The sequence below is a fragment of the Amblyraja radiata genome, unplaced genomic scaffold (assembly GCF_010909765.2).
Source record: "Amblyraja radiata isolate CabotCenter1 unplaced genomic scaffold, sAmbRad1.1.pri S148, whole genome shotgun sequence".
Taxonomy (NCBI): domain Eukaryota; kingdom Metazoa; phylum Chordata; class Chondrichthyes; order Rajiformes; family Rajidae; genus Amblyraja; species Amblyraja radiata.
Genome location: NW_022630134.1, coordinates 240,243 through 296,324, shown reverse-complemented (window position 1 = coordinate 296,324; position 56,082 = coordinate 240,243). Strand labels below are relative to the sequence as shown.

At 46.8% G+C, this 56,082-nt stretch overlaps 4 protein-coding genes and 1 long non-coding RNA gene across 5 annotated transcripts; all 5 read left to right on the top strand.

Annotated features, from left to right (window-relative positions):
- The first annotated feature begins 17,583 nt into the window (after positions 1–17,583).
- Positions 17,584–21,278, top strand: LOC116969297 (stonustoxin subunit alpha-like). Its single transcript, XM_033016166.1, has 3 exons — positions 17,584–17,712; positions 19,250–21,138; positions 21,231–21,278. Exons 1-3 carry the CDS (start codon positions 17,625–17,627, stop codon positions 21,276–21,278), a joined length of 2,025 nt encoding a protein of 674 aa, XP_032872057.1. The 5' UTR covers positions 17,584–17,624.
- LOC116969290 lies at positions 21,203–23,021 on the top strand. The gene has a single exon (XM_033016159.1). The coding sequence runs from the start codon at positions 21,325–21,327 to the stop codon at positions 22,888–22,890; it is 1,566 nt and encodes a 521-aa protein (XP_032872050.1). The 5' UTR covers positions 21,203–21,324; the 3' UTR covers positions 22,891–23,021.
- A 2,137-nt stretch (positions 23,022–25,158) lies between these two features.
- On the top strand, positions 25,159–27,681 carry LOC116969299. Its single transcript, XR_004410718.1, has 2 exons — positions 25,159–25,446; positions 26,498–27,681. It is a non-coding gene; the product is annotated as an uncharacterized LOC116969299 (long non-coding RNA).
- Positions 27,682–43,767: 16,086 nt separating this feature from the next.
- On the top strand, positions 43,768–52,358 carry LOC116969296 (stonustoxin subunit alpha-like; the record flags this gene model as incomplete). The annotated part of the gene is made up of 3 exons (XM_033016164.1): positions 43,768–43,835; positions 47,475–47,601; positions 49,606–52,358. Coding segments are annotated over exons 2-3 (2,841 nt in total), but the record flags the coding sequence as incomplete, so codon positions are not given.
- A 17-nt stretch (positions 52,359–52,375) lies between these two features.
- LOC116969291 lies at positions 52,376–55,637 on the top strand. The gene has a single exon (XM_033016161.1). It carries the CDS (start codon positions 52,463–52,465, stop codon positions 53,372–53,374), a length of 912 nt encoding a protein of 303 aa, XP_032872052.1. The 5' UTR covers positions 52,376–52,462; the 3' UTR covers positions 53,375–55,637.
- The last annotated feature ends 445 nt before the right edge of the window (positions 55,638–56,082 follow it).

Sequence of the window (56,082 nt, the reverse complement as noted above, 5' to 3'; positions counted from 1 at the left end):
CAAGGTAATCACTCTGTTATGGATTTTGCTATTGACTTTCGAACTGTTGCTGCTAAGGGTGGATGGAATGAGGCTGCTTTGTTGGATGCTTTTCGCAATGGATTGTCTGAAGCTATCAAAGATCAATTGGCTCCTCTAACCCTGCCTTCCGACGTCGAGTCTATGATTTCCCTGGCTATCCAAATTGACGCTAGGCTCAGAGAAAGAGATCGAGAGAGGAGATCGGCTGCAGTTCGGTCCTCCTCCCAGCAGTGGCGGCAGCGTCGCCCTTCACCTTCCAGTCGGGACTTCTTCCCTCTCGGCCGGTCCAGTCAGCCTACAGCGCCACCTGCATCTTCGGAGGAGCCCATGCAGGTGGGACGAGCCAAACTCAGTCCGGAGGAACGGCAGCGCCACCTAAGGGAAATGAGGTGTTTTTACTGTGGTGAACTGGGACATTTGTTGAACAGCTGTTCAGTAAAAGACAAAGCTCACCAATGAAAGAGAGGACATTGGTGAGTTGTACCACTCCTATGAGCCGTTCCTCTCGTCCATTGTCGACGGTACAATTGTTGGTGCATTCCCAGTGGCACTCCCTGCAGGCTTTGGTTGATTCTGGGGCAGATGAGAACCTCATGGACATTCGCTTGGCTGATGAATTGAAGCTGGAACGTGAACAGCTTCAAGATCCTATGGAGGCTAGTGCACTGGATGGGCGCCTACTGTACAGGGTAATTCACCGAACTCAACCTGTTCAACACATCGTGGCAGGTAATCACCTTGAGACCATCAGTTTTCATCTCCTCGACTGTCCTCTTCATCCTCTGGTTTTGGGGCTCCCTTGGCTGTCTTACCATAATCCTCACATGAACTGGGGTACTGGGGAAGTAATTTCTTGGGGGAATAACTGTAAACTCATCTATCTGCATGATTCTTCTCCTGAGTCTATGAAGGATCCGTCAAGGAGCAGTTTGCTGGGATCTTCCAGGACCACCCTCCGGCAGCCTCCCCGTTCAAGGGAGGAGGATTTTCCAGATCTCACCAAGGTTCCCTCATATTATCTAGACCTAAAGGAGGTGTTCAACAAGGCCAAGGCCACATCTCTTCCGCCGCATAGACCGTACGACTGCTGCATCGACCTTCTGCCAGGTACAGCGCCTCCTAAGGGCCATCTCTACTCCTTGTCTTCACCTGAGCGGCTCGCCATGGAAAAGTACATTGACGATGCCCTTGCTGCTGGGATCATCAGACCTTCTTCTTCACCTGCAGGAGCTGGATTCTTCTTTGTGGATAAGAAGGATGGAACACTTCGGCCCTGCATTGACTACAGAGGACTCAATGACATTACTGTTAAGAACAGATACCCTCTTCCTCTTATCTCCTCTGCATTTGAACTGTTAAAAGACGCTGCAGTATTCACTAAGTTAGATCTTAGAAATGCGTATCATCTGGTGAGGATAAGGGACGGGGATGAATGGAAAACTGCGTTTAACACACCCAGTGGTCATTATGAATATCTGGTCATGCCGTTTGGTCTTGCTAATGCTCCAGCAGTTTTTCAAGGCATGGTTAATGATGTATTACGGGACATGCTGAACCGATTTGTGTTTGTGTACCTTGATGACATTTTGATTTTTTCTCCAGACGAGACTTCCCATGTGCAGCATGTACACCAGGTGCTAGAACGTTTGCTCCTGAATGATCTGTTTGTGAAAGCTGAGAAATGTGAATTTCATGTTAACACTGTTCAATTCCTTGGTTATGTTGTATCACCTGCTGGTATACAGATGGACCCGAGCAAGGTCAGTGCTGTGGCCACCTGGCCTACACCCTCGAGTCGTAAGCGACTTCAGGGGTTCCTTGGGTTTGCTAATTTTTATAGGAAGTTTATCCGGAACTTTAGTGTCACTGCTGCACCACTCCATGCTCTTACCTCACCCCACGTGCCTTTCTCTTGGTCCTCTCAAGCAGAAACTGCATTTATGAGACTCAAGAGGAGCTTCTCCTCAGCCCCCATCCTCGTTCACCCTGACCCGTCACTCCAGTTCGTGGTTGAGGTGGACGCCTCGGGTGTGGGCATAGGGGCCGTACTCTCACAGAAATCCCCCACAGATGGTCGATTACATCCCTGCGCTTTCCTCTCAAAGAAGTTTTCTCCTGCTGAGAGAAATTACGATGTGGGTAACCGTGAACTGTTAGCGGTTAAAACAGCCTTGGAGGAATGGAGACATTGGTTGGAGGGTACCAAGCAGCCGTTTCTAGTTTGGACAGACCACAAAAACCTGGAATACATCAAGTCAGCCAAACGCCTCAACTCGCGCCAAGCAAGGTGGGCTCTCTTCTTTAATCGATTTGATTTTGTACTGTCTTACCGCCCTGGTGCCAAGAATGGCAAACCTGATGCTCTCTCCAGACAGTTTGATCCTGACCCATCCCCTAAGGTTTCAACTCCCATTCTGCCTGCTTCCTGTTTTGTTGGGGCGGTTACTTGGGAGATTGAGAAGAGAGTTTCCGAGGCAACTGCTGGTGTTCAGTCTCCGCTAGGGTGTCCTTCTAATCGTCTGTTTGTTCCCGAGTCTCTTCGTTCACAGGTGATTCAGTGGGCTCATACGTCTCGGATCTCCTGTCATCCCGGTGTCCGCCGAACCCTGTTTGTGGCCAAACAGCGGTTTTGGTGGCCTTCCATGGAGAGGGGGATTAAGGAGTACGTCGCCGCCTGCAGTATTTGTGCTCAGAACAAGACCTCCCGTCGGGCCGCCTTTGGCCTCCTGAATCCGCTGCCTGTCCCCTCACGCCCCTGGTCAGACATCTCCATGGACTTTGTCACGGGCTTGCCCTCTTCTGAAGGTAACACCTCAGTCATGACTGTAGTGGACAGATTTTCTAAGATGGTCCATTTCATTGCGTTGCACAAGCTTCCCTCCGCCAAGAAGACGGCAGAGGTCATGCTGTCTCATGTTTTTCGCATTCATGGATTTCCCAGAGACATTGTGTCTGACCGGGGGCCTCAGTTCGTGTCCAGGTTTTGGAAGGAGTTTTGTTCTCTGTTGGACGCCACCGTCAGCCTTACATCTGGTTATCACCCGGAATCCAATGGACAGACTGAACGCCTTAACCAGGAATTGGAGACAGGACTGCGGTGCTTGGTGGCACAGAACCCTTCAACTTGGAGCAAACACCTTATTTGGGTGGAGTATGCACACAACACACTTCCTTGCTCATCCTCTGGTCTCTCTCCATTCCAGTGTGCCTATGGTTATCAACCGCCATTGTTCCCTGCTGTGGAGAAGGAGTCCAGTGTGCCCTCCGCTCAGGCTCTCGTCCGTCGCTGTCGCAAGGTTTGGAATGGGGCTCGTCAGATGCTGTTGCGCAGTTCTGCGCGTTACAAGAGGATGGCTGACCGTGGAAGAACGCCGGCTCCAGTATACTCGCCTGGTCAAAGGGTGTGGCTCTCCACTCGAGACTTACCGCTGAGGGTGGAATCCCGGAAGCTGGCTCCTCGTTTTGTTGGTCCTTTCCCCATATCGAAGGTCATCAATCCTGTGGCGGTTCGTCTCAAACTCCCCCGTGCCATGAGGGTCCACCCTACTTTCCATGTCTCCCGTCTGAAGCTATTTAAGGAGAGTCCTCTGGTCCCTGCCTCCACACCCCCTCCGCCCCCCCGGTTCCTTGATGGGGGTCCAGTGTTTACGGTCAGCCGGTTGCTGGGGATGCGCCGGCGTGGTCGTGGTTGTCAGTATCTTGTGGATTGGGAGGGGTATGGACCTGAGGAGCGGTCTTGGGTGCCAGCTCGCAACATATGCGACCCGGAACTTATCAGGGACTATCGGCGCCAACATCCTGAAGATCCTGGGCCGTCAGGAGCCGGCCGTGGAGGGGGGGGTACTGTCAGGTCTCGCGTTTGATCTAGTTTCTGTTTCTTATTGGTTTTTAGTATTAGAGTTTGCATTCTTGTTTTATTTTGGTGTCTCACATCTCCTCTTGTTTCAGGTCCCATTTCCTGTCAGGTCGTTTACCCTCATGTGATTGTTGGCCACGCCCTGATGTGTTTCACCTGTGTCTCGTTATCCCCTGCTAGTCTGTATTTAAGCCTTTTGTGTTTTAGTTCCCATTGCCAGTTCGTGGTGTATGCTACTTGGTATCACCTCGTTCCAGCTCTCGAAATCTTGTGACCTTGTGATCTCGACCTTTGCCTGTATTTTCTACCACTGGTTCTTGCCTGCTCCTATATGGTACTGTTGCCTCTGTTTTGCCTACCTGTGTACTGACTTGGACCGATTAAACGCCGAAGACTGATCTGCCCTGTGTCTGAGCCTGCATTTGTGTCCTCCTCCTCGTTCAGTTCTGACACCCAACAAACTAAAACTTAACCAAAACAAGACAAAAAAAAAATATTGAAAAAAGTAAAGACAGACGGACTGCAGGCGAGCCCCAGCTGTTAACAGCGCCACCACTTCCGGATGCTGGAATTCCACTGTGGAAATTGGAAAACAAATCTCTCAGAGGTTTTTTAGGAAATACACAGGAGAACATATACCAAGCGAGTCATCATTACGGAAAAATTATGTTGACAGCAACTTCAACATTGCTGTGCAGAAAATTAGAGATGAAGCATGCAACAAAATATGGATCTCAATAGGCGAGACAACCGATGCTGTGGGGAGATATGTTGCCAATGTGGTCATCGGTACACTGGAGGCAGGTCAACCATCAAAGGAGTATTTGTTGACATCAGAAGTATTGGAGATGTCAAACAGCTGTTGTTTACATCTTCACTTGCTGTACTTTGGCCAGAAGGTATAACACACGAGAATGTTCTTCTGTTTGTGACTTAAAGTTTTATTCCCAAATATGTTGCATTTGACATGCTTAGCTCAAGGACTTCATGGAATTGCCAAGCACATACGTAGCTTGTTTCCAAATGTTGATCGCCTAGTTTCCAATGTCAAGAAAATCTTCCTCAACGCACTGTCACGTGTGCAGTTGTTCAAGGAAATGGCACCCGAGATTCCGCCACCTCCTCAGACCGTTTTGACTAGGGGGGTACATGGCTCTCTGTTGTACTCTACTATGCTGCAAATTTTGAAAAGATAAAAGAAATCGTCAACACTTTTGAAGAAGAATCTGCTGCAGTCAGTGAAATCATGCAGAAAAACTCCCTTCACCTTGTTTTTATTACTTCCAATTTTGCAAACTTCCCACAAGCTATCACTTCCCTTGAGAAATGTAGCGAAACATTAGTGAATAACTTACAGGTTTTCAACAAATTAACTGACGATATTCATAAAGTTCCTGGTGATGTAGATAAAGACATACAAGGAAAATGTGAGAGAGTGATTTTAGCTAACAAAGATCTTGAAGAAATAGAAAACGTAGCTTAAGTTGTCAAAGGTAGTTGTAATGCCACAAGATATCGACATGAATAGTAAGATTAAACGAGCTTACCAGTTTGAAGTTTGATCTGTATTTTATGAGGAGTTACGATGAGGGATTACGTGAGAACCCGTCCAGCACGCATGCGCGACATACTTCAAAGCAGCGGTGTGGAATCACAGAAAACACAATACTTGAAATAAACATAGTAAAGAAAAGGAGAACTAAAATACCAGATGATCTCTATAATTGAGGGTGGGAGCGGAGGGCATGTAATCCCTCATCGTAACTCCTCATAAAATACAGATCAAACTTCAAACTGGTAAGTTCTCGTTAATCTTACTATTTTACTTCGGAGTCACGTGAGTGACTATGTGAAGATTTTAAAGCTCTGATTTCAAACCGTGTAACAGTTCATACTTCACTCGCTGCCGGTCATTCGAGGGAGGAAGTATATTATCATAATTAACCATGAATCTGTTTGTGAAACAAAAGATGGTGTTATTAACAATGACAAGACAAAAAATGCTCCCCCGGGCTTAAATTAGATATTTGCAGATTCTAATACTATTTCTGCAAACGATACAGGTTCTGCCAGCGGCGTGTTACAAAAGTTTGGAACATATACTCCCTAGACCACCCCGCTGTAGCCAGGATGTGGTCCATAGGCACGTCCATCCTCTTAGTCTCTAGAATAAGATTTATACACGTTAGTATTTACTCCAGCAACTCCCAGTACCTGCTTGGGCCACTTGAGATAGTTTGGCTCGTCACGCAACCATGAGGTTTCTTGTGGCTGACCCATAAGGCTTTTTTCTCTCCCTCGGGTATTTCTTATTGTGTCGATGTAGTTCACTAAGTGGGTCATGACACATAATCGTGGTTCAGGTGGGTATGCCCGGAATTCCATGACTGGACCTGATGTTTCTGGTTTGCTCTGTTTGGCCAGTCCCTGAATGATAAATGTGACACTGTTTGGTGTTATAACCATGTTGTCCAATCGTAGTAGATGGAAGAACTGGCTCTTTGTGCTGAGACAAGGCCATCAGCATGTCCATCTTCAGGGTAGGCTGTTCCAGGGTGAGGGACCTGGCTGGTGATCATCCCCTGAGGTACATCAGGACCTCACTGACATCCCAAATTTGGGGGTACCTAGGTCTGGGGAATTAGCGTTGAATATGCCTCTCCTGAATTTGATCACCAATGGGTGGTACCCTATGCCCTGTTGTCGTGGTGCCTGAGTTGAGTAGGCTAACAGAGTACTTCTGGCTATATTGATGGTGCAGTAGCCGAGTCCTTCATTGTGGTGAAGACTGCCAGGAACTCCAGTACAGGTTTTGTTGTAGTTGAATATGTAGTTCCTGTGTTTGAACAGTTTCTTCCCACTTCTTGATGTTTGCCAGGTATGTTCCCTAGTGGATATGCAATGGGATGCTGTCATCATGTTGATAGTGCTGTCTGATAATCCAGGCCCAGCAGTGGTCTTCCCAATTCTGCAATCCAGGCCCAGCAGTGTTTTTTTTTTTTTCTCAATCTGCAACCCAGTAGTTTATCATGGCATGGATGGTTTATGCCTGAACTGGGTGGGCTGATAAGTCTGGGCTATTGGGAAATCATTAGGGCTTTAATGACCATGTCGAGGACCACTGGGAACCATGACTGGGTTTAGTCGGGTACTATCAAAAATACCTAAAAGTCCATCTGTATTTTGCGTAGTACCCGACTGATGAGGCCGTAGTACCTACTGATGAGGTAGAAAAAGGTAGAAAAAAGGGGAGAACATAGAGATTAGATCCCCCCCACCCCCCCTCAATTCACTGGAATGTATCCATTGCCGTTGCATTAACATAGAAACATAGAAAATAGGTGCAGGAGTAGGCCATTCGGCCCTTCGAGCCATTCGATATGATCATGGCTGATCATCCAACTCAGTATCCCATCCCTGCCTTCTCTCCATACCCCCTGATCCCTTTAGCCACCAGGGCCACATCTAACTCCTCCTTAAATATAGCCAATGAACTGGCCTCGACTACCTTCTGTGGCAGAGAATTCCACAGATTCACCGCTCTCTGTGTAAAAAATGATTTTCTCATCTCAGTCCTAAAAGACTTCCCTCTTATCCTTAAACTGAGACCCCTAGTTCTGGACTTCCCCAACATCGGGAATAATCTTCCTGCATCTAGCCTGTCCAACCCCTTAAGAATTTTGTAAATTTCTATAAGATCCGCCCTCAATCTTCTAAATTCTAGCGAGTACAAGCCGAGTCTATCCAGTCTTTCTTCATATGAAAGTCCTGCCATCCCAGGAATCAGTCTGGTGAACCTTCTCTGTACTCCCTCTATGGCAAGAATGTCTTTCCTCAGATTAGGAGACCAAAACTGTACGCAATACTCCAGGTGTGGTCTCACCAAGACCCTGTACAACTGCAGTAGAACCTCCCTGCTCTTATACTCAAATCCTTTTGCTATGAACATGACAGAGTACTTCTGGCTATATTGATTGTTTATTGTTAAGTTTGGTTTCACGCGATATACATTGGTACGTGGCGATTCAATTGGAATACAAGGAAATCGATATCTGGTGTCCATATTGCTTTGTAATTTCAGCAAATATTTTTGGTTTTAATGTCCGTTTACAGTATTTAGCTCACCTGATAGGTAAGTTGCTGATAGTCAAATATGTTTGACGACATACGGCTACCAATTGTTAAATAAATTGTCACATAATATCGATTTTATTCCGCCCAAGTGGTTTGTTATATGCCACCACTGTGATGTTGTTAATTTATAAACGAACATGCAAAATGGTGCACTACTGAACAATATGCTTTTACCAATAGAACATACTCAATATTTCTAACTAGGTTTTATGCCCAGTGTCTATAGTGACGACGACTCCAGATTAGTCCATTTGCCACCATGTTCTAGGTATGGGATATTTTGTTTGAACACTAGCATCTTAGCTCATTGGAAAGGTTCAATGTTAAGTAGCTGGTAATGCTGCTATTAATTCTCAATTACTCTTGCCACTTAGTTGATTGTTGGTTAAATGTTACCATAAATTGATTGCAGGTTGTGCCATACACTGACTCTCTTACGGCAAGTTATAGATAAGTGGATAAAATTAATTGAATACCAGATAGTCAATGTTGTGGTGTCAACGTAGATATCTGGATAATATTACAGAGCCCAGGCTAAATAAGTTTAGTAGCTAATGCTGCTGATATAGCTATTTCCATGGAAAGTCTGTTGTTAATGTTATAGAGACATGCCATGACGATATGTTCCTTAATAGTGTCAGGGCTGGTTTGAATATCTGGAATAGCTTTGGCTCACATTAGCCAAGTCAATAATTATACTGCCATAGTTACCCCATCCAGGAAAATTGTGGTATCTCCGAAAACTTATATGAATGGGTACTGAATAGTATGCATCTTTAAAGTCGATGTCTACCATAAAGTATCCGTGGAATTCACGGTAGCAGTTACAAATTCCATAAAGTGGGTATACCTGGTGAAATACTCAAGTGGTTAATCAATGATGGTGTGACATTCACCATCTTTGGGTTTTTTGGTACCAAAGGTTCATATTAGACTTATTTATTACCCCTGGTATATCTTTTCCAGTAGCTAGACCCTCATGTTTTTATTAGTGGGAGGGTAGACCCCTAGTGGGAGGGTAGACCCCTTTGGGGTGCATGCTGAACTGGTGGCAAGATTTTAATTCTATTTTCCCCTTGAATACTTTTTGGTATATAACGACCAAGTGTGATAGTTTCCAAACCAGGTGTGATTTTCCCCCCCCCCCCCCCGTTAGTACAAACCCTTCACCTTTATGTGATGGTAGGAACCATACTTATCTGTCTTCACTGTTGTTTGGTGGTGTGTTCATTTCTTCGGTTTCTGGTTCCTTGTCTGTAGGGATGGTGTTGTTGGGGGGTGGAGCATTTTCCATGGGGCCCGCTCTGGGCCCTGGCCTAAAAAGGCTTACGGGGATTGGCATGCAGGCCCCGAGCTTTCACCAGTACCATTAAGTTGACGCCTACTGGTGGACGCGTAGAGGTACTGCTGTCTGGTTTAGTGTGGTGCTCATTCCAGGCCCTGCCCTCTTGAGCCGAATATTTTGGACACTTTGTCCAGTTTTTTAGGCTTGGTTTGGTAACTTGTCAGATAGCAGGATCTGTGGTTGTGAGGTCGGCGTTCTCACAGATCTTATAGGTTGAGGGCAGGTTTTATGACTTACTTTGAGAAGTTGCGGAGCATACTGTGAACAGTAGGGTCAGGTGTTTTGCCATACCACCCTGCCCTTCTGGAATGAGCATGTGAACATGATAGCCGACGTCAGGGTATCAAATGCAATTTAAGATATTTGGGTTTTTAAATGCCCTGCTCAATGTACCCCCCAATAATGGTGGGCACTTTGAGTAAATGCAATTTAGGGGAGGCGTGATGAAATCCAACGCCTCATGACTACCTGTCTTGGAGAGGTTTCTATTTTTTTTTGTTGAAAAAACAGGTAGTAGGCTGGCCGTCAGTTTAGACTGAAAAGGTCATCTCGCTCGTGGTGAGGCCACGTAGCGGCCACACCCAGCAGCTCTACCTGATCCTGTACCTCAAGCATACTCCCGATGTTGTTCAGCCAGTGACCCCTCTTCTTGACCAGCCCAGCCCTGGTCGCCATCAATCCCTCGATAAAAGAGATGACCAGTGCTGTTAGCACTGGAGCGGGAATGTTATGCTCCCTTGGTGAGCTTGCCCCTGCTCCCAAGGCAAGTCTCGCTGGAGTGTTTGGCTCCATGACCTTACTCTAGGCTTGGAGAGCGGACACTTACTCTCTCTCGGGCGGTTCCATCTTCTGTGTCTGTCTCCAGCCCGAGGTTTGGTTGCTGACTTTGCTCTAGAGGCTGCCTGCCGTTTTCAGGCGGCATCTGCGGTTCTCGGGCGGCGAGTCTCCTTGTCGGGAGTATGAAGGGGTTACCGGCCGGTTTTTGAATTTCCCTCCAGTCCGCTGCTGTTGGTCAGACAGCTGTTAGCGGACTGGGCATCGGCTCAGTACCCCACTGTGGTCCGCAGCTTGTGCAGTCCAGGTGTCGCCTCTCCCCCCTCCACTGACGGAATGCTCCTTCCCTGGAATCGAACGGGGGTCGCTTCCCTCTGCTGCTTTGCTCTCTCTGGTTTCCCCAGGAGCAAAGTTGCGAGTTTAACCTGTAGGTAAGTACTTACCTAACGGTCCGTTCCTTCAGGCTTGTAGCGGGAGTGCCTGTACTCCCGTTCGTCGCTGTTGCATCTGCGTGAACGCTCATGTCGCGCATGCTTGCTGGACGGGTTCTTCACGTAGTCACTCACGTGACTCCGAAGTAAAATATAGAGTCGGTAGCTTGTTTCGGGTATGCACCAGTGACCTGAGCTGAGGTAAAAATAAGTTTTTCACAACTGAAGCATATTCTGTCTGACAGATGGCATAGTTTAACACCAGATTATTTGAAAAAAATGCGAGTAATTATGTGCAACTAGGCAACTTTGGTCATTTAATGTCGTATACCTTTTATATCTATATTACCAAAACTCTGTTCTTGACCGGTTTTGGCGATCTGTGCTGCGATTTCCGAGAGAACGTCGCCACCTACGGCTGTCATTTTTGGCCACCTCGCTCAGAGCCCCCCTCCGCCGCATGTGTGCCGAGGATTTTTCCCGTCGATGAAATATGACAGATATTAATGTTTTTACAAAATTCCCCATTCTCTCTGCTGCCCCTGCTGGAGGGAGGGGGAGGGACTATAAAACCAGGAAGTGGTGTGCTTCAATCAGTCCCTGCAAGTGGTGTGCCTGAATGAGTCTCTGCAAATGGTGTGCCTCAATCAGTCTCTGCAAGTGGTGTGCCTCAGAGCTCTGAATGACACGGAACAAATGTCTACAGCACTGTGAGTACCCTTAATTTGGTTTGAAAATGAAAATATGGTGAGTTTGAACCTCTCCCTCTCCCTCCTCCCCTCCTCCTCTCTCTCTCTCTCTCTCTCTCCTTCTCCTTCTCTCTCCCTTCTCCTTCTCTCCCTCTCCCTCTCCCTCTCCCTCTCCCTCTCCCCCTCCCCCCCTCCCCCTCCCTCTCCCCCTCTCCCTCTCCCCCCTCCCCCTCTCCCCCCTCCCCCTCTCCCCCTCCCCTCTCCCCTCCCCCTCTCCCCCCCCCCCCCTCTCCCCCCCCCCCCCTCTCCCCCCCCCCCCCTCTCCCCCCCCCCTCTCCCCCCCCCCCTCTCCTCCCCCCCCCCCTCTCCCCCCCCCCTCTCCCCCCCCCTCTCCCCCCCCCTCTCCCCCCCCCTCTCCCCCCCCCTCTCCCCCCCCTCTCCCCCCCCCCTCTCTCCCCCCCCCTCTCCCCCCCCCCTCTCCCCCCCCCCTCTCCCCCCCCCCCTCTCCCCCCCCCTCATCCCCCCCCCCTCCTCCCCCCCCCCTCTACCCCCACCCCTCTCCACCCCCCCTCCTCCTTCTCCCTCTCCCCCCCCCCTCTCCTTCTCCCTCTCCCCCCCCCTCCCCCCCTCTCCTTCTCTCCCCCTCTCTCCCCTCCCCTCTCTCCGCTTCTCTCTCTCTCCTTCTCTCTCTTCTCTCTCTCTCTGCTCCTTCTCTCCTCCTCTCTCTCTCTCCTTGCATCTCTCTCTCTCCTCTCTCTCTCTCTCTCGCTCCTTCTCGTCTCTCTCTTCGCCTTCTCTCTGACTCTCTCTCCCTCTCTCATCTCTCTCATCCTCTCTCTCCGTGTCACTTCTCTCTCCGTCTCTCTTCCTCTCTCCTCGCTTCGTCTTCCTCTCTCCCTCTCTCTCCTCTCTCTCATCCGCTCTCTTCTCTTCTCTCCCTCTCTCTCCTCTCTCCCTCGCCTCCTCCCTTTCTCTCCTTGCTCTCCTCTCCCACTCTCTCCCTCCTCTCTCCCTCTCTCCTCCCTCTCTCTCCCTCTCTCTCCCTCCCTTCTCCTCTCCTTCTCCTTCTCCTTCTCCTTCTCCCTCTCCTTCTCCCTCTCCTCCCCTCTCCTTCTCCCCTCCTGCTCCCTCGTCCTTCTCCCTCCCCTCCCTCTTCCCCTCTCCTCTCCCTCTCCCTCTCCCTCTCCCTCTCCCCCTCCCCCTATCCCTCTCCTTCTCTCTCTCCCTCTCCTTCTCTCCCTCTCCTTCTCTCCCTCTCCTTCTCTCCCTCTCCTTCTCTCCCTCTCCTTCTCTCCCTCTCTCCTTCTCCCTCTCCTTCTCTCTCCTTCTCCCTCTCCTTCTCCCTCTCCTTCTCCCTCTCCTTCTCCCTCTCCTTCTCCCTCTCCTTCTCCCTCTCCTTCTCCCTCTCCTTCTCCCTCTCCTTCTCCCTCTCCTTCTCCCTCTCCTTCTCCCTCTCCTTCTCCCTCTCCTTCTCCCTCTCCCTCTCCTTCTCCCTCTCCTTCTCCTTCTCTCTCTCCTTCTCCTTCTCTCTCCCTTCTCCTTCTCTCTCCCCTCTCCTTCTCTCTCCCTTCTCCTTCTCTCTCTCCTTCCTCCTTCTCTCTCTCCTTCCTTCTCCTTCCTCCTCCTCCTCTCCTCCTCCTTCTCCTCCTTCTCTCTGCCTTCTCCTTCTCCCTCCTGCTCTCCTTCTCCTTCTCTCCTTCTCTCCTTCTCCTCTCCTTCCTTCTCTCCTTCTCTCCTTCTTTCTCTCCTTCTCTCCTTCCTTCTCTCCTTCCTTCTCTCCTTCCTTCTCTCCCCTCCTTTCTCCTTCTCTCCTTCTCCCGCCGTCTCCTTCTCTCCTCTCTCCTTCTCCCTCTCTCCTTCTCTCTTTCTTTCTCTCCTTCTCTCCTTCTCTCCTTCTTTCTCTCCTTCTCTCATTCTCTCCTTCTCTCCTTCTCCTTCTCTCCTTCTCTCCTTCTCCTTCTCTCCTTCTCTCCTTCTCCTTCTCTCCTTCTCTCCTTCTCCTTCTCTCCTTCTCTCCTTCTCTCCTTCTCTCGTCGTCCTTTCTCCGATCCTTCTCTCCTTCTCTCTCTCCTTCTCTCCTTCTCTCCTTCTCTCTCTCCTTCTCTCCTTCTCTCCTTCTCTCTCTCCTTCTCTCCTTCTCTCCTTCTCTCTCTCCTTCTCTCCTTCTCTCCTTCTCTCTCTCCTTCTCCTTCTCATTCTCCTTCTCTCCTTCTCCTTCTCCTTCTCTCCTTCTCCTTCTCTCTCTCCTTCTCCTTCTCCTTCTCTCCTTCTCCTTCTCTCTCTCCTCTCTCCTTCTCCTTCTCCTCTCTTCTCCTTCTCTCGTCTCCTCTCCTCTCCTTCTCTCCTTCTCCTTCTCTCTCTCCTTCTCCTTCTCCTTCTCTCCTTCTCCTTCTCTCTCTCCTTCTCCTTCTCCTTCTCTCCTTCTCCTTCTCTCTCTCCTTCTCCTTCTCCTTCTCTCCTTCTCCTTCTCCTTCTCTCTCTCCTTCTCCTTCTCCTTCTCTCCTTCTCCTTCTCCTTCTCTTTCTCTCTCCTTCTCTCTCTCCTTCTCCTTCTCTCTCTCCTTCTCCTTCTCCTTCTCTCTCTCCTTCTCCTTCTCTCTCTCCTTCTCCTTCTCCTTCTCCTTCTCTCCTCCTTCTCCTTCTCCTTCTCTCTCTCCTTCTCCTTCTCATCGTCTCCTTCTCCTTCTCTCCTCTCCTTCTCCTTCATCCTTCCTTCTCCTTCTCCTTCTCTCCTTCTCCTTCTCCTCCTTCTCCTTCTCCTTCTCCTTCTCCTTCTCTCCTTCTCCTTCTCCTTCTCCTTCTCTCTCTCCTTCTCCCTCTCCCTCTCCTTCTCCTTCTCCTCCTTCTCCTTCTCCTTCTCTCTCTCCTCCTTCTCCTTCTCCTTCTCTTTCTCTCTCTCCTTCTCTCTCTCTCCTTCTCCTTCTCTCTCTCTTTCTCCTTCTCTCTCTCTGTCTCCTTCTCTCTCTCTTTCTCTTCCCCCCCTCTCCACCCCCCTCTCAGCACTCCCTCTCTCTCCCCCTCACTCTCACCCTCTCTCTCCCCTCCCCTCCTCACCCACCCTCCCTCTTCTCCTCCTCTCCACCCCCCTATCCCTCATGCCCCTCTCTCTGTGTCTCTGTCTCTGCCCCTTCTCTCTCTGCCCTCACTCTCTACAACCCCCCCCCCCCCCCTCTCTAGATGTGACTGCAAGTTTGGGGCTATGTGTCAGTAGATAGGGTGCTTATGGGGTAAAAGGAGCAAATTAATAATATTAATATATCAAAGGGGGTAATTAGCGTGAGTGCGGGGGGAGATAGTTAGTGTGTGTGACACTGCGTGCCGCCACACCCCCCCCCCCCCCCCCCCACAACCGCACGTTGGGGGAACAGACCCAACGGGTCTGCACTTGGTCTAGTTATCATTTAAAATCATATTTTGGTGGTGGAAATAAATGCCTTTTTATGCCAATTTGTCAATAAATGCTTTCTTCGTGCCTTTTTTGTAATTTAATTATGCCGTTTTGTCTGCCTATTTCAGAGTTTTTTAGTGCCTAAACATCCTGGCTCTAATTATAACAAATTCTAGTTCCATGAAGACTCATAAACAAGATCACAAATCACATTTTGAATTCTCAAACACAATGTTATTGTGAATAATTGCAGAGGTGCCAAGTTTCACCGAGCATTTCCGTATTTTGATGGCTGAAAATCAGTATTTTGTTGCGGAAACAGAAACTTTTTTTTTGAAAATCAGTATTTTGCATGCAACTTCATGTATTCTCAAATATCAGTATGGAATACTGAAAATCAGTACTACTGAATTGTGAAAAAAAAGAAATGTGAATATATAATTCTTGATTTTGATTCAATCATATCTCCATAATTATAAACCTCTGATTTTGTGTGTGTGTGTTTGTGTGTGTGTGTGTTCACATCTTCTCAGAAAAACGACGCCCTAACAGTAATTTTTTTACATATTCCGGTAGAGATTTATCCCGTGGACTCCAAAATCATCTTACCTGAAAAATTCACACTTTATTTCTCGAGTTATTAATCAAAATGTTTAAAAACCTGAAAGAACTTAGAAAAAAAACGGCTTGCTTTGGCTGATGGTGATGACGTCACAATGGATCTACTTCCCGTGGCCTGCGCTATGTTCCACACGCTGCGAGTGAGATCACCTCCCCACGACTCCTCCCATGCTTGGGCTCTGGAGCCTGAAGCCTGCAGCCGGTAGACACCAGCCGGGAGCATTCGAGAAACCAGCCCTCCCGTGACGACCACTCCTCCCCTGGGCTCTGGAATGAAGCCGCTGAACACGCAGCCCTTTCATTGACGCACAGCCCACTCCCTGCTCCCTTCCTCCTCTCCCCGCCTCCTTTCCTCCCTCCTCTCCCCCTACTCTCCCTTCCTCCTCTCCCCGGCATCTCTCCTCTCTTCCCCTCCTCCTCCCCTTTCTTCCCCTCCTCTTCTCCCCCCTCCTTCCCCCTGTCCCCCTCTCTCTCTCGCTGCCTCCTTCTTTCTCTCTCTCTCTCTCTGCCCCCTTTCTCTCTCTCTCTCTCTCTCTCGCCCTCTCTTCCTCTCGCTGCCCTCTCTCTCTCTCGCTCTCTCTCTCTGTCTCTCTCTCTGCCCCCTCTCTCTCTCTCTGCCGCTCTCACTGTATCTCTCTGCCCCCGTGTCTCAGCCCTTCTCGTGTGTTTCTGCACCTCTCTCTGTGTGACTCTGCCCCTCTCTCTGTGTCTCTTCCCCCTCTCTCTCTGTGCCTCTGCCCCCTCTCTCTCTACCCCCCTCCATCTCCCTCTCTAGACGTGCCTGTGAGTTGGTGGTAATGCATGAGTGGATATGGCGGGGATGGGGTAAAAGGAGCGAATTAATAATATTAATATAATATCAAGGGGGTGGTTAGTGTGTGGGGGGGGGTGGTTAGTGTGTGTGTGATGCCGCAGGCTGCCCCCAATCTCCCCCCCCCCCCCCCCCCCCCGTGCAAATGCACGTTGAGAGGACGGGTCGGTCTAATAACTATTAAAAGTCTTTTTTTTATGTGTTTGTGTTTATTTGTGTGTTTGTTTGTGTGAGTGTTTGTTTGTGCATAATCACATCTTCTCGAAAAACGATGCACTAACGGTAAACTGTTTACATATTCCGGTAGATATTTTTCCCCTGGAGTCCTAAGGGCCGTATCTGAAAATTTCAAGCTATATTTCTCGAGTTATTAATGAAAATCTTCAAAAATCTGACAAATGTTGAAGCCTGCGCCGTCTTGCTCGCCATGTGAGTGTCGTCACCCCTCTCTCCTACTTTGGATGATGCTCGCTTCCCGCTGCCCAATCCCCACTGCCTGCTCCCCACTGCTCCTCTCCCCCCCACGCCTCTACCCCCCTCCACTCCTCTCCTCTCCCACACTCCTCTCCCCCCTCCACTCCCCCCCTCCACTCTCCCCTTCCTCTCCCTCCCACTCATCTCCCCCCTCCTCTCCTCTCTCTTCCTCTCTCCCCTCCTCTTGCCCCCCTCATCTCACCCCATCATCTCCCCTCCCCTGGCCTCCCTCCTCTCCCCATCCCCTCCTCTCCCCCCCCCCTCCTCAGTCGCCATGCCAGCAGTGCACCAAGAAGCAGCAGCAGGTCGACCCAAGGAGCCGCTCAAGTGGTGGGTTGGAGAAAGCAGATTGCGGTGCTCGCACTCCGATCTCAGCTGCTGCTTCTCCCGAGCCTGCTCGGGCTTGGACAGTTTCTTTGAGCACTGCAGACTCGAACCCGAGATGATCAAGAACCTGGCCTGGGAAAAGTTTGCTGCCGATGCCGCCTTCGCAAGTCTTGCCCTCAAGTTTTGCAGCATGAGCTACCCAGACTCGGAGAGCAAACCGTCCCACAGCAGCAACGAGCCGCACCGGGGGAAGAACAAACCTCTGCCCTGTTGGTCATTGAGCACAATGTCAGGGTCATCCAGTGGCTGCATGGCTGCTAGAGGGCCAAGGAGCCCAAAGGCAAGGCTCCCTCTGTCCTGGTGTAGAATAAAAAAGTATTGCGCCCCAATTTTTTTTTTAACTCTGGATTTTTTTTTACTGTGGAAAAAAAGGTGTGGGCGACGGCACCATCGCAACCCCCCCCCCCCCCCCCCCCCCCCCCTTCGGATGGCCATGGGTATATAGGTTAATTGGCTTGGTATGAATGTAAATTGTCAATAGCGTGTGTAGGGTAGTGTTAGAGGTAGTGAGGTGGGAATCGTGGTCGGCACGGACTCGGTGGGCCGAAGGGCCTGTTTCCACACTATCTCTAAACTAAACCTTTTTGGTCACATCTTCAAAAAGCCGTACGTTGAGTGGATTCATTTTCATATTTTATACCTCTTTCTGTTTCAGATCACTTGATTTTGTTGAGCGTCCACTTCCTGTTTAGTGATGAGCGAGTTCTTGCAACTGGCCACTCTGGGTCGGCCTTTCCAGTTGGGAATGCTGTACGACTGCCGATCAGATGCTCTGATCCCAGGTACTGGAATGTCTTCACACAAATCATGAAGTCACATGAGCCCAGAGTAGGTGAAACGAAAGACATGATAAGGGAATAACATATAGTGCAAGGTAAAGCCAGCAAAGTCCGATCAAGGGTAGTCCAAGGGTCACCAATGAGGTAGATAGTAGTTCAGGACTGCTCTCTGGTTGTGGTAGGATTCTGATATACCTTCCACTCAATGAAATTCAGCTTATGAGGGATTTTGTCAAATGCCCTCTGATATGGGTTGATATGAGGGGTGATCTTATAGAGGTGTGTAAAATCGTGAGAGGAATAGATCGGGTAGATGCACAGAGTCTCTTGCCCAGAGTAGGGGAATCAAGGACAAGAGGGCACAGGTTTAAGATGAAGGGGAAAAGATTTAATAGGAATCTGAGGGGTAACTTTTTCACACAATGGGTGGTGGATGTATGGAACAAGCTGCCAGAGGAGGTAGTTGAGGCTGGGACTATCCCAATGGGTAAGAAACAGTTAAACGGGTACACAGAAAGGCTTGGAGGGGTATGGGCCAAACGCAGACTGGTGGGACTAGTGTCGCTGGGACATGTTTGTTAATGTGCGCAAGTCAGATCTCTTTACATGTTGTATCACTCTATGATACAGTGGTGGTCAATGCAGGACCATATGTTCAGTTGACCAATCTCACAATGGTGACCACAACTTTGTCAGTTATAGTCCAGTTTATGTCATGGATTGAATAATGAGTGGCACGGTGGCGCAGTGGTAGAATTGCTGCCTTGCAGCACAAGGGACCCAGGTTCGATCCTGACTACGGGTGCTGTCGGTACGGAGTTCATACTTTCTACCCGTGACCTACGTGAGTATCTTCGGTTTACTTCACACACTCGAGGGACGTACAGCTTTGTAGGTCAATTGGCTTAGTAAAATTCTAAATTGTTCCTAGTGAGTGACGGATAGTGTTAGTATGCGGGGATCGCTGGATGGCGCGGGCTTGGTGGGCTGAAGGGCCACCATATCTTTCCGCCATATCTCTAAACTAAACATGGATATTTGAAGAATATTTGAAGACGATCCAAATCATCGCCTATCTATGTTCTCCAGAATTGCCCGCTTGTAATTTAGTTGTAGAGATACAGCACAGAAACAGGCCCTTTGGCCCACTGAGTCCGCACCGACTAGTGATCCCTGCACATTAACACTATGCTACACACACTAGGGACAATGTTACATTTATACCAAGAATTAACCTACAAACCTGTACGTCTGGCGTGCGGGAGGAAACCGAAGAACTCGGAGAAAACCCACGCGGTCACGTACAAACTCACATAGACACCCGTAGTCAGGATCGAACCCGGGTCTCTGGCGATGTAAGCGCTGTAAGGCAGCTACTCTAATGCTGTGCCATCATGCCGCACCTAATACTCATTAATCAGTCCAGTGTACTTTCAGCCCAAGCACAGTCTGTATAGAGATTGAATCTACTGAAGGAATATTATTCACTTTGAGTAATTTTAACAACATTAACAGTTTTGATCGCTGATTTATCCTGTAGGCGTCACCTTGTGGGACTTGCAGTCACTGCAGAGCAACCTTGATCGTCGTGACCAGCCCAGCACTGAGTTTCACATCATTGCGTCAGACTCCATGGAGAAGAAAGCCACTGCCCTCAATGTGTCAGGGTCACTGAAAGCGAGTTTCCTGGCTGGGTTAGTAGAGGTGAAAGGGTCGGCAAAATATCTCAGCGACAAGAAGGAATCAAAGCAACAAGCACGAGTTACCCTTCAGTACAAAGCAACAACCAGGTTTGAACAACTGACAATGAGTCACTTAGGAAGACAGAATATTACCTACCCGAGTGTGTTTGATGAGGGCTCAGCCACCCATGTTATTACAGCAGTGCTGTATGGGGCCCAGGCCTTCTTTGTGTTTGATCAAATGGCTTCTTCAGCAGAGAACACACAGAATATTCAGGGCAACATGGAGGCAATGATTAAACGTCTCCCTAAGGTTGCGATCGAGGGAGAGGCCTCCCTAGAAATGACAGAAGAACAGAGCACTCAGGCCGAGAAGTTTAGCTGCACCTTTTACGGGGACTTCTCACTGAAGAACAATCCCACCACCTACCGAGATGCCATCAATATCTACGCAACACTCCCACACCTGCTGGGCCCAGGTGGAGAACATTCAGTGCCCGTCGCAGTCTGGCTCTATCCTCTCAATAAACTGGACACCAAAGCTGCTCAGTTGGTGGGGGAGATCAGGGTGGGACTGGTCAATCGCTGCCAGTGTGTCCTGGAACAGCTCAGTGAGGCCGTGATGAGGTGCAATGACCTGATGAAAGACAGTGTCACAGTTCAGTTTCCTGAGATCGGGGACAGGATCCTTCAATTCCGAGAGATGTGTCTGGAGTACAAACTGGTTTTCCAAGGGACCTTAGCCAGAGTTTTGCCGTCCATTCGGGGCGGCGGGAAGGAGGAAGCGTTGCTGGCGGACATACTGAAGAACAGGGAGCAGTCACCATTTAAACACCAAGCACTGACCACATGGCTGGATGACAAGGAATGGGAGATGATGGTTGTGGGACTTTGCCTCAGGATAATGAAAGACATACTTGTTGTGAAATCAAGGAGAGAGTTGCATGAAGTGTTGATGGGTCCAGTAACAGACTACGTGGTCTGCTTCACATTCACAACACTGCATCAGGAGGATTTCTACCTGACGGAGGCAATCAACTACCTCCAATCTCTGACAGCAGAGAAAATGCAGATGCCACCTCCTGCTGATGGAGCCTGTACAACACAACACAGCGAGCGCTGGTTTCACTCATCGTCCATAACCGAGAAGATGAAGGAACGGTCCAAATTATTCCTGGATTTTGCCACAGCCAACAGTGGGGATGAGAAAGTAAAATTCCTTGTTGGATCCGCACAGGATGACAGTAACGTGGGTGCGTCTATTTACTTCTATGAGGGAGGGATTGTGAGGAGCCGCTGCTTTGAACCCCCGTCTCAGCCTGAGAGACCAACAGCGAGTGGGACAACACACGACAGTGTGACGCTGCAGTTAGAGCCACCCACATGTGGTTCTGATGAGATTGTGGGCTACAAGGTAGAGTATCGAGGTAGCCAGCAGGAGAAATGGACAAAACTAGATACACCTGACACATCCCACTCCTTCACGATATCTGAGTTGGAGCCACACCAGGAATATCACATCCGATACAGAGCCGTGACCAAGGTAGGGTTCAGCAAGGCCAGTGAGATCTACAAGGTCTCCACCCGGCCGACAAGTCCTCCTGTTAAACCGGTCTTCCAGGATCAGTCACCCAGCCCAACACTGTCCGGGGACGGATCAAGTCAGATTGGAGCTGACGTATTTCATTACAGGAATGAATACAAGGAAAAATCTTCAATGGATGCATTGGACGGATCATGGGAGCAGGTCCAGACAAAAGACAGACAATGCTACGATAGTTCAGATGGACCAAAGAGAATTGCCTTGAAACTTCTCGAACAAGCTCAATTAATATCCAGAGGAAACCCTTCCATTTACAAGCTCAACCTAGAAAGGGAGGTGTTTAATCAGTCCAAGCAACTTGTGAAATGCTCCTTAGGAAAGCCCACCACTATGCACAAGATGAAGACAATTATGTTGCTGGGGGCAACTGGGTCAGGAAAGACAACCCTCATCAACGGGATGATCAACTACATCTTGGGCGTGGAGTGGGGGGACAACTTCAGATACCAGTTAATACAGGAGGAGACGGGAAAATCCCAGGCTGAGAGCCAGACCTCCTCCATCACTGCCTACCATCTCCACCACCAGGTAGGGTTTAACATCGACTGCTCTCTGACTATCATCGACACGCCAGGATTCGGGGATACCAGGGGCATCAGCCGGGATCACCAGATCACTGACCACATCCGCGAGTTTTTCGCTTCACCACAGGGCGTTGATCAGATCGACGCGGTCTGTTTCGTCGTCCAAGCCTCCTTGGCTCGCCTGACCCCGACACAGAAATATGTCTTTGATTCCATCCTTTCCATTTTTGGCAAAGATATCGCGGAGAACATTCATATAATGGTGACGTTCGCGGATGGGCAGCGCCCCCCAGTTCTGGAGGCCCTGAAAGCCGCTCAGGTACCCTGCCCCGAAGACAAAATGGGATTGCCAGTACACTTCAAGTTTAACAATTCTGCCATTTATGCCCAGCGTCCGACCTCTGGTGACGAGGGAAGATCTGACGACAGTGGGGAAGAGGATAATGACTTTGACCTGGCGTCGTGGAAGATGGGGACAAACAGTATGAAGAAGTTCTTCACAGCTCTGAGCACGATGCAGGCGAGGAGCCTGTGCCTGACCAGAGAGGTTCTGAATGAACGTAGACAGCTGGAGTCTGTAGTGGCCGGGTTGCAGCCTCTGCTCCAAGCAGGGCTGACCAAATTAGAGGAGATCAAGAAAACCAAACAAGTTCTGAACCAAAACCAGTCCAAACAGGAGAAAAATAAAGACTTTGAGTACGAGGTCGATGTGACTGTTAAAGAAAAGAGGAAACTTGGCAGCGATGCTCCATTAGTAAACAACTGTACGGTTTGTGAACAGAGTTGTCACGACCCCTGTACGTCCGCAGGTTATATTTTGATATACTGGTGTTCATCAATGGATGGGTGGGGAAATTGTAAAGTCTGTCCGGGGAAGTGTGCCTCACGAAAACATCGAAGGGAAAACTACAGGTATGTCTGTGTAACAAAAAAGGAGAAGAGGACGTACAATGAACTGAAGGAAAAGTATGAGAAGGCATACAAAGGTGAGAAGATGGGCCTGCAGAAGATTATGGAGGAACTTGAGCAGGAGTTTGCTGAGGTGGGGAACACAGTTCTGGAGCTGATTCAAGAATTATCCCAGGGCATTAGACGACTTGAAGAAATAGCCCTGAGACCAAACCCCTTGTCCACCCCGGCTTATATTGATCTCCTGATTCAGGCTGAGAAAAACGAGGCAAAGCCAGGCTTCATTGAGCGAATTCAGGCACTGACCGCTGTGAAGAAGGAGGCAGAGGTCAGAGATCAATTCGCTAACAATGAGAAGCTGTTACCAGAGTATTCGAAGGAAGGTGCGGTGGGAGGGAAAAGTACTGGAGAAATGTTAAAGAAAAAAATGTCAAACATGATGAACTGGTTCTCACCCAATTAGTAACAGAGAAACATTCCAGCTGTTTTTAGTGTGTTTCACTCAACCGATACACAAATCCTCATTCTAATTCCTCATCCTTCCCCTCCCCGATCTGCCCATAGCCTTTCACACCGAACCTTCCTTCCTCGAAGCTGCCTTCTTCTCAACATATTCCCATAGGGGCCCCATATCTGAGGAAGGCTTTGCTGGCGTTGGAGAGGGTCCAGAGGAGGTTTACGAGAATGATCCCAGGAATGAATGGGTTAACATATGATGAGCTTTTGACGGCACTGGGCCTGTACTCGCTGTATTTTGGAATGATGAGGGGACACGTCATTGGAACTTATCGAATAGTGAAAGGCCTGAATGTGGAGAGGATGTTTCCACTAGTGGGAGAGTCAAAGACCAGAGGTCATAGCCTCAGAATTAAAGGATGTTCTTTCAAGAAGGAGATGAGGAGGAATTTCTTTCATCAGAGGGTGATGAATCTGTGGAATTCTTTGTCACAGGCGTCTGTGGAGGCCAAGTCAATGGATATTTTTAAGGCAGAGATAGATGGATTCTTGGTTAATATGGGTGTCGGAGGTTATGGGGAGAAGGCACGAGAATGGGGTTGGGAGGGAGAGATAGATCAGCCGTGATTGAATGGTGGAGTAGAAATCTATGCTTTAAAAGTGTCCATTGACTTGCCAATGAATTCCACAGATTCACCATCCTCTGACTAACAACATTACTCCTCGTCTCCTTTCTAAAAGTACGTCTTTATATTCTGAGGTTATGGCCTCTGATCCTAGACTCTCCCACTGGGGGAAACATCCTCTCCACATCCACTCTATCCAGGCCTTTCACTGATTCGGTAAGTTCCAATGAAATCTCCCCGCATCCTGCTAAATTCCAGCGAGTACAGGCCCAGTGCCGTCAAACGCTTATCGTAGGTTAACCCACTCATTCCTGGGATCATTCTCGTAAACCACCTCTGGACCCTCTCCAGCGCCAGCACATTCCTCTTCAGGCATGAGTGTTAGGTATGACGCTATCTGCTAAGGCGATAATTGCTCGCAATAATCCAAATGTGGTCTGACCAGCACCACATAAAGCCTCATCGTTACATCCCTGTTTTTGTATTCTAGTCCTCTAGAAACAAATGCTTCTCCAAACAAATCTCTTCCCTCTGTGCAAGTGTGCAGCAGTCGTGTGCCTCAGCTTTACTTCCCCATATCTTTTCTACGAGTGACGTTAGGTTCAGAGGCCTGGAATTACCTGGTTTATCCCCGCTGCCCTTCTCGAATAAAGGGACCACATTTGCTGTCCTCCTGATTTCTTGCACTTCACTCGTTAAAGTGAACAATAAGAATCTCTGCCAGACTCAAAGCAATCTCCTCCCATAGCAGTCTGGGCTACATCCATCGTAAATCTCCTCCAAGGTATATAATATTTCCTTTTTAATGGTAACATGTTCTAAGGTTCAAGAAATGCAATTTCCTTCCCTTCAGTAAATACAGAGCAGTGGTCACAGTGAGGCCCAGTGCAAATTGGAGGAACAGTACCTCATATTTCACTTGGGTAGCTTATAACAGCGGTATGAATTTTGACTTCTCTAATTTCAAGTAATCCTTGATTACCCTCTCTCTCTATCCCTCCCCCTTCCCAGTTCTCCCACCAGTCTGACCGTCCCCATATCTGTTTGTTTTGTTGGCACCATCTCCTAGCTAACAATGATCTATTCAGTCTGAAGAAACATCACCCATTCCTCGTCTCGAGAGATGCTGCCTGACCTGCTGAGTTACTCCAGCTTTTTGTGTCTATCTTCGGTGTAAACCCGCACCTACAGTTCCTTTCTACACAGGGTAGAGGTATTGATTTCAGACTTCACCTAAACCTGTGGTTCCACATAGAGATGGGTCCCGAATGGGTCCTATCCTTTTACTGGTTACACATAAAATGCTTTGGACCTGTCCTTAATATTGTCTGCCAGTGATACTTTTATGTCCTCTTTGCACTTATAATCAATTTTTAATTACTGCTCTATACCTCTAACACCAGAAGTATTCACACTGGGTGGTACAGTGCCACAGTGGTAGAGTTGCTGCCTCACAGCGCTAGAGACTCGGCTTCGATCCTGACTACGGGTGCTGTCTGTGCGGAGTTTGCACGTTCTCCTCGTGACCTGCAAGGGATTTCTCCAGGATCTCCGGATTCCTCCCACACTCCAAAGACATAGAGGTTTGAAGGTTAATTGGCTGCTATCAATGTAAATTGTCCCTCGTGTGCGTAAGATAGCGTTAGTGTGCGGGGATCGTTGGTCGGCGCGGTCTCGGTGGGCCGAAGGACCTGTTTCCCTGCTGTATCTCAAAATTAAACTAAACTACATCTTGTGGTTTTACATAGAGATTTTTCCCCAATGGGTCTTATCCTTTTACTGGATCAACATAAAATGCTTTGGACCTGTTCTTAATCTTGTCTACCAGTATTACTTTGTATTGCTCTACTTCTAATACAATTTTATCCCCTTTTACTTCTAAATACTTCCCCCTTTTAATTCAATTCAAAATAACTTTTCTCTTCCAAAACCAATAGGTAGCAATGTTACAAACATTTTGAGATTTAAAAAATCAAGTCTGCAATTTATCCCATCAGATAAAGCATAAAAAGAAGTTTAATTTGACACCTAATTCACTTTCATATCTCAAGTATTTAAAAAGTTATGGCCATTTTCATACTCGGAAATTAGCATCTTGTTCCCTATTGATTTTCTATGGACATAACAAAAAAGCTGTGATCTTGGACAGTCAAAAGCCCATAACTTTCTTAAAAAATAAGAGAACTGAATGAAATTTTCAGTTATCATAGATTGAAGCATTCTGAAACAAATGTAAAATAATCTTACTTGGATGACCTGGAATTAAAGCATATAATTAGTTAGTTACCCAATTGTAGCTAATTTCAAACTTCAATTACTAGATATAAACATCTATCTATTTCTTAATAAATTATGAACATTTTTAAATAGCCTAAGTGTCCAAATAATATTCACAAATAATTCACAATAAAACATGATTTTTAAATCTCATTTACATTAATTTATAGGCCAAATGGATGGAATTTAGTGTTCAATTGCTGTAAATAAATGCCCATTTAAATCAGCTTTCCAGTGGGTCCCAGTGGAACGCGCTGGTTTAGAACGTTCACATTGCGGTACAATTGTACCCCCAAATGCCGAGAAAAATACTGCGGGATATAATGGGCCCAAAATGAGCTACTCGCAATATTAAACTTTGTATAAAGGGATCTTAAGAAGCCCTTTTTAATGTAAAAATAAACAGCTTACCTTCTCTAGTCTGCTGTATGAGACCCTGCCGTATTTTCGGTGATCGCGGGTTTAGAGGTTAATTTTTAAACTACTATAACAATTATATAAAGCCTTTAAAACTAATAATAGCTGAAGCGACGGGGTCTTCCTGCAATTTTTCGTTAATAATTAACTATGCTGAACATCCTCGATTGGAACAGCCTAGAGGAAATCGTGTTTTAAACCCGCCCCCCTCTAAACGGCGTCAAAATCGCGCACACCCACAGCGACAGATTTTCAGCGACGCTTCAGGTAGGCTTTGCAACATACCTACAATAGGATAAATGGCAGACATCGGTAGTGTGACAACAATTATATCTCACCTGAACCAGACATTATTCTTTCTGAAGACACAAAGATTCCACCGAGTGGCGCCTTTCCTTCTTTGTGTTTTAATTGTATGTGTTAAATGTATGTTTTTAGTGTTCTTTAGTTTGTTTCATGGGGAGGGGGGGGGACTTTTTCTAATCTCTTACCTCGACGAGGATACGATTATGTTCCATATCGTATCTCCGCTCACATACTAACATCGAGGAGTTGGCGGCCTTTGCTGGAGACTGAATTTGAGTGCTCCTACTGTGGACACCTACGGGGCTTTCACATCGCAGAGCCCGTGTTCCCTTTGCCATCCAACCGTGGGTGTTTGCGGACTTAACATAACGGAGCTCGCGGTCTCTGGTCAGAAACTGACTTCGGGAACTCACCGCTGCAGGACCTTCGAGCGCCCCAACAGGAGGGCTTCGATTGCCGGCCGCGGAAGTTTCGATCGTCCCGATTTGCGGATGGTTCAACTGCCCCGACCGAGGGAGAATAAAGAGGAAGAAGATTGGACTTAGCTTTGCCATCCAACACAGTGAGGAATGTGGAATCCGCTGTGGTGGATGTTTATGTTAACCATGATGTAGTCGTGTGCCTTGTTGCTTTTTTTCCCTTGTGGGTGTATGGTAATTCACATATAACTCTACCTTAATTGGTACATGTGACTATAAATACCTTTGCAGATGCTGTATTTTTGTTTAGAACAAAGTGTTGGAGTAATTCAAAGGGTCAGGCAGCATCTCTGGAAGACATGGATAGGCAACGTTTCAGATTGGGACCCTTCTTCAGACTAATGTAGGGGAAAGAAAGCTGGAAATAAAGTGGGGTGGGGTTAGGTGGGGGGACACTTGACAGGCTTTGTCCTGCCCCATCTCTTCAGCTTTCTCCCGCCTATTTTGAAACGTCACCTGTCCACATTCTACAGAAATGTTGCTTGACCCGCTGAGTTACTCCAGCACTTTGTGTTCTATGCATTATCCTTTCAGAAGTAATCTGCAACTTTCCAATGGACTATTGTTTCAGATGATACATTATTGCTTCAGTATTTTAAAGCATGTAGGCCTGGTTGACATTGTATTGCAATTAATATATAGTTTATTCCAATAGAAACTAATTTTTGAATTAAACATCATAGATGCACTTGGGTTAATTAATGTGTGTGTGTGAGTGTAAACTTTGATGCTTTGTTGGGAAATCAGGTTCTTCTGGGAGAATTGAGTAGAGTCACCGGAAGATACAAATCAAGGAGAATGAACACTCTCTATTGAGGGAGGAAGTCACATCTACCCATCTCCATCCCGTTCCACCTTCCGCAGAGACCGTTCCCTCAACTCCCTGGTTAACTCGTCACTTCCCACAAAACCACCCCCTCCCCAGGTACCTTCCCCTGCAATGCAGTAGATGCAGTACCTGTCCCTGTACCTCCTCCCTCAAATCTGTCCAGGGACCTCGACAATCCTTTCAGGTGATGCCGAGATTCACTTGCACCTCCTCCACACTGATCTGTTGTATCCGCTGTTCAAGATGTGGACACTTATACATCGGCGAAACAATACGAAGACTGGGCGATCGTTTCGCTGAACACCTTTGTTCAGTCTGCCTGGACCTAACTGATCTCCCGTTTGCTAAACACTTTAATTCTCCTTCCCATTCCCACCCTGACATTTCTGTCCTAGGCTTCCTCCATTTTTATAGTGAGGCTAAAAACAAATTGGAAGAACATCTCATATTTTGCTTGGGTTTCTCTAACTTCATTTCTCTAACTTCTCTAACATCAGGCAATCCCTGCATTTCCTCTCTCTCCACAACCCCCCCCCCCCCCAAATCGCACCAGCTTCTCGTTCTCACCCAACAAACAGTCAACAATGGCCTGTTTCCTTTATCGCTATTAGTTTTTTGCCTTCATTCATTGTTCTATATCTCACTACATCACCATCTATATCTCTCGTTTCCCTTTCTGGCTAACTCTCAGTCTGAAGAAGGGTCTCAACCCGAAATGACACCCGTTCCTTCTCTCCAGCGATGCTGCCTGTCCCGCTGAGTTACTCCAGCTTTTTGTGTCTACTCTCTCTTGAGTATTGATCAGGATATCTGAAAACAGGGAGGCAGAACAACATGTGTGTTTCCATCAGGCAGCATCAGTGAGGGAAAGGTAATGAAGAGAGGGCAACAGAGAGCAGGGCCGGATTTAGATGAAGAGAGGCCCTAAGCTGTTCCACTTGTGAGGCCCCTCCCAATCCCCCACCCCCACGACTAGAGGAAGATGATCCACCAGATTGACACCGATTTGCAGCCGAGCGTGGCCAATGAGATAAGGGGTTGGAAAGCTGTGCTTATTTATTTATTTATTTATTTATTTATTTATTGCCAGTGCTAGTGTCGAGTTATTGGTTTAAAACACTATTATTCTGAAATGGAGGGCAAGGAAAATTACTTAAGGGTTGTTTAGAGACTACCGTGCGTTGTGGACAGCATATGTAAGAAAGGCCTATGACAGTGTCAAAAATATTATCCACCTTGCAGGGCTCTCACTTAATTATTTTTCTCTGGTGTCAGCCGGGCAACCTTGGCAGCTTTTTATTTTGCCAAATGACAGTTTAGGTGGTCATTTAAGACGGCTTGCATGACGCGTGCGATAATGTGCTCGGACGAAGTGCGTAGTTACCAGTCGGAATTATACTCAATGAAGCATTCACATATTATTTCTGCTTCAAATAAAGTCACAAGCTAAACATATTCACCAATCAGGACATGATATATACCACAATGACATGCAGCAAAATTATAATACAGTATCTCAACTCTTTTTACACATTGCAATGAATGCAATTTCTATTATTTCTTCCCACTTCCAAAGGGCCTGTTTCCACGCTGTATCTCTAAACTAAACTAAACTAAACATTGGTATGTAATTGGACATGGTTAAAATAATATACACCAATCTTTTCCACTCGTCACTATAATTTCATGTTTCATGTATTTTGTGTGTTTATGACTGTTGTCAGATCAATTTCCCTCCTGGGATAAATAGTTCTATTGTATTGTATCGTATAGTATCGTACTCTGTCTCTGTAACTAAACTAAACTCAACTAAACAATCCAAACCCTTGCCATCTATAAATCACCCCTCTCTTATCCCCCATCTAGACACCTCCCCCTCATTCATTTCTCCAATCTCATCTCTATCACCCTCCCTCCCTCCCATCTGTCATTCCTCGACTCGGATGAGTGAGGTGGGCGGTCGAGAGTGTAGGGGGAAGGAACTGCAGATGCTGGTTTACACCGAAGATCGACACAAAAATCTCGAGTAACTCAGCGGGACAGGCAGCATCTCTGATGAGAAGGAATGGGCGACGTTTCGGGTCGAGACCCTTCTTCAGACTGAGAGTCAGAGGATATGGAGATATACAGAGATAAGGAAGGGTAAGGTGTGGAAATGAAACTAAACTAATGTTGCACACCAGACCACAATCTCTATCCATGTGCTCTTGGGATTTGTGTCTGATTCAGCAAAGTCCATTTTCATTTCTTCCTTGACTACTCTTTTGTGGGCAAGGATTACTGACTTTAGTTTTGTTTTAGAGATACAGCGTGGAAACAGGCCCTATGGCCCACAAAGTCCGTGCCGACCAGCAATCCCCGCACATCAACACTATCCTACACACACTAGGGGCAATGTTTCCATTTATCAAGCCAATTAACCTATAAACCAGTACGTCCTTGGAGTGTGGGAGGAAACCGAAAATCTCGGAGAAAACCCCTCGCAGGTCACGGGGAGAACGTGCAAACTCCGTACAGACAGCACCCGTAGTCAGGATCGAACCCGGGTCTCCGGCGCTGCATTCGCTGTAAGGCAGCAACTCTACCGCTGCGCCACCGTGACTGCCCTTCCACTGGATGAGAACATGAAGTCTCAGTCTGCAATATCTTACAAAATGGGGACACTGATAAGAATCTATCTCTGTGAACCGCAGTGTCAGTCTGTGTAATGTTCGAGTCTCTGCAGGTTGTGGATTAATTGGGTCACGGTTAACAACACAAGACAGGAGATGGAGGCCGACAAAACTGTGGAAATGCCCCGCAGAATGGTGGGCGGCACGGTGGTGCAGCGTTCGAGTTGCTGCCTCACAGCGCCAGATACCCCCGGTTCGATCCTGACCACGGGCGCTGTCTGTACGGAGTTTGCACGTTCTCCCCATTGACGGATCAGATCACTCGCTCTTGCGATTTGGGTTTGGTTCAGCACGGTACGTTTTCACATCTTCCTGCACCACCCTCCCTGGGCGAGAGTTACTGAGTTCTTCTTGTGAAACCACCTCAAAGACAAACTGAAGTCTCAGATTGAAATATCTTTCAAAAGTAGCACCGATAAGAATCTAACTCTGCTACCCTCACCACAGTGAGCTGCAGTGTTCAAATCTCAGCAGGATGTGAATTATTTGTGATTAACACCAAAAGACAACAAATCGAGGTGTACATGCGTTGGAAAGTCCCCTGGAGCCCATGTAAATTGTCCCTAGAGTGTGTGGGATAGTGTTAACATAGAAACATAAAAACATAGAAATTAGGTGCAGGAGTAGGCCATTCGGCCCTTCGAGCCTGCACCGCCATTCAATATGATCATGGCTGATCATCCAACTCAGTACCCGTACCTGCCTTCTCTCCATACCCTCTGATCCCCTTAGCCACAAGGGCCACATCTAACTCCCTCTTAAATATAGCCAATGAACTGGCCTCGACTACCCTCTGTGGCAGAGAGTTCCAGAGATTCCCCACTCTCTGTGTGAAAAAAGTTTTCTCATCTCGGTTTTAAAGGATTTCCCCCTTATCCTTAAGCTGTGACCCCTTGTCCTGGACTTCCCAACATCGGGAACAATCTTCCTGCATCTAGCCTGTCCAACCCCTTAAGAATTTTGTAAGTTTCTATAAGATCCCCTCTCAATCTCCTATATTCTAGAGAGTATAAACCAAGTCTATCCAGTCTTTCTTCATAAGACAGTCCTGACATCCCAGGAATCAGTCTGGTGAACCTTCTCTGCACTCCCTCTATGGCAATAATGTCCTTCCTCAGATTTGGAGACCAAAACTGTACGCAATACTCCAGGTGTGGTCTCACCAAGACCCTGTACAACTGCAGTAGAACCTCCCTGCTCCTATACTCAAATCCTTTTGCTATGAAAGCTAACCTACCATTCGCTTTCTTCACTGCCTGCTGCACCTGCATGCCTACTTTCAATGACTGGTGTACCATGACACCCAGGTCTCGCTGCATCTCCCCTTTTCCTAATCGGCCACCATTTAGATAATAGTCTGCTTTCCTGTTTTTGCCACCAAAATGGATAACCTCACATTTATCCACATTATACTGCATCTGCCAAACATTTGCCCACTCACCAAGCCTATCCAAGTCACCTTGCATTCTCCTAGCATCCTCCTCACAGCTAACACTGCCCCCCAGCTTAGTGTCATCCGCAAACTTGGAGATATTGCCTTCAATTCCCTCATCCAGATCATTAATATATATTGTAAATAGCTGGAGTCCCAGCGCTGAGCCTTGCGGTACCCCACTAGTCACTGCCCGCCATTGCGAAAAGGACCCGTTTACTCCTACTCTTTGCTTCCTGTTTGCCAGCCAGTTCACTATCCACATCAATACTGAACCCCCAATGCCGTGTGCTTTAAGTTTGTATACTAATCTCTTATGTGGGACCTTGTCAAAAGCCTTCTGGATGTCCAGATACACCACATCCACTGGTTCTCCCCTATCCACGCTACTAGTTACATCCTCGAAAAATTCTATAAGATTCGTCAGACATGATTTACCTTTCGTAAATCCATGCTGACTTTGTCCAATGATTTCACCACTTTCCAAATGTGCTGCTATCCCATCTTTAATAACTGACTCTAGCAATTTCCCCACTATCGATGTTAGACTAACTGGTCTGTAATTCCCCGTTTTCTCTCTCCCTCCCTTTTTAAAAAGTGGGGTTACGTTTGCTACCCGCCAATCCTCAGGAACTACTCCAGAATCTAAAGAGTTTTGAAAGATTATTACTAATGCATCCACTATTTCTGGAGCTACTCTGGGATGCAGCCTATCTGGCCCTGGGGATTTATCGGCCTTTAATCCATTCAATTTACCCAACACCACTTCCCGACTAACCTGGATTTCACTCAATTCCTTCAACTCCTTTGACCCCTGCTATTTCCGGCAGATTATTTATGTCTTCCTTAGTGAAGACGGAACCAAAGTAGTTATTCAATTGGTCCGCCATATCCTTGTTCCCCATGATCAACTCACCTGTTTCTGACTGCAAGGGACCTACATTTGTTTTAACTAATCTCTTTCTTTTCACATATCTATAAAAACTTTTGCAGTCAGTTTTTATGTTCCCTGCCAGTTTTCTTTCATAATCTATTTTGCCTTTCCTAATTAAGCCCCTTGTCCTCCTCTGCTGGTCTCTGAATTTCTCCCAGTCCTCTGGTATGCTGCTTTTTCTGGCTAATTTGTATGCATCATCGTTCGTTTTGATACTATCCCTGATTTCCCTTGTTATCCACGGATGTACTACCTTCCCTGATTTATTCTTTTGCCAAACTGTGATGAACAATTTTTGTAGTTCATCCATGCAGTCTTTAAATGTCTTCCATTGCATATCCACCGTCAACCCTTTTAGAATTAATTGCCAGTCAATCTTGGCCAATTCACGTCTCATACCCTCAAAGTTACCTTTCTTTAAGTTCAGAACCATTGTTTCTGAATTAACAATGTCACTCTCCATCCTAATGAAGAACTCAACCATATTATGGTCACTCTTGTCCAAGGGGGAACGTACAACAAGACTGCTAACTAACCCTTCCTCATTACTCAATACCCAATCTAGAATAGCCTGCTCTCTCGTTGGTTCCTCTACATGTTGATTTAGATAACTATCCTGCATACATTCCAAGAAATCCTCTTCTTCAGCACCCTTGCCAATTTGATTCACCCAATCTATATGTAGATTGAAGTCACCCATTATAACGGTTTTGCCTTTGTCGCACGCATTTTTAATGTCCTGTTTGATACCATCTCCAACTTCACTACTACTGTTAGGTGGCCTGTACACAACACCCACCAGCGTTTTCTGCCCCTTAGTGTTTCGCAGCTCTACCCATACCGATTCCACATCCACCAAACTAATGTCCTTCCTTTCCATTGCGTTAATCTCCTCTCTAACCAGCAACGCTACCCCACCTCCTTTTCCTTTCTCTCTATCCCTCCTGAATATTGAATATCCCTGGATGTTCAGCTCCCAGCCTTGGTCATCCTGGAGCCATGTCTCCGTGATCCCAACTATATCATAATCATTAATGACTATCTGCACGTTCAACTCATCCACCTTATTACGAATACTCCTTGCATTGAGACACAAAGCCTTCAGGCTTGTTTTTACAACGCTCTTACCCCTTATACAATTATGTTGAAAAGTGGCCCTTTTTGATTTTTGCCCTGGTTTTGTCTGCCTGCCACTTTTACTTTTCACCTTGCTACCTATTGCTTCTACCCTCATTTTACACCCCCCTGCCTCTCTGCTCTTGTACCCATCCCCCTGCCACATTAGTTTAAATCCTCCCCGACAGCACTAGTAAACACTCTCCCAAGAACATTGGTTCCATTCCAGCCCAGGTGCAGACTGTCCTGTTTGTACTGGTCCCACCTCCCCCAGAACTGGTTCCAATGCCCTAAAAATTTGAATCCCTCCCCCTTGCACCATTTTTCAAGCCACGTATTCATCTGCAATATCCTCCTATTTCTACTCTGACTGGCCCGTGGTACTGGTAGTAATCCAGAGATTCTTACCTTTGAGGTCCTACTTTTAAGTTTATCTCCTAGCTTCCTAAATTCATCTTGTAGGACCTCATCCCTTTTTTTACCTATATCGTTAGTGCCAATATGCACCACGACAACTGGCTGTTCACCCTCCCCCTCCAGAATATTAGTGTGTTGGTGTGCGGGGATCACTGGTCGGCACGGACTAGGTGTGTCGAAGACCCTGTTTCCACACTGTATCTCTAAACTAAACACACTATGTTTTTATCTCTTAAAATATTTTTGCAGAGAATGTATAAAAGGACTGGACAAGCTGGATGCAGGAAAAATGGTCCCAATGTTGGGCGAGTCCAGAACCAGGGGCCGCAGTCTTAGAATAAAGGGGAGGCCATTTAAGACTGAGGTGAGAAAAAGCTTTTTCACCCAGAGAGTTGTGAATGTGTGGAATTCCCTGCCACAGAGGGCAGTGGAGGCCAAATCACTGGATGGATTTAAGAGAGAGTTAGATAGAGCTCTAGGGGCTAGTGGAATCAAGGGATATGGGGAGAAGGCAGGCACGGGTTACTGATTGGGGATGATCGGTCATGATCACAAGGAATGGTGGTGCTGGCTCGAAGGGCCGAATGGCCTCCTCCTGCAACTATTGTGTGACGTTAAGCTGAAAGATGGACACAAAATGCTGGAGCAACTCAGCATCTCTGGATCACCTATTCCTTCTCTTCAGAGATGCTGCCTGTCCCACTGAGTTACTCCAGCATTTTGTGTCTATCTTCGATGTAAACCAGCATCTGCTGTTCCTTCCTGCACATGTTAAGCTCAGTGTTGTTTGCTGCACTTTGTCTGAAACAACCAGTACGATGATCTTTATCAACTGTCTCTCTGTAACCACACTTGGGATGTAAATCTCACTCGGAACACATACAAGCAGACTGAACCACATAACGTGTAAACTCTCCACATAATCCCTTGCATTATTCACACCACAACATCTTCACCTCAACTCAAAACCAAATAACTGAGAATTCTTCATTTTCAAGCTGCTTTCCAGGAAATTATTGCTCTGTATTTAACAAGGGCGGCACGGTGGCGCAGCGGTAGAGTTGCTGCCTCATTGCGCCAGACTGGTTACACATGTTGATCAACCCAGTTAGTGACCAGGTTGTGAGAAATTGAAAGGAAGGTTCTTGTAAATCACGTGACCTGGAGTCTGGCTGTGTAACTTTGACAACATGTTATACCCTGGTCAACATGAGGAGCGACAGACTGGTTCCACCAAGATGCAGCACAGAACGCCACAGGAGATCCTTCTTCCCTGTGACTATCAAACTGTACAATTCCTCCCCCTTCTGTTGTAGAAACATAGAGACATAGCATAATAGGTGCAGGGGGAAGCTATTCGGCCCATTCATTGTGATCATGGCTGATCATTCACAATCAGTAACCCATGCCTGCCTTCTCCCCATATCCCTTGATTCCGCTAGCCCCTAGAGCTCCATCTTACTCTCTTTTAAATGCATCCAGTAAATCGGCCTCCACTACCTTCTGTGGCACAGAATTCCACAAATTCACAACTCTCTGGGTGAAAACGTTTTTTTCTCATCTCAGTTTTAAATGGCCTCCCCTTTATTCTTAGACTGTGGCCCCTGGTTCTGGACCCCTAACATTCTGCATCTAGCCTGTCCAATCCCTTTATAACTTTATATGTTTCTATAAGATATCCTCTCATCCTTCTAAATTACAGTGAATACAAGTCCAGTCTTTCCAAACTTTCCTCATATGACAGTCCTGCAATCCTGGGGATTAAACTCACGAACCTAAAACTGCACACAATACTCCAGATGTGTTCTCACCAGGCCCTGTACAACTGCAGGACCTCTTTACTCCTAAACTCAACTCCTCTCGTTATGAAGGCCAACATGCAATTAGCTTTCTTCACTGCCTGCTGTACCTGCAAGGAACTCCCCCCCCCCCCCCAATTGGTCACTTGAATTAGTATTGTCATTCAATAAGATGACAACTGATTCAACTTGTCCCGGTGTGACAATAGATAATAGGTGTAGGAATAGGCCATTCGGCCCTTCGAGCCAGCACCACTGCTCCCGTTTTTCCCACCATCTCTCCACCTGCCATCACCCTTCACCCTCCACCCATTCAGTAATTCAGAATGAAGGAGACTTGGAAGCCGTGGGCAAATTCAATTGTTGCTGTTTTTATTTTTATTTTTTATTTTTACAGAGAGAACAATCTGCGCATGCGCGGTTTAAGTTTTTTTTTTTAAAGCCGACTGACTGCCTACCCTGAGTAATCACTCACAGCACGTGCCTGTTTTAAACCCACACGTGTAGCCCTAGCAAACCTGCCTGCCACAATGTCGGTCCCCCACCAGTTAAGGTGTAACCCTCCCTTTTGTACAGGTCACCCCTACCCCAGAAGAGATCCCAGTGGTCTATAAATCTAAATCCTTGCTCCCTGCACCAGCCCCTCAGCCACACATTCAGATCCCCTATCTCCCTGTTCCTGTCCTCACTAGCACGAGGCACTGGAAGCAATCCAGAGATATCCAGCCTAGAAGTTCTGCCTTTCAGTCTTCTTCCCAACTCTCTGAACTCACGTTGGAGAACCTCTTTCCTCTTCTTCCCGATGTTGTTTGTGCCTACGTGCACAACTACTGCCGGCTGTTCACCTTCTCTCTCTCTCGAGGATGTTCTGAATTTGGCTCTTGACATCCTGAACCCTGGCACCAGGGAGGCAACAGACCATCCTCGCATCTTGTCTGCCGCCACAGAATCTCCTGTCTGCTCCTCAGACAATGGAGTCACCCACCACTATGCGTCTGCCTGATGTCGGTCTCGCCGGTCGAGTCCCATCTCTAGGATTGGAGCCATCGATGTGTCCGCCACTCGGAGTGGAAACATTGTCTCCCCGGACAGTTCCCAAGAGGGCGTACCTGTTTTCATTAGGCACAGCCACCTGGGTCTCCTGCACTCCACGATTACCACCCTTTCTCTCAGTCACACACCTTCGTTCTTCCCGTATCCTCGGCGTGACAACCTCACTGTAGGTCCTGTCCAGGAAACTCATTTTCCCGGATGGCCCTGAGGTCATCCAGCTGCTTCTCCAGTGCCCCAACATGGTCCTTCAGGAGCTGAACCTGGATGCACTTGCCACAGTTGTAGCAGCCAGAGGCTCCATCTGTGTCCCTGGCCTCCCACATCCTGCAAGCATCACACTATCTCATCTCTCCTGTCATGTGTTCACCGTGTCCCTTCCTCTCCAGCTTTTTGCGAAGCCTCCGCTCCTCAGCCTCCTCGCCGAAGACTCTCGAGCCAAAGTCTCACACTTTACTCACAAGGGCGCACCCTCACTGCCGCTCCCCTAGAGCAGCCTTGCTTATATTGTCTGATAAATTGCCTAATTTACCAATTCCTCAGTTTTAAACTCTCCATCCTAATGAAGAACTCAACCATATTATGGTCACTCTTGCCCAAGGGGCACGCACAACAAGACTGCTAACTAACCCTTCCTCATTACCCAATACCCAGTCTAGAATAGCCTGCTCTCTCGTTGGTTCCTCTACATGTTGGTTTAGAAAACTATCCCGCATACATTCCAAGAAATCCTCTTCCTCAGCACCCTTGCCAATTTGATTCACCCAATCTATATGTAGATTGAAGTCACCCATTATAACTGTTTTGCCTTTGTCGCACACATTTCTAATTTCCTGTTTGATGCCATCCCCAACTCCACTACTACTGTTAGGTGGCCTGTACACAACTCCCACTAGCGTTTTCTGCCCCTTAGTGTTTCGCAGCTCTACCCATATCGATTCGACATCCTCAAAGCTAATGTCCTTCCTTTCTATTGCGTTAATCTGCTTTCTAACCAGCAACGCTACCCCCCACCTCCCCCCCTCCTTTCCCTTTCTGTCTATCCCTCCTGAATATTGAATATCCCTGGATGTTCAGCTCCCAGCCTTGGTCACCCTGGAGCCATGTCTCCGTGATCCCAACTATATCATAGTCATTAATAGCTATCTGCACATTCAACTCATCCACCTTATTACAAATGCTCCTTGCATTGAGACACAAAGCCTTCAGGCTTGTTTTTACAACACTCTTACCCCTTATACTATTATGCTGAAAAGTGGCCCTTTTTGATTTTTGCCCTGGATTTGCCGGCCTGCCACTTTTACTTTTCACCTTGCTACCTATTGCTTCTACCCTCATTTTACACCCCTCTGTCTCTACGCTCACACATTTAAGAAACCCTTTCCCTTTAACTCCATCCTCCACTATCCCATTCGACACCCCACCCCCCTTATTCAGTTTAAAACCACTGCAGGAGTAGGCCATTCGGCCCTTCGAGACAGCAGCGCCATTCATGGCAGTACATCCACAATCAGTACCCCGTTCTTGCCTTCTCCATATCCCTTGACTCCACTATCTTTAAGAGCTCGAAGAGTTCTATCTAACTTATCTATATCTATATTTTGTTCCAACATCCACTGTCTTTTTCACTGCAATTTCTCAACTCTGTGGCTTTATGTTAGCTCAAACCACTGTGCGGTATCTGCTAGTTTCCTTTCCTGTGTTGAGACCCTTCTTCTAACTCTCTTGAAAACATCCAGAGAATTGGCCTCCACCAAGGATACTGCGTTCTGTGGCAGAGAATTCAACAGATTCACAACTCTCTGGGAGAAAAGGTTTTTCCTCACCTCGGTGACACTCAGGATAGTGGCACTATTCAGAGAACTGGGGAGGAGGGGGGGGGGGGAGGGGATGTGGGTGGAGAGAGAGTCAACGCAAGGGTTACATAAAGCTGAAGAAACATATTACAAGCCAGCTTGCTGCATCTGGTGAGCACCGCCCTTGTTTGTGGTCACCTACTACGTGAGCGACTGTTCATTGTTTCTGCACAGACCGAGAGTTAAAGTGTATTTTCACGGAATTCATTCCAATCTCCGGTGTGGAGATCACTGGAGAATAAATAGCCTTTCTCTGCAGATATCGCCGCTGGCGTTGGAGTCGATTCTTGTGTTTGCTGAAAGGAGTCTTGGTACATCTCAGCTCCTAGCGCCGGGGTTGTGTCGATCCAGTGAGGTTCTGTGTCAGGCAGAGGTGTAGTCTACGTGATACGCAGGTATACGCCGTATACCCACTAAGAAAGCTCCAGCATTTCCGTATGCCCACTTAGAAATGCGCAATGACACGTATCAACTTCGATAGTGACAGAAATTCTGTTTATTTTATGAATGAAAGTATGGCAGTTCTGTCACAGAACTGTCATACTTTCATTCATAAATTCAACCTGTGCGCTGTGTCTCTGTCAGAGTCGCACTTTTCCTTGTCGGAAGTGGGAAAGTCCCGAGTTCCGAGTACAATGGAATGCAGCATTATAATAGCCATACAGAGGCTTCCGTCCATGGCCCGTGACTGTGGTGACCGCCCGTGACCTAGACCTGACGTCACGTCACCTAGACCACAGCGATATCAACTCAGTCGGCGCCGAGGTGATGTCCAGCGGCTCAACAGTAAATATGAAGCGGAAGCAACATACTACCCTTAGCCATTTAAAAAAGAAAACAAGCCTGCTGCTGCCTCGGACGACACTCCAGCAGTAACTAGGACGTTAGATGAAGAAGAGGGAACTACAGCGGAGCCTGATGCCAGCAGTGTATCGGGTAAGTGAAAGTCGTATACAAGTGAACTTTAGCAGATATTAGACTACTAGCTACTAGCTTATAAGAGATTTCCCAAACTGAATGAATACCACACATATATTCACTAAACGGCCTTGCTAGCTTAATCTTGTTGTAGTAAAGTAGTAAATAACGTAGTTATTACACATTTTACTGTGAGACTGTGAGTGTGTGTGTGCTGAATATCTCCTTGTTCCTTCTAGATCAGTGGTTCCCAACGTGGGGCGTACGCCCCACAGGGGTGCAATTTGAATTTTAAGGGGGGCAATTGAGCCAATCCACAAATATTTCAATATTCTAATATAGAAATTTTCTCTCTCTTTATTACCTGTGAATACTCTTTTATTATCATATTTATTTTGAAGCTTGTTTAAACCAAGGTATTGGCGTTTTAAGCTTCTTCAGCTGAAACGGAGTTCACTTTTTAAATGATAAGAATTATGTATCACCACATGGGGGGGGGCATCAGGATTTTAGAGGTGATTAGGTGGGGCATGGCCAAAAAAAGGTTGGGAACCACTGTTCTAGATGATAACTCCTGGCCAGCCCTATGGACTGAGAGTCAGGCTAGGGAGTTTAAAAGCAGGCATTCTAGGTTAGAATGGAAGGACAGTAAGTTAGGTAAATATCAGCCAACTTGTAAAGCTGGTATAAACACATGATGTCAACTTTATGCAAATGAGAGTATAGCTGGTTTATTTTCATCTTAAAGATACATTAATTTCACTTTTATACAATTAAATTATAATGATATTGTCACAGTGAAGCTTATTTACAGTTCATTCAATTATTTTGAATAGATTCTTATCCAGTTCAGAAGGTGTTATTGCTAATATAGATTCAAAAAAGACTACTTGTATGATGTTAATTAGTCGTGTTTTTGTTTACTTCCAGGCTGTGCTATTTGCAGCTCAACAAAATCTACTGGTGTCTTAACAGAGAAAATAATTTCCATATCTGAGGAGTGGGCGATGTTTAAGATCCAGTCATCAGGCTCAAGCAGACCAACAGCCCTGGCCTCCTTGAGAAACAAGATCAGACGGCATGAGATGTCCAGGGTACACGAAATAGCTCAGGAGCTCACTGAAAAGGGTGGACAGGATTTACTTGGGAATCTTGTGAGAGCTGTGTCAGACACTGTGTTAGCTGAGACAAATGCTGTATTCAGAACAGCATATTATCTTGCCAAGATGAACCGACCTTTCTCTGACCATGACGATCTCATTGAGCTTCAGGAAAAAATCGGTGTCAACATGGGCACAAGTCTGCACTCAAGGTTCAGTTCAACAAAAATTGTGGAACACATAGCAAAAAAGATGCAGACAAAAATAGTTGACAGCATTGTGTCATCTTCAAGCAAGCTGTCTGTTCTCATTGATGAGGCAACTTCTCTCAGCCATAAATCAGCCATGATTGTCAATGTGAAGGCCTCTTTAGATGGAGCTACTCCTGAATTTGTTTTTTTGGACCTGGTGGAGCTGGAAAGCCAGAGGGCAGAGTCTATAGAGGAAGCTCTATTAAACTGTTTGGACACTGCAGGCTTTAGTGAAGAGTGGCTTCAAAACAACTGGATCTCATTTGTTTCTGATGGAGCCAGTGTTATGTTAGGCAAAAACTCTGGTGTGGCAACCAGGCTGACTGCAAGGTACCCTAACCTCTTCACATGGCACTGTATGAACCACCGTCTAGAACTGGCTGTAAATGATGCTGTGGATGAGGTTCAGGCTGTCAACCACTTCAAAGTTTTCATGGACAAACTCTACAATCTCTACAGTCAGTCCAATAAAACTTCACGGGAACTTATGGAAGCAGCACAAGAAGTGGGCTCACAAGTCGTGAAGATTGGCAGAGTTTTAAACACCCGATGGGTTGCCAGCAGTTTCCGTTCTGTAAAGGCTGTGTGGAGGTCATGCGAAGCACTTAACAGACACTTTGAGAATGCTGCAGGAGACCAAACAAGAAACGGCAAAGAGAGGCAAACCTACAGAGGCCTGGCACGTCGTATGCAAAGCAAGGAATTTCTTTGTGACCTTGGACTCATGTATGATGCACTATCTGAACTTTCAAACCTGTCCCAGCAATTACAGGCCCATTCAATCACACTTTTAAGAGCAGAACAGCTGCTGAAGCGCACCATCCGAGTGCTGGCATCATTTAAAGATTCTCCAGGAGAGAAATTGGAGGAAGCATTGAAAGCACAGGCTTTGGGACAGTTTGGATCAGTGTCCCTGGAGTCAAATGCTAAGCTCATGCCGATCAATACAAAGCAGTTCCTACAAAGTCTGATCAACAACATGGAGAAGCGGCTCTCATTTAAGGATGAAATTCTTCATGATCTCAGCATTCTGGATTCAAGCACCTGGCATACGGCACGGTGAGTCACAGGTAAAACGACTGTGCAGGCGATTCAATCTTTGTCAAGAACAAGCTGTCAATGGAATGAGAGATTTCATCGAGCACCCAGAGAGTGAACCTGAATGCCTCAAACCACTCATCCACTGCATGCAGACCATCCCTTGCAGCACTGCAGATTGTGAAAGGGGCTTCAGTCTGATGAATATTGTGTACACAGACCAAAGATCTAGAATGTTGTTGTCTAGTGTCAGCAATTTGATGATGATCAGCCTCAATGGGCCCCCTGTAAGCCTTTTTGAGCCAAGCAAATATGTATCAACATGGTTACGAAGCCATCGGTCTGCCACGCAAGCAAGAAGGCAGAGCACACCTCAGATGCCTGAGTACAAGCAAATTTGGAAAGTTTTGTAAACTAGCAGGCTACTACATTTAAAGTGAAAAACAATTGTTGACAAAATCCCTTTTAGTGGAATACAAACACTTTTACTTACCAGTAGCAGGTATGGAAAAGTGTTTGTATTCCACTAAATATCCCTCATGTAACTGTGTATTCACCTTTGTTTGTTACTTTTTTACAATGAAGGGATTGTGGTGTTTGTTTTATTTTGCATGGGTCATGCGCCCTCCGCTGGTCGTTTTTGCGGATGTACTGTTTTTCTTCTCTGTTAAACACTGAACAGATGTTATTTGCATAAGACTTACTGTGATTGAAAACGTGTATTTTGTGATGCTGTGTGATTGCTGTATGAAGTATGAGTGTGAGACGTCTTAGAACAGTTGCTGATATGTTTTATTTATTTTAATTTATTATTTAAGTATTTTTGTATGGGAAACATAATTCTAAAGAACATGTTTTTATTTTGTATTTTTGCATTTATTGTTTCTTATATAGGGTATTTTATTTTATTGAGTTGTAATTGTTTCTGACAAATGACTAACTCTGTTTTTTCTTGTCTCAAAACTCTAAACAGAACATGCAGCAGCAGCAGCAATAAATGTCCTGTGCAAAAGACTCAAGTATCCCGTCGTCTCCTTAGCACATTAGTACTGAGGCCAGGCCGGTTACATATACAGTAGTACAGTGTTTATATAGCCAACAGTTATTTATTTATTGATGCTTTATAGTTTATTTGATGCTAGTGCCTAATGGTGATTTTAATTTGACTGTTTATTGTCCTAGAAACTGATGACAATATCGAGTGTTGAATGATCTCAATTACTTATGGTGGTTGTAGGCTACTGTATGCGACAGTGAATGTGGCGGTGTTTATAGGACGGGTGTGGAAGAGGCTAGGAGGGAATCATCACAGTATACCCACTACAAAAATCTAGACAACACCACTAGTGTCAGGGAGGAGCTCCGAGCAAGACCATTTGTCCCATCGCCAATGCTGCAATCCCTTTACAGCTGTAGACGGTCGCTTCTTCGATCGGTGAGTGATGCAGGTTCGTTTCCCAGAAATGGACAAGAAACGAAACTTGCGGGAATCTTCAGCTAAAAGGTCTCGAACCGAAACGTCATGTTGGCGGGTGTTGGCAAGTTGGGCCGAAGGGCCTGTTTCCACTCTGTAAAATTCTATCACTCTATGACCCGAAATGTCGTCTGTCCATTTCCAGATGCTGCCTGTTCCTCCAGCACTTTGTATACTGCTCATGTATCAGGGTATCTGTACAGTGGGGGTGTGTATCAATCTGTGTGTGTGTTTTGTTTTAGTGCTAAAGGCAGGGGTTCATTCTGACCACAGCACTAACAATGGACCTTTGCCTCAGTGTACAGTAACTTCACTGGGGCATATTTTTTCATTTAGTTTAGACACAGAGCGGAAACGGGCCCTTCGGCCCTCCAACCGGTGATCACCCCATATACTAGCATTATCCTGCAAATGCTAGGGACAATTTGACATTTTTACCAAAGCCAATTAACCTACAAACCCGCACATCTTTGGAGTTTGGGAGGAAACCGGAGCACCCGGAGAAAACCCACGCAGGGAGAAGGTGTACACTCCGTACAGACAGCACCCGTAGTTGGGATCGAACCCGGGTGTGTGGTGCTGTAAAGCAGCAACTCTACCGCTGCACCATTGTGTAGTGTCTCCATTAGACCACAATCAGGTAAAGCAAGTATTGAAGGCGTGTTGGGTTTTATAGCATGAAACAGCAGGGCTTTGAGCGATGATGGTACATAATATGCGTCGGCAGGAACTGCAGATGCTGGTTTACACCAAAACACAAACACAGGGTGCTGGAGTAACTCAGTGGGACGGACGACATCTCTGGAGAGTGCGTAGGAAGGAACTGCAGATGCTAGTTTAGACATAAAAAGCTGGAGTAATTCAGCGGGTCAGGCAGCATCTCTGCAGAGAAGGAATGGGTGATGTTTGGGGGCGAGACCCTTCTTCAGACTGATGTCAGGGGAGTGGGAGGTACATAGATAAGGAAGTGTATAATAGATCATTGTTAGTTGGGAGAAGGCAAAGCAAACTGAGAAAAAATGTAAGACTGGTCGGTAAACTGGGAAGAGGGAGGGATGGAGAAAGAGGGAAAGGAAGAGTTACTTGAAGTTCAGGAAGTCAATGTGCATACCGCGGGGGTGTAAGCTGCCCAAACAAAATATGAGGTGCTGTTTCATATTCAGGAGGAATATGTTTCATAAGGAATAGGTGACAGTTTTGGAACGAGGCCATTCTTCAGACCTTTGCCACAGTGACTAGTGGGGTACCGCAAGGCTTGGTGATGGGACCCCAGCTATTTACAATATATATGAATGATTTGGACGAGGGAATTGAATGCAGCATCTCCAAGTTTGCTGATGACATGGAGCTGGGGGGCAGTGTTAGCTGTGAGGAGGATGCTAGGAGACTGCAAGGTGACTTGGATAGGCTGGGTGAGTGGGCAAATGCAGGGCAGATGCAGTATAATGTGCATAAATGTGAGGTTATCCACTTTGGTGGCAAAAACAGGAAAGCAGACTATTATCTGAATGGTGGCCGATTAGGAAAGGGGGAGATGCAATGAGACCTGGGTGTCATGGTACACCAGTCATTAAAAGTAGGCATGCAGGTGCCGCAGGCAGTGAAGAAGGCGAATGGTATGTTAGCATTCATAGCAAAAGGATTTGAGTATAGAAGCAGGGAGGTTCTACTGCAGTTGTACAGGGTCTTGGTGAGACCACACCTGGAGTATTGCGTACAGTTTTGGTCTCCTAATTTGAGGAAAGACATTCTTGCCATAGAGGGAGTACAGAGAAAGTTCACCAGACTCATTCCTGGGATGTCAGGACTTTCTTATGAAGAAAGACTGGATAGACTCGGTTTGTACTCGCTAGAATTTAGAAGATTGAGGGGGGATCTTATAGAAACTTATAAAATTCTTAAGGGGTTGGACAGGCTAGATGCAGGAAGATTGTTCCCGATGTTGGGGAAGTCCAGAACAAGGGGTCACAGTTTAAGGATAAGGGGGAAGTCTTTTAGGACCGAGATTAGAAAAATATTTTTCACAATGAATCTCTGGAATTCTCTGCCACAGAAAGTAGTTGAGGCCATTTCATTGGTTATATTTAAGAGGGAGTTAGATGTGGCCCTTGTGGCTAGGGGGATCAGGGGGTATGGAGAGAAGGCAGGTACAGGATACTGAGTTGGATGTTCAGCCATGATCATATTGAATGGCAGTGCAGGCTCGAAGGGCCAAATGGCCTACTCCTGCACCTAATTTCTATGTTTCTATGATAGGTGCACCATTCTCCTGCCTTCTCCCCATAACTCCTGACACCCGTACTAACCAAGAATCTATCTATCTCTGCCTTAAAAATATCCACTGACTTGGCCTCCACGGCCTTCTACGGCAAAGAACTCCACAGATTCACCACCCTCTGACTAAAGAAATTCCTTGTCCTGAAGGGAAACTGGAAGAGAGGTGTGGATGGGTCAAAGACTGGCAAGTGATAGGTGGATACGGGTGAGAGGGATTCTCATCTCCTTCCTAAAGGAACGTCCTTTAATCCTGAGGCTATGACCTCTAGTCCTAGACTCTCACACTAGTGGAAACATCCTCTCCACATCCACTCTTACCAAGCCATTCATTATTTTGTACGTTTCAATGAGGTCCCCCCTCATTCTTCTAAACTCAAGACGTCAAGAATGGTCCATATCTCTCTAAATCTGTCCTATCCATGTACCTGTTTGTTAAGAAACAGTTGGGATCTCTGCCTCAACTACCTCTTCTATCCGCTTGTTCTATGCACCCACCACCCTCTGTGTGAAAAGGTTACCCCTCAGATTCCAAGGACGTCTTTTGGGAAGGAGATGAGGTGGTATTTCGTTCGTCAGAGAGTGGTGAATCTGTGGAATTCTTTGCCACAGAAGGCTCTGGAGGCAAAGTCAGTGGATATATTTAAGGTAGAGAAAGATTCTTGATTACTACAAAGGTATCAAAGGTTATAGGAAGAAGGCAGGAGAATGGGGTTATTAGGGAGACATGGAAGAATGGCGGAATATACTTGATGGGCCAAATGGCCTAATTCTACTCCTATCACTTATGATCTTCACCTTGTTTCCCTTCCCTTGTTTGAGGGGTATCTCCACCGGACCCTGCCCCCCAATGTCCAGCAGCGGAAGGACACTAGACAGTGGTCCTCCCCCATGGAGCCTTGGCGTTGGCTGCACCAAACTTCAGTGCAATAGTTAACATCTCTCTACATAAACACTAGCGCAGAGGTGGAGTTGCTGCCTCACAGCGCCAGAGACGCGGGTTAGATCCTGACCACGGGTGCTGTCTGTACGGAGTTTGTACGTTCTCCCCTGTAACATGTGTGGGTTTTCTCCGAGATCTTCAGTTTCCTCCCACACTCCAAAGATGTACAGGTTTATAGGTGAATTGTCTTGGTATAAATGTAAATTGTCCCGAGCGTGTGTAGGATAGTGTTAGTTTTTGGGGATCGTGGTCGGCACGGACTCGATGGGCTGAAGGGCCTGTTTCCGCACTGTATCTCTAAACTAAACCTTTTTGGTCACATGTTCAAAAAGCCGTACGTCGAGTGGATTCATCTTCATATTTTATTCCTCGTTCTGTTTCAGATCACTGGATTTTGTTGAGGGTCCATTTCCGGTTCAGTGATGAGTGAGTGCTTGCAACTGGCCACTCTGGGCCGGCCTTTCCAGTTGGGAATGCTGTACGACTGCCGATCAGATGCTCTGATCCCAGGTACTGGAATGTCTTCACACAAATCATGAAGTCACATGAGCCCAGAGTAGGTGAATCGAAAGACATGATAAGGGAATAACATATAGTGCAAGGTAAAGCCAGCAAAGTCCGATCAAGGGTAGTCCAAGGGTCACAACAAGGTAGATAGTGGTTCAGGACTGCTCTCTGGTCGTGGTAGGATTCACATCTACCTTCCACTCAATGAATTTCAACATGAGGGATTTTGTCAAATGCCCTCTGGTATGGGTTGGTATGGGGGGTGATCTTATACAGGTGTGTAAAATCATGAGAGGACTAGATTGGGTAGATGCACAGAGTCTCTTGCCCAGAGTAGGGGAATCAAGGACAAGAGGACATGGGTTTAAGGTGAAGGGGAAAAGATTTTCACATAATGGGTGGTGGATGTATGGAACAAGCTGCCAGAGGAGGTAGTTGAGGCTGGGATCATCCCAATGGTTAAGAAACAGTTAAATGGGTACATGGATAGGACAGGTTTAGAGGGGTATGGCAGGAAGGTGGGATCAGTGTAGCTGGGACATGTTTGTCAGTGTGGGCAAGTCAGGCCTCTTAAAGGGCCTGTCCCACTTATGTGACCTTTACAGGCGAATGCAGGCACCCGTGATAGGACGTCGAAATTTTCAACATGTTGAGAATTCAGCGGCAACCAGAAAGACACTACGACTCTCTGGAGACCTCTCACGACCATAGGAGACCTCTCACGGCCATACAGGCGACCCCTGGCGACATGTCACGGGTGACCTCTCATGACCATAGGAGACATCTCACGACCATACAGGCGACCCCTGGCGACATGTCACGGGTGACCTCTCACGACCATAGGAGACATCTCATGACAATACTGTATGGTCGTGAGAGGTCTCCAAAGAGCCATAGCATCTTTCTGGTCGCTGCTGAATTTTCAACAAATTGAAAATTTTGGCGACCTATCACGGGTGCCGGCAGTCGCCTGTAAAGGTCACTTAAGTGGGACAGGCCCTTTACATGCTGCATCACTCTATGATACAGTGGTGGTCAACGCAGGGCCAGAAGTTCAGGTCACCAATCTCATAATGGTGACCACAACTTTGTCAGTTATAGTCCAGTTTATACAGTGGATTGAATATTGAGCGGCACAGTGGCACAGAGTTAGAGTTGCTGCCTTACAGCACCAGAGACCCAGGTTCGATCCTGACTACCTGTGCTGTCTGTACAGAGTTTGTACTTTCTCCCCGTGACTTGCGTGAATTTTCTCCGGGATCTCCGGTTTACCTCCCACACTGCAAGGACGTACAGTTTTGAAGGTTAATTGGCTTAGTAAAATTGTAAATTGTTCCTAGTGTGTGCAGGATAGTGTTAGCATGCGGGGATCACTGGTTGTTGCGGGCCTGATGGGCCGAAGGGCCTGTTTCCGCACCATATCTCTAAACTAAACTAAACATGGATATTTGAAGAATATTTGAAGATGATCCAAGTCAACGCTTATCCATGTTCTCCTGAATTGCCTCCTGACCCGCTGTAGCACTCAATGTATTTTTTGTTTAGTTTAGAGATACAGCACAGAAACAGGCCCTTTGGCCCACCGAGTCAGCACTGACCAACGATCCCCGTACATTAACACTATCCAACCCACACTTGGGACAATGTTACACTTATACCAAGCCAATTAACCTACAAACCTGTACGCCTTTGGTGTGCGGGAGGAAACCGAAGATCTCAGTGAAAACCCACGCAGTCACGGGGAGAACGTACAAACTCTGCACAGACAGCACCCGTAGTCAGGATCGAACCCAGGTCTCTGCCGGTGTAAGCGCTGTAAGGCAGCTACTCTATCGCTGTGCCACCAAGCCGCACCTATTACTCATGTGATCAGTCCAGTGAGTGTAGAGTGTTTTACTTTCAGCCCAAGACATAGCCTGTACAGAGATTGAATCTACTGAAGGAATATTATTCACTTTGAGTAGTTTTCGCAACGTTAACAGTTTTGATCGCTGATTTATCCTGTAGGCGTCACCTTGTGGGACTTGCAGACACTGCAGAGCAACCTTGACTGTCGTGAGCAGCCCTGCACTGAGTTTCACATCATTGCATCAGACTCCATGGAGAAGAAAGCCAATGCCCTCGATGTGTCAGCATCACTGAAAGTTAGTTTCCTGTGTGGGTTAGTGGAGGTGAAAGGGTCGGCAAAATATCTCAGAGACACGAAGGAATCAAAGCAACAAGCACGAGTTACCCTTCAGTACAAAGCAACAACCAGGTTTGAACAACTGACAATGAGTCACTTAGGGAGACAGAATATTACCTACCCGAGTGTGTTTGATGAGGGCTCAGCCACCCATGTCATTACAGCAGTGCTGTATGGGGCCCAGGCCTTCTTTGTGTTTGACCAAATGGCTTCATCAACAGAGAAGATACAGGATATTCAGGGTAACATGGAGGCAACAATTAAATGTCTCCCTATGATTGCGATTCAGGGCGAGGCCTCCCTAGAAATGACAGAAGAACACAAGTCTCATACCGAGAAATTTAGCTGCACCTTTTACGGGGACTTCTCGTTGAAGAACAATCCCACCACCTTCAAAGACGCCATCAATATCTATGCAACACTTCCAAACCTACTGGGCTCAGATGGAGAGCATTCAGTGCCCATCAGAGTCTGGCTCTATCCTCTCAATAAACTTGACTCAAAAGCTGCTCAACTGGTGAGGGGGATCAGCGTGCGACTGGTCAATTGCTGCCAGGATGTCCTAGAACAGCTCAAAGAGGCCATGATGAGGTGCAATGACCTGATGAAAGACAGTGTCGCAGTTCAGTTTCCTGAAATTATAGATATTATACTTGAATTCCAAAAGATGTGTCTGGAGTACAAATTAGGTTTCCAGGGGACTTTATGTAAAGCTTTACCGTCCATCCGGGGAGGAGGCGAGGAGGAAGTGTTGCTGGTGAACATACTGAAGAACAGGGAGCAGTCACCATTCAAACACCAGGCACTGACCACATGGCTGGATGACAAGGCACGGGAGATGAGGGTTGTGGGACGTTACCTCAGAATATTGAAAGATATACCAGTTGTGAAATCAGAGAGTGAGTTAGATGAAATGTTTATGGATTTAGCAACAGTTTACGTGGTCTGCTTTACATTTACAAAATTACATCATGAGGATCTCTACCTGTCAGAGGCAAACAACTACCTCCAATCTCCCACAGCTCAGAAAATAGAGACACAACCTCCTGTTGATGGAGCCTGTACAAAACGACAAAGTGACTCCTGGCTTACCTTGCCATCTGTGTCCCAGCAGATGAGGAAGACATCAGAATCATTCCTGGAATTTGCCACCGCCAATATAGCAGATGGGAAAATAAAATTTGCTGTTGGATCTGTGCGGGATGACAGCAACATAGGAGCCTCAATTTACCTGTATGATGGAGGACGTCTGGAGAACCAGTGCTTTGTTCCTCCGTCACAGCCCGAGATACCTACGTCTAGTAGAACAACACATGACAGTGTGACTCTGCAGTTACAGCCACCAACATTTGGTGCCGGTGAGATTGTGGGCTACAAGGTAGAGTACCGAGGTAGCCAGCAGGAGGAATGGACAATTCTGGATACACCTGATCAATGCCACTCCTTCACAATACCTGGGTTAGAGCCACACCAGGAGTATCACTTCCGATACAGAGCAGTGACCAAGGTAGGGGTCAGCAAGGTTAGTGAGAGCTACAGGGGCATCACCCGGCCAGCAAGTCCACCTGGTAAACCAGTCTTCCAGGATTGTTCACCCAGCGCAGCACTGCACTGGGACAGACCAGGTCAGATTGGAGCTGATGTTAATATATTTCGGTACAGCATTGAATATAGAGAAGAACCGTCAGTTAATTTAACCATGAAAGGTGGATTATGGGAGGAAGTTAAGACAACAGACACACAATGCCACTATTGTTTAGAGGGACTGAAACCCATGACCGTCTACCGAGTCCGAGTGTCTGCTGACTGTGGTGAAACAGGGTCTAGTGAAGTAAGTGAGGAGGTTTCAATAAAAATAGGAAACACACCAATCAGAATAGCCCGGAAACTTCGCACAGACACTAAATTAATATCCAAAGGAAACCCTTCCATTTACAAGCTCAAACTACAGGAGGAGATAGCTGATAAAGTCAAACAGCTTGTGAAATGCTCCTTCGGAAAACCCACCTCAAAACACACAAAGACAATTATGGTTCTGGGAGCAACTGGCTCAGGAAAGACAACCCTCATCAATGGGATGATCAACTACATCTTGGGCGTGGAATGGGGAGACAATTTCAGATACAAGTTAATAGCGGAGGAAACAGGAAAATCCCAGGCTGAGAGTCAGACATCCTCCATCACTGCCTACCAGCTCCACCATCAGAAAGGATTTAACATCGATTACTCTCTGACGATCATTGACACACCAGGATTCGGGGACACCAGGGGCATCAGCCGGGATCAACTGATCACTGAGCAAATCCGTGAATTCTTCTCTTCCCCACAGGGTGTTGATCAGATTGATGCCGTGTGTTTTGTTGCTCAAGCCTCCCTGGCTCGCCTGACTCACGCACAGAAATATGTCTTTGATTCGATTCTTGCTATTTTTGGCAAAGATATTGCAGAAAACATTCAGATCCTGGTGACGTTCGCAGACGGACAGCCTCCCCCCATCCTGAGTGCCCTGAAATTAGCTGAGGTACCGTGTCCCAAAGACAAGTGTACGGGTCTGCCAGTACACTTCAAGTTTAACAATTCAGCCATTTTGCCCAGCGTCCAACCTCTGGAAACTATGGCAACGAGTGCAGATCCCATGACAGCGGAGTAGGGGGAGGGAACGATGATAACTTTGATGCAATGTTTTGGAAGATGGGAGCAAACAGTATGAAGAAATTCTTTACAGCTCTGAACACAATGGAAACCAAAAGTTTGAGTTTAACCAGAGAGGTTCTGAAGGAACGTAAGCAGCTGGAAGTTGCAGTGGTGGGATTGCAGACGCAGATCCGAGTTGGTCTCACCAAACTGGAAGAACTCAGGAAAACGGAACAAGCTCTGAACCAACACCAAACCGAGCTGGATGCAAATAAAAACTTTGACTACGAGATTGAAGTTACACATCCAGTAAAGGAGGATATTAGTGGGACTGGTTATTATATAACCAACTGTCAGAAATGTTTCTTTACCTGCCACTTTCCCTGCGGCTATTCTAACGACGATGATAAACGTGAATGTTGTGCAATGGACCAACAAGGGAACTGTATGGTCTGTCCACTAAAGTGCATCTGGAATGTTCACTTCAACCAAAAGTACAAGTTTGATTATGTAACGAAAAAGGAGAAGAAGACATACAGTGAGCTGAAAGAAAAGTACGAGAAGGCCTATGGTGCGAAGATGAGCCAACAGAATGTTATGGAATCACTTAAGCAGGAGTTTGCTGACGTGAAGTACACAGTTCTGGCGCTGATTGATCAATTATCTGGCAGCATTAGACGACTTGAAGAAATAGCTCTGAGGCCAAACCCATTATCCACCCCAGCTTACATTGACCTCATGATTCAGTCTGAGAAAGAAGAGGCGAAGCCCGGGTTCATGGAGCGAATTCAGACACTGGGGAAAGTAAAGGAACAGGCAGAGTTAATACAAAAGGTAGCAAATAATGAGAATATGTTACCAGGGGGGTTGAAGGGAGGTCCAATGGTTGGGAAAAGTGCTGGAAAAAAGACAGAAGGAAGATTTTCTAAAGTAATAAATTGGTTCACATTCAAATAGTAGATGATAACAATTCCAACTGTTCCCAATAGAGGGTGCAAATGTTTCACTCAGCCCTGAAACAATCCATTCTTCTAATTCCCCCTCCTTCTCCTGCCTCACCTTCCCACAGCCTTTCACACCACACCTTGCTTCTTCAATGCTGCCCCACCATCACCAGCTAGCTGCCACTCCCTTCACCCTGCTACTTGGCCAAGTACCACATCATTACCTCATGAGAGCCTGAAGAATCTATCCACAACCCTTCCTGTTCCATGTTCATGTTACCGCGCGGAAAGCTCACCTAAATCACGGCGCCCAATTCTTCACTAGATGGGCTGCCCCCTGCACTAGATCATAACCTTCTTCCCCAAACCCCACTCTGTCCGTGAGGTCAGACGGCACATTTCCCACTCAGCGTCAGAGGAGGGGAAGCTTTCTGTCAGCTCTGTGTCTCTCCCTGGTCATCGCCAGAGTTCGAGTCACGGGCTGGTGGGGGGTAATGTAGTCATAGACAATGTCATGGAAACTGTTCTATCCCCCCCCCCCCCCCCCCCAGCCTCAGGACAAGATACAGAGTGCGCGTCAAACTCAGCAGGACTCGACCTCTGTCGCCACTGAGACAGCGACACACACACAGGAACTCCTCCAGCTCACAGGCACGTTGAGAAGTTGGTCTCATCAAGAGCACGAGAAGGACCAAATGAAATGGAGCATCACATCACAGAACAACCTCCTTCACTCTCCATGTGCTCACCACTCAGGGATCAGTACCTTCCATGTCCTGGACACCATCACCCGATGGACAATGGACCTTCTCCATGAAGAAGGAGCCTCAGGCCAAAGCCAACCAAATACCCCCACCTGCACACAAAACCATCTGCAAGAGGGACCACAGGGCACCAGACATCTGGGAACTAGAGCTGGGAGACAGCTGCTGAGTATCGCCGTCATTGGAATGTGATCCAGAGTAGATTACATGGTGGTGTTTACAGGGAGATGTGGAACTGGTTAAAAGCAAATATTAGTTGGGCGAGCTAGACTGCCTTCCAGACACGATGGACTGAATGGCCTTCTGCCGTGCTGTGACTATCCCAGATTGCACCAGACCCATTCTCCAGCTTGACCTTCACCTTGATGTGAGCTTCTGGTTCCATGTTTATTATATTACCGAGGTCTTGTTCTACCTTCGAGACTTGGGATAAAAGCATCGGTGAAATTCAGGTATAGGGTAATGAGTGAGGATGGGGAAGGACATCTGAGCCCCCTTGTGAACAGGCTCAGAGTCCCTCTTGAACTCAGGGACAGGGTACGAGCTTACTTTCCCCGCTGCCTAATGCACATCCTGTTCATCGATTCGCCAGCAACTGAGGCAGAGTTTCTGTGTCCCAGCTGGTAACGGGACTGAGTCACCACATTGACTCCTTCCTGCCCTGCTGTGGCACATGCCTAGCCTGCAAGTCCTGCATATCGGAATGGAGTTCCTCCTAGTCCCGATGGCATTTCATGCATTTTGCAAGTCCTGGCCTTGTTTGTCCTCCCAAATCATATCTCATATCGGCAGTGACTCCCACCTACCATCCCTCTGTCCATTTCACCAAATGAACAATATATCAAGTAGTCTCAGACTAGACTGCTCATGACTGACATCAATTTGCATGTCATCTTCAAACTTGCTAATCAGACTTCTGTCTTGAGATAAAAATCATTCTTCTTTTCAACTGTCAGGCCCCATCACCAGCCTCTCTGACACAACATTGGTCATGATCATAAATTCTCCACATCACGCTCTGAATCCTATTAACAAGCCCATTATGGATCCAATTTCTTCTAGATCCCAAAAGCTCGAACCTCCGTGACAAGTTTCCCTTATATGCCCTGTCAAAGACCACATTACCCTCAATGCCCTCGTCAATACATTCTATTGTCTCTTCAAACAAATAATCAGATTGATCAAGTAGGATCACTTCTTTTTTATTTTTTTTAATTAATATTTTTATTAGAAGCAATTGTACGAAGATAAAACATTCGGCATCTAAAATTATACAATTATTGTACAGCTTCATTTTTAACCTTATAACCTGAAAATGAAAAAAGAAAAGTAAAAGAGAACAAGAAAGGGAAAAAGTGAACAGTGAAAAGATAGATCGAAAAAGAACAAAAGAAAGACCCCTAAACTACCAAAGAAGTGTGGTCGAAAGATATGGAAGTAAGAAAAAAGAAAGATGGAGATATACCTTGCCTCTCGACCCCCCCCCCCCCCCCCCCCACCCCCCGCCCTTCTCACCCAACCCGGCATCGGATTTAAATTTAAATTTGTGTTGCACCATGCTATTCTTGTAAGAATTTGGTGAAGGATGTCTATGTCTTGAGAAATTGATCTGGTTTTTTCCGCCAAGACAAGCCTAATGTTTTCCAAATGTAGTGTCTTGGACATATCTGTGATCCACATCTTCACTGTAGGGACTGTTGTTTATTTCCAAAATTTAAGTATTAGTTTTTTCACCGTTATCAGGCCATAGTTAAGGAAACGTCTTTGAAATAATGTTAGCTCAGAACAGGCCTCTGACATACAAGTAGGATCTCTTCTTAACAAAGTTCTTCTGTCTGTGCAAGTGGACATCAACCCTGTTTCACAGCTTTTCCTCTCTATGACTGATAGTAGATTGGGAGCCGTAATTACTTGGTTTATTCCCACTGCCCTCCTTGAATAAAGAGACCACATTTCC

What these genes read in the sequence shown, in the direction of transcription:
- LOC116969297 (XM_033016166.1), top strand. Translation starts at nt 17,625, where the DNA reads ATGAGCGAGTTCTTGCAACTGGCCACTCTGGGTCGGCCTTTCCAGTTG. An exon ending in ATCAGATGCTCTGATCCCAG is followed by an intron (nt 17,713 to 19,249) that starts GTACTGGAATGT and finishes TTTATCCTGTAG; the next exon opens with GCGTCACCTTGTGGGACTTG. An exon ending in TGGACGGATCATGGGAGCAG is followed by an intron (nt 21,139 to 21,230) that starts GTCCAGACAAAA and finishes ATTAATATCCAG; the next exon opens with AGGAAACCCTTCCATTTACA.
- LOC116969290 (XM_033016159.1), top strand. Translation starts at nt 21,325, where the DNA reads ATGCACAAGATGAAGACAATTATGTTGCTGGGGGCAACTGGGTCAGGA.
- LOC116969291 (XM_033016161.1), top strand. Translation starts at nt 52,463, where the DNA reads ATGTTTTGGAAGATGGGAGCAAACAGTATGAAGAAATTCTTTACAGCT.